Source organism: Pinus tabuliformis, chromosome 4_1 (genome assembly GCF_031772625.1).
Source record: "Pinus tabuliformis cultivar Carrire ecotype Pingquan chromosome 4_1, CPIR1, whole genome shotgun sequence".
Lineage (NCBI taxonomy): Eukaryota > Viridiplantae > Streptophyta > Pinopsida > Pinales > Pinaceae > Pinus > Pinus tabuliformis.
The window spans coordinates 901,117,437-901,189,525 of NC_142303.1; positions in this window are offsets into that span (position 1 = coordinate 901,117,437).

Below are 72,089 nucleotides of genomic sequence, written 5' to 3' on the forward strand. Positions count from 1 at the left end.
TTTTCAAACGAAAATGAAAAGACACGTCCCTGTTTGGAGTTCAACTTGTGTCCTTGAGCAATGGTCGTCCCAATGACACGGTTATTTTCCTTAACTTGAAAAATCAATATCTCACAAAATATTTGGATTTTAGGGGCAAGTATGATCCGAATCAAATCCATAAATGACTGTCATAGAACCATGACTATATCGGGATGAAACAAATCCTTGAAGAATCTAAAACAATAATCAAAAACACCCTGAACTAGTGGCCATGGCAGCCGGCATGGAATGACGAGGACCTCGGTCAAAGCGCGCTGACCGAGGCCCATGGAGACTGCGCAGGAGCTCAAAATAGCCCCTGGGAGCCTTGGATCGGGAAAAGGAGCTGATTTTCAATGTTTGGCATTGCTGGGCAAATAGGGTCAAAAAGGAGGAGCGTTAAGCACTCGGTCGTATGGGGGAACCAGAGGACCGCGGGCAGAAAAAGGTAAAGGCACTAAAGTACAAAGGCGGGACCTGTACCCTGGAAACCAACGGTATTGATCGGGGTGCCCTTGAATGGAAAGAGGTTTTGGAGAAAATGGAGCGAGCACCCTCCGTGATCAATGTGTGGCAGTGGAGGTGAGAGAAAAACCGCCATGACCATGCGTTATCAATCGAGCAAGTCAACCGCACTCAGCGTGCAAATGACGTTGGATCTGGAGGAGCCCAGATCGGACAGCTAAGATTGCGTCCGATAGACAGAGCGGAATTGACAGGGGATTAAGCCGTGATTTTAAAGGATTTGGAATCCATTGATCGCCACGATGGATAAAGAAACGAATCGACGAACAGGTTGGCACTCTTCCAGTGAGGACACATGGCTACTTCTCGACCGTTCATGCTGATGCCGAACAGGGAATTCCAAGCACACAGGCGACAGGCAGATCGATGCAGGCAGGAGAGGAACCGAACAGGCGTGGAGGTCGAATGGTTAAAGCCATGAAAAGAGATAGTGAACGGGGATTCGGAAAGAGATTTCAAAACAAAGAGTCCAAGCGACCAAGAGAGACAGTGAACAGTGAACCCTGAGGGGAGGACTGAGCATAGAGATCAGTAAAGCCAAGCAGAGGAGACAGAGGGCCGAGTTGACCACAGGCAGCATCGAGCACCAGACAGCTTGAGGAATCAAGCCTTCCCATAGAGGAATCTCTCCGGATTGAGCATCACAGTTGGCTCTTTCCACTGTAGACCGAGGGTCACAGAGCTAGTAGGAAGAACAAGAGTCTGTGTACTCCAAGTGGCTTGGGGAATTCAAGAACTACGCTTCCAAGCAAACTCTGCTTCACGAGAACTCATATTTAGTCCCCCCATTATAATTTCTCTGCTAAAAGGCACAATAAAATAAGGCCACCACTAAAACTGGACCAGAGATGTAGCCCTGGAGATTAGGGTGAACTCCTTATTAAAAACTGTTTTTGTCTTTGTATTTCTTACTATATTTCACTGATGTCTTTCCATTTATTGTCTGTGTATTGGAAATCTGATCGATTCGTTGTTTCAATAACACGGAACACACACCAGCACATGGGTCTGTAATACCCTTTATTTAATAAATATTCACTGAGGTCACTCATAGGGTGAATATTAGATCAAAGTAATAGCTCATTGTAAAGAGTAAAAAGTCCTCTTCGAGATGGTCTAGGTCCCATGTTGAGAGGTTGCCTCTAAGGTGGTGATTTTTGTTTCCCTTAGTGACTGCCCTTCAACTATTTAGTGCAGAGGCTAATTAGGACAGTATGGCCTCTCTTTGTTTTGCTTCTCCATTATTTAGGTTCTTCATTGTTACAGGGTCATAAGGCCATCACGATATGCATCATCCATGTCATCTTGATGTGTCATAGTTTCATCATGTACTAGTGTAGTGCAGTGATATGACATAGGCAACTTCATCATTAGGAAAGTTCCAAGATAGTAAGATAGTCTTCCAACCATCAAATGAGATCTTCCATGTCATCATCTAATCTTCCAACCTTCATTAAGTACCATCATTAAGTGTGGTCATTCAAGAGTATGACATCATCAAAAGTATGGCTTCATCAAGTATAATCCTTCACATCACGAGGTTGTATATTGGCACTTAGGATCTAGATCATCAATCAAGGCACATGATTGGCACTTGGCAACATCATAGTTAATTCAAGTACTTCTTAGGGCTTCCTTCATTAGTGGTTTGACTTCTTCGTGACTTGACATCTTCATTGATGTTATCCTAGTCAACCAACCACCAAGAGTCATGGCATCATCGTCTGGAACCAGGCATCTCAAGAATATTGACATCTTAGTCAATGCCATATTGACATCAATAGCAAACTTGATTAACAATATGTTATATATTGTAATGGGATATGTAGATTATGATTTTCTTTTATTTGATTTTTTTTCTTAGTTTTATTAGTAAAATAAAATAAAAATAAATAATAAATAATATTATATCTTCTAACTCCTATACCAACCTTAGAGCCCTCTCTACTCAATTATCTAGAGTCCTTTCTACGATATTATCCACTATCATAGATCCATCCTATCTACCAAGAGCACAAAGGGATCAAATCCTTTGACATAGAAACATTTCCTCAAGTTTTCGAATCAGAAAAGAGTTTTGGAAATTAAGAGATTTAATCCCTGAGGGTCTTGGTAGATCCAGAATTAAGGTGGATTTGTGCTGATTTATATATTACAAATACTTCTTATTTTTTACTTCACAGTTTGTTTTTTTAACTATAGTATAATAATTATCTTTTACTTTGATCTATTTCGATTCTGATTTCATGTAACACATTACATGCAAAACCTACACTAATTGACATGAGGAATGGGGTGTTGGTAAGATTTAGAGTCTGGTGAGTTTTTTGTCCCTATGTGTAGCAATTCAGAATTTATAAACACATAATATCATTTTAATTACTATAGGTTACATATTATATAAATTAATAATTTTTTAAAATGAAATATACCTTAAATGAAGTTTTGGGAACTACATAGCTTTCTGTTTTTTTTATTTTTTAATTTTATCCACACTTAATTTACTGTTTTTTGTTAAAAAAATTAATTTTACAACATATTCAATATTATTTTTTATTTTGGTTAATTAAATTACATATATTTTTAATTTTTTTAGATGTATTCTTTACTTTTCATTTATTACCTTATACATATTTTAAAAATTTTCTCATTCATTAATTAATTCACACATATTTTTAAAATTTTTAATGTCACATTACATATTTTTCATTAATTATCTTACACACCACATGTGTGTCTCATATTCTTTATTTTTCAGTAATCACCAAATGCAATTTTCAATTTTTTTTTAAACATATTAAAAGAATCTCTCCCTCATAACTTCTTCGGGAAATAATTAATAATCCAATACAAATTTTTTTTTTTTAAACCTTACACGATTTAACATAAATTTTTTTAGATTACGTGACCACATCTCCCTCTCACCTGTGATGGCAACCATTAATCCTTTATATGAAAATAAATACTATTAAATGATTGTATTTTTATATTTTCACCATTTACATTAGCATGAGAGTGGGAAAAGTTCCAAGTTATGATGCATGCATTGAGCCTTATCAATTGAGTCCCTTTAGGTTACTTTTTGTTAATACATTTCAGTTAAGTTAATTATGGTTTCTATTTGTATTTCCAACTTCACTTGCAGGTGGTATGTCATAACAAGTCTTCTGCCAGATGTTATCACTCAGGTTGTCCCTTTTGACTCCTAAAGGGATACGGCCGAGGTAACCACAAACCAACTTTGGACTGCAGGCCCTAGCCTGCCTGCAGTCAGAGAGGGCTCTCTCTTTATGATTTAGCTTTGTTGAAAAGGGATGATTTTAGGCTAGATATGATGCACAGGGGTTTTGATTGAGTTTTGGTGGGAAAACTGACACTTTCAGTTAGAGAGGTTGAGTATAGTCTGAATGTTTCAAACCATTGGGCGTGGAGTCAAGGAGGGGAACTGTTGGTGTCTTTCCTTAATAACAGTGAGGGGAAAATGGAGCAAGATAACTGAATCAGAAGCAACTTTCAAGTTCAAAGGATGGCATGAATGCTAAAGAAGGAGAGGCAGTTAAGAATCTCTCCAACAGATTAGCAGAGGAAACAACAAGGCGCTACCTAGGGGCAGTTAAGAATCCCTAGATAATTGGCCAATACAGGTGAACTAGGGTAAACATGAGCTAGAAGGAATTCAATGTTCATAACCAATTCATTCAGAAGAAAACATCAAGAAACAACAGGAATTGAGCATAGAGAGTATTTAAACTAATTCTAGGCTATTCTTTCTTCCTGCTATTTAGATAATGGCAAACACATAAACAGAGGTAAGAGGCACTTATTGCTTCAGGCCGCAGCGCAGGAATTCCATCTTCAACTCTTCAACACATTCATCAACAATAGACATTTCGCTCTCCAAGCTTTAAGCAATCTTTGATTACAGAAAAATTCAGGTATACACAGCGAGTCTCTAGTGAAAATTATCAATTAACCAACCCTTAAAACTATACAGAGGCCGGTATATATAGGGCCAAAACTCTCTGCAGAGTTTCCTTTATTACATCTTGACCTAATTAGGTCATAAAAAATGACTACTTGACCTAATCCTATCTAGAAATAAATGCAAAGAATGTCTCGGGCCGCGCTCAGGGCCGATGTGTCAAAACTGAATGAATGACGTTGTCCTCGGTGGCTTGCTGCAGTGTTTCCTGCAATAAATGGATATGGGTTTATGCTTTCTTGCTGTCCTCGTGCCTTGAATTTCTTGACGGTGATTTGAAGGTAAGGATGGGCTGATGCTTATCGATTTGATTTTCTAGGGGCTTCATCAATGTCCAGGTGCCTCGAGCCCCTAAAAAATCATGACTGATTCTTTCTGGCGTCCTTTCTTCCACTGATACTCTCTGACAAAATCTGGGCTGGTGATCTGCTGTGCTGCGGGTCGAATCACCAATAAATGGCCGTTTTTCGGCCTCTGTATCATCTGGAATTGTCTTCTGATAATTTTGGTATGCTCTGTGAAGAAAACAGATCATTTATACGCCTTTTCGGGCTTCCTGGGGTTGCATGGAGCGAAGATTCCTTAAATATTCCTTGAAGATTCTCCATTTTGGCCCAAAAAATCGCAAATCGCTCATCAAAAACTGCCTCAGAATTCGATTCCAGGGCTCCGAAGTGCGACTTTCGCGCCTCTGCGCCCAAAAAATGTGCTGATGACGTTAGCATTGTACGTCGGCATGGCGACGCGGCGGGATGATGTCAGCATGACGTCATCACATACGGATGATGATGTGGTAGGTACGGTGGTGGGGACACATGGCAATGACGTGGCAGGAGGCCACGCAGGCAGGTGACTCATCGGGTGACTGTACAGGGGGGGTGACGTGGGCTGGTGACTGTGCAGGGGGTGACGTCAGCTGGCAGAAAGCGGTAAGCGGTATGTGGCGCACCGCTTATGAGGGATGGCGGTTTCGGAGGGAGGGGCTCCGCCACAGCCCGGCACCTAACGCGTGGCGGGAGTATGGCGGCAAAACCGCCAAAGTCCCGGACGTTAAAGGTCGAGCGCGTTGGGGATGAGGATGCCCGCCAGCCATAGATCTGTGGGGCTGTGGATCGGACGACTGGCGGCGGATGCGAAGGGACGACGGGTTAGGGGGTGGGAATATTCGCAGGAATATTCCTTTTTTAATACGCCCGACGGATGGGTAAGAACTTAGGGAAACGGGTTTACGGGGGTTTTTACAGCGGTGGGGTGAAATTTTGCAAGGGGAAATGTGAAAACATGGGTTTTGGGGGGTTTTTAGGGTTAAGGGAGAGGTTACTAGCTGACCAGATGTCGAACTAGCTCCTTAATGACTCAGATGGGCTAACAACAGTCCCAGATGGACTGAGATTTCCCGGACTTAGTAGAAAGTATGGCTATATTGCCAGGGAGGGGTATTTACATAGGGGGATTTATATACATGATTTTAATAGGGGAAGGGAAAAACTAATAGGGAGTTATATAATAAGGGTGATGAGAAAAAGAGAGATGTTAGTGAACTCCAGCCTGAGTACCTCCAACTGAAAAAACTGCCTCAAACCAAAAATGGGTTGCTTTATCAAAATTGGAACACAATAGTGGCACTTGGAGTAGCACAATCCTATGAAGACTTCTTTTGGCCATCTGTAGCAAATATGGAGCATTGCAGCATGCATAGCACGACATATTTGGCATGTAAAACTGTCGATCATGAAAGATGATTAACCTGCTGCAGCAGGAGTCTAACAGTGGCTCCACTTGGGGATGGTTTTTCCTTGTGAAAAGTCAAGAACAGCAGGTCAGACTGCCTTGTATTCAATTGTTACTGTGTTCTGCAAATTTCTCTTGGCTGGCTGCTTTATTGATCCTACCTACCTACCTACCCTAACCAGCACTTACTTTGTTGTTAGGTGAAGTGAAATAGCCAATGCAACCACTTAAGTAATAATAACATGAGGGGGCTTTGTTGCTTATGCTTGCTAGTGACATCAACTGAGATTTTGCAATTTGTTATGGCTTTATCAATCTTTGAGAAGATTAGGAAGCTACTGACCTCCTTTGTGGTGTTTAAATACTGTACAAAACTGTCCTGCAACATATATATACAATTTTTTCGCTGAATTAAAGAACTGTACAAAGGTTCAGGATCACTACCATGCCTTGGAGTCGAGAGATCATTGACAACTCGATACTGAGCCTTGCAACCTGTTGATGGCAACGTGCACTGATCTCTTTGATCATTCTGCCTGCCAGTGGATAGGTCATTCAGTACTCGCAGAGGTGCTTGTAATATATTATAAACTGGCTCGAATAGGGCCTGACTGATCTGTGCAGGCTGCTGGTTTTCTTCTTCTTTGAATAATTCAGATGGTTGAAAACAAAGAGGCAGGGGATCCACTTGGATCATCTGGTCATATGCTTCTGCTTCTGGGTCCTCCTCAATCTGATATTCCATGGCTCTTTGAGGCTATAAAACTAGAGGCGATACCTTTGGAACAATATCTTGATTAACCTCCAGACGGTCAATAGCAACATGTGGTGACACTTGATCATATATGGCACGATAGTTATCCTTGATAAATTGAAAAGATTCAAAACAAAAGGGTAAAGTTCCTTAACTGAAATCGGCACACTCTTCGTTTTCCTCCTTTTCTTCATAGCTAAGACGGGCATGCTGATCATTGGGTTCAGGTTGCTGAACCTAAACACTGCTTCCTGCCAAAATAGGATTTGATTCCTCTGCAAGGCTGATTTGGTCGTTAGGCTCATAGTCATCATCATACAGATCATACTTGGGTAGACATTTGAAAGAAGAGAAGCCATTATATTCATACAGTATATCAGGAGACTGCTCCATCATGTATGGCTGGATGAATATGTCATCTGTTTTGTGGCAGGTTTGTTCATGAATGTCACTACTTTCCTGTTGTGAAACAGATCTGCTCTGGTGTTCTGAACTTTCTACTTTCATTGTGATCAGCTGCATCATTTCCTCTGTCTTTTGTAACACACTATGAAATCTTTCTTCTTGCTCTGCTTTGCGTTGTTCCTCCCTTGTTTTTAGATTTGCCTCTACGTCCACAGCTATGTCCTACATCTGTTTCAAAGTGGACGGGCATCTTTCTCTTAGACAGAATTCCATTTCTGTGTCAAATGCTCTAGGATATTGCAATAGAGCTAAATCAAGGGGAGGTCTTATATTTAGAGGCATGGCTTGATAAACTTGATTGAATCTGTCTAAAAACTGCTGAACAGATTCATCTGGATGCCTTTCTAAATGATCGTATTCTTCGATGAGCAAGAAGAGATTACCTATGATCATCCATCTATCAAGGAAAAGCTTGGCACACTGCTGAAACTTAGAGATGCTCGCCTCAGGCAACGCTTTAAACCAAGTCCTAGCTTCGCTTTGCAAAGAAAGGGCAAATAGTCTAAGACTGACATCTTCATCTCCCACTTCAAATGTATTAAGATAATCTTCAAAAGCCTGGATATGTTTCTGGGTAGTAGTGCCATTCTCTCCATCAAATCTAGGGAGATATTCAGGATGATTTGCCGGCAGGGGACCAAGCACAGGAGGCAAAATGAGCGGCTTATATCTTTCAGGAACTTTACGAGGCACGGGAGTATGTACAGGAACTAGAAGACAGGGCTCTATTTTTGGTTCCTCCTTGACTGTATGATGACCTTCAGCAGCATTTGAAAGCTGCTGCTCTAATGTGCAAGGAGGCTTTTCAATAATCTTTTCCAAAGGAAAAACACAAAAATCTGACATAAAATCGCTTTTAAAGTACAATATGCACAACAAAATTTGGTGCAAGAGAAAGAACATGGTCTCTTGGATGATCATCCAAATCAAGAACCTGATCTGCTTATATAATTCCTTCGGGTTCATTTCTCCAGCAGAGTCTTTATTATGAGGATGATGTGGAGTCGCCAGGTGGATGAATCAACCTTAAAGTTCTTGATCTCTGTCCACCATCACAGATCAGAGCTGAACATGAAAAGCCCTGAAGCAAAGGAACACTTTCTCGAGAAAACGAGGCGAACTAGTCAAAATTGAGGATTCACACTAATAGACACATGATTCATTTCCCCAGCGGAGTCGCCATTATGTTATCACTCAGGTTGTCCCTTTTGACTCCTAAAGGGATACGGCCGAGGTAACCACAAACCAACTTTGGACTGCAGGCCCTAGCCTGCCTGCAGTCAGAGAGGGCTCTCTCTTTATGATTTAGCTTTGTTGAAAAGGGATGATTTCAGGCTAGATATGATGCACAGGGGTTTTGATTGAGTTTTGGTGGGAAAATTGACACTTTCAGTTAGAGAGGCTGAGTATAGTCTGAATGTTTCAAACCATTGGGCGTGGAGTCAAGGAGGGGAACTGTTGGTGTCTTTCCTTAATAACAGTGAGGGGAAAATGGAGCAAGATAACTGAAGCAGAAGCAACTTTCAAGTTCAAAGGATGGCATGAATGCTAAAGAAGGAGAGGCAGTTAAGAATCTCTCCAACTGATTAGCAGAGGAAACAACAAGGCGCTACCTAGGGGCAGTTAAGAATCCCTAGATAATTGGCCAATACAGGTGAACTAGGGTAAACATGAGCCAGAAGGAATTCAATGTTCATAACCAATTCATTTAGAAGAAAACATCAAGAAACAACAGGAATTGAGCATAGAGAGTATTTAAACTAATTCTAGGCTATTCTTTCTTCCTGCTATTTAGATAATGGCAAACACATAAACAGAGGTAAGAGGCACTTATTGCTTCAGGCCGCAGCGCAGGAATTCCATCTTCAACTCTTCAACACATTCATCAACAACAGACATTTCGCTCTCCAAGCTTTAAGCAATCTTTGATTACAGAAAAATTCAGGTATACACAGCGAGTCTCTAGTGAAAATTATCAATTAACCAACCCTTAAAACTATACAGAGGCCGGTATATATAGGGCCAAAACTCTCTGCAAAGTTTCCTTTATTACATCTTTACCTAATTAGGTCATAAAAAATGACTACTTGACCTAATCCTATCTAGAAATAAATGCAAAGAATGTCTCGGGCCGTGCTCAGGGCCGATGTGTCAAAACTGAACAAATGATGCTGTCCTCGGTGGCTTGCTGTTGTGTTTTCTGCAATAAATGGATATGGGTTTATTCTTTCTTGCTGTCCTGGTGCCTTGAATGTCTTGACGGTGATTTGAAGGCAAGGATGGGCTGATGCTTATCGATTTGATTTTCTGGGGGCTTCATCAATGTCCAGGTGCCTCGAGCCCCTAAAACATCATGACCGATTCTTTCTGGCGTCCTTTCTTCCATTGATACTCTCTGACAAAATCTGGGCTGCTGATCTGCTGTGCTGCGGGTCTAATCACCAGTAAATGGCCATTGTTCGGCCTTTGTATCATCTGGAATTGTCTTCTGATCATTTTGGTATGCTCTGTGAAGAGAACGGATCATTTCTACACCTTTTCGGGCTTCCTGGGGCTGCATGGAGCGAAGATTCCTTAAAGATTCCCTGAAGATTCTCCATTTTGGCCCAAAAAATCCTGCGATGAGCGATTTGCGCAAATCGCTCATCAAAAACTGCCTCAGAATTCGATTCTGGGGCTCCAAAGTGCGACTTTCGCACCTCTGCGCCCAAAAAATGTGCTGATGACGTCAGCATGGCGATGCAGCGGGATGACGTCAGCATGACATCATCACATACGAATGATGACGTGGCAGGTATGGTGGCGGGTACACGTGGCAGTGACATGGCAGGAGGCCACGCAGGCAGGTGACTCATCGGGTGACTATACAGGGGGGGTGACATGGGCTGGTGACTGTGCAGGGGGTGACGTCAGCTGGCAGAAAGCAGTAAGCGGTATGTGGCGCACCACTTATGAGGGATGGCAATTTCGAAGGGAGGGGCTCCGCCACAGCCCGGCGCCTGACGCGTGGCAGGAGTACGGCGGCAAAACCGCCGAACTCCCGGACGTTAAAGGCCGGGCGCGTCGAGGATGAGGATGCCCGCCAGCCGTAGTTCTGTGGGGCTATGGATCGGACGACTGGCAGCGGATGCGAAGGGACGGCGGGTTAGGGAGTGGGAATATTCGCAACAATATTCCTTTTTTAATACGCGCGGCAGATGGGTAAGAACTTAGGGAAACGGGTTTACGGGGGTTTTTACAGCGGTGGGGTGAAATTTTACAAGGGGAAATGTGAAAACATGGGTTTTTTGGGGATTTTTAGGGTTAAGGGAGAGGTTACTAGCTGACCAGATGTCGAACTAGCTCCTTAATGACTCGGATGGGCTAAAAACAGTCCCAGATGGACTGAGATTTCCCGGACTTAGTAGAAAGTATGGCTATATTGCCAGGGAGGGGTATTTACATAGGGGGATTTATATACATGATTTTAATAGGGGAAGGGAAAAACTAATAGGGAGTTATATAATAAGGGTGATGAGAAAAAGAGAGATGTTAGTGAACTCCAGCCTGAGTACCTCCAACTGAAAAAACTGCCTCAAACCAAAAATGGGTTGCTTTATCAAAATTGGAACACAACAGTGGCACTTGGAGTAGCACAATCCTATGAAGACTTCTTTTGGCCATCTGTAGCAAATATGGAGCATTGCAGCATGCATAGCATGACATATTTGGCATGTAAAACTGTCGATCATGAAAGATGATTAACCTGCTGCAGCAGGAGGCTAACACCAGAACCAACAAATGGCCATATAGGCAGTCCTCTTAGGAGACATGTTATCAGGCGTTGTACCCATGACCTTTTGTTATGATCCGTCGCTTCCAGGGTATACCTACTTAGCGTGTATTCGTCCATGATTTCTTTCATTGGTCCTAAGACAGAAAAATGGATGATACATTCAATGTTTAATGTAGGATGGGGATGTTGGGTGCTCCACCTTGCGTGGAAGCTGCGCTTCAACCCACTTCCTTTCGAGGGGGTCTTTAAAAGTTCCCGCACAATTTATGGATTGTTAATTGTGCGTATAGGTATTTGTTTATTATTTCCAAGTTTGATAATGTGCATTAGTTCATTAACATTTACATTTTTTTTATGTAATTAATTATCGTTTTGGAAAAGTATAAAATACTTTCGTGAAGTGAATGAAGTTTGAGTAATATTTCGATGGTTATTAATCTTTGCTTTATTATTATTATTATTTTTGTGTTTGGATGGATATTAATATTTGTTTTTTTAGTTTAATATTTTTATATTTTATTATTATGATTAAATGTTTATTTTCTTTCCATGGAGTTTGGTTTTTTGGTTTAATTTTTTGGTTAGGGTATACTCAATATTTCATCAATGTGGAGTTGTTAAAAGCTATTTAATCTGATTTAGGTTCTTTTAAGGAATATATTTTAAATACATCTTTTTTTAGAGCTTCTTATTTATTGAGTTTGGTTCCTTTGGTTTAGAGTTCACCTAGCACGATCCTATTTAGCAACATTTTGATTAGATTTGGTTTCTTGACATAGTTTTCACCCACACAACTCTATTTTATCCATATGTAAAGTCATTTTTGGAGGCTACCTTCCCACCAAGGTGCCCTCTCTTGAAAATTTGGTTATGCATCTTAATCAACAATTGTTCTCCAACAACAACATTGGGGTTTTTGGAACCAAATTCCCCCTAGCCCAACATTTCCTTTTCAAATTTTTAGTTATCTGTCTCTCTCCCTTAATAATACTTCATGTACAACTCTCTTGGTTTAATATTTACGTTCTCTGGGTAAAACATGATAATGCCAATGTCTCTTTCACGCAATATAGAAGTTTCTTTGTCTCTATAATTTTTTAGGATTTGGGTAGTGTTCTTACATATGTCCTATGATACCTATCTAGAATTCCCAAAACTTATTTCCATCTTCATACTTTCATTTCATCAGCCAAATACAAAAGGTAAATTAGTGTAAACTGATAGAGGAGTGTCTTTATAATCTAACAACGTTTTCTTCTAACAAGACACTAATTAGAAGGTGTGACATTGACTTCATAGTAGCAACACTATTCTTCTATAAATATCTACATTGAACCTAATGAATACAATGCTAATAGTTCTCATCATCTGTGCAACAATACTTGGGATGACCTCTACAATGCATTGAGACATTGATTTTACCCATGTACATATTGTCACAATTTTAACAAGCTACACTATAATTTCAATAGATTTAAATTTTTTGCATAATAAATTAATAAAATATGTGTTAGAGATTATTTTTTAATTACATTTTTTACTTTATATTTTTATAGGCCTATTCAAATTTCAAGCAACTTGATGTCAAATTTAATTTTATATCCAATGAGTATTGAATCATCATACATTTTATATTAAAATAGAGACTGAGATAAACTAGAAATACATTAAAAAGTAGTTTATCTCATTACATTTCTATCTAATGTATGCTTGATGTTCACTTGATAGATGTGGACTTTAATTCCACCTCCAATAAGTGCCTACATTTGAAATTTGAATAAACTTATAAGAATGTAAGTCAAGATTATTTTTGAAATTTGAGTAGATCTATAAGTAGATAAGTCGAAAATACAATTATATAAAGTAAATTCCCCCCTCCCTCTTCTGGAAATTGTAACTAGGTTATGTCCTTATAATGTATATTTATGATTAATATATTTGTTTTAATTTGTCAAAACATGTTTTTCATGCTAGAATTAATAATAATTTATGTGAGTCAAAAGAAAAATTATTTGTCATGACTCATTTGGATATTTAGAAGGAAGAAAATTGATCTTTTATGGTATTTTCTTGTCTCTCAAAGGTCCTAAGTTAGTAGTCTCAGAATTCATGTCACCCTACCTATGAAGACACGCATTCACTCTTAATGAAGGCTATATATAGTGTTATAGACATTTTTGTGCCTTACAGCTATAAGCATGAAATATCCATAAACCAAGGGATCCTAGGTCCCTAAAGATATTGTCCAGCTCCTAAAGAAACAAGGTCAACAAATTACAGCTTCTCCCAGAAGTTCTCCACCAGAAACTGCTCAAAACTAGTCAAATCAGGATCAATTCAGATGCTCCACTAGCTGGCTGCGTTGCAAAGAACCCAAATACACTGGCTAGGTGCGTTGCAACGCACTTGAATGCACTACCCAGGTGCGTTGAGCGGGAAATGACAAGTGGCAGAGTCATTCAACGAGGTGGAGAGACAATGGAAGCTTCCAGAATCTTCTCCAATGACACTTGCCTCACTGAATTCGACCACTGATGAGTAAGAGGCTCTTAGTCTCCAAGTGGAAGCAAGAACTGACAGAGAGAAGCCACTAATCAACTCATGGCACTACAACAAAACCAGTGATTAGCGTCCCTTTTTACTTCTTTTTTTGCATCTAGAGCCCATTTTTGGTGCTATTTGCATCCATTTATCAAATATGGTGCAAAACTTGACACAAAATTTGCATCAAGTTTTGCACCAAATCTTACACCAAGTTTAGCACCAGGTATTGCAATAGGTTTTGCACCACGTTTTGCACCAAATTTTATGCCAAGTTTTGTGTCATCCTTTGCACCAGGTTTTGCATCAATTTTGGCATCTATTTTTGTTTGACATACTTTTGCATCCACTTTTTTCACCTACACTTGCATCAACTTTTGCATCCTTTTTTGCATCCTTTTTTAAATCATTTTTTGCATGCATTTTTTCATCCATTTGTGCATCACTTTTGCGCCACGTTTTACATCGAGTTTTGTGTCTAGTTTCGCATATAATTTTGCATCCACTTTGCCATCTTGTTTGGCATCCATATTTACATCCTCTTTTGCATCTATTATTGTACCCACTATTGCATCTAATATTTTTGTGCCACAATTGGCACCTAGTTTGGCACCTCCTTTTGCACCCACTTTTGATTATAATTTTGCATCCACGTTTGCATCCTCATTTGCATCTAGGTTTTCATCAACTACTACATCTATTTTTGCATCCCTTTTTCTATCCAATTTTGGACCAGGATTTGCATCAGGTTTTGTGTCTCGTTTTGCATCTACTTTTGCATCGACTTCGATTGCATCCACTTTTGCATACAATTTTGCATCCACTGTTACACCCATTTTAAATTTCACTTTTTGCATCCCTTTTTACATCTTCATTTGCATCATACTTTGATTCTTTTTTTTCATCTATCATTACATCCACTTTTGTTATGCCATAATTTGCACCATGTTTTGCACTCACTATTGTATCCACGTTTTCTTCCAATTTTGCACCCATGTTCACATCCTCTTTTGCATCAAATATTGCATCTATTTTTGCATCCACTTTTGTGTCAGGTTTATGCATTGGGTTTTGCATCTTGTTTTGTATCTACTTTTGCATCTACTTCCATTGTATCCATTTTTTTCATCCAATTTTGTTTTGCCTGTTGCATCAATGTTTGCTTCCACTTTTACATCCATTTTTGCATCTTATTTTGCATATTTTTTGTCTATTGTTACATCCACTTTTGTTGCACCATATCTTGCGCCTACCATTGCAACCACATTTGCTTCCACGTTTGCATCCACATTTGCATCCTCTTTTGTGTTCAAGTTTGCATCAGATATTGTGTATGTTTTTGCATCCCCTATTGTATCCACTTTTGTTTCATCCATTTTTGCATCTACTTTTGTGTCTGTTGTTGCATCCACATTTGTTTCACCACAGTTTGTGCCAAGTTTTACACCTACCATTGGACCCATGTTTGCTTCCACTTTTGCCTTCATGTTTGCATCCAAGTTTGCATTGACAACTACATCTACTTTTGCATCCACTTTTGTGTTAGGTTTTTCATGTTGTTGTGCATCTACTTATGTTGTATCCACTTTTCATCCAATTTTACTTCTATTGTTGCCCCCATTTCTATGTTCGCTTTTGCATCCCTTTTCCAACACTCATCATATTTTCGGCATTGATGATATTCCTTATGGCATTGACAATTATGAACAATTGATGACAATGTCAATAATATTGACAATGATGAAAATGAAGATGATGGCGATGACATGAATTGTGATTATGATGATAAAGACGATAGTGGTTACAATGACATTAATGATGATGATGGCAATGATTATGATGATGACGACGCTAATTACCTTGGCGAATCTTCCCAATTTTAGATGTTGTCATTGTCATAATCATAAGCATTATCTTTGGTGTCATCATCATCATTTTCATCTAGGTCATCATCAAAAACAATAATGGCATGAATGATGATGATGATTACAACAATGTTGATAGAAATTACATTAATGATGATGATGGGGATGATAAAAATGACAATGACGATGATAATGGTGGTGATGATGATGATCATCGATCATCTCTCAAAAATAGAGTTGTTATTTCTCTTACGTATATCAATGTGTCCTAAACAACCCTTTTCTAGCACTCATCACATTTTTTGGGTTGATGATATTTCTTACAACGTATATAATTATAAACAATTGCAAACAATGTCCATAATGATGATGATGATGGAGCTGATGATGATGGCATGAATGGTGATTATGATGATAATGTAATGATGGCAATAACGATGACAAGGATGATGGTGATGATGATGACAATGATTATGATAATGAGAATGAACAATTACTAGTTTCACTACCATCTTCTGGATACATATTACTATCATACTTTTTAAATTTTCTGTCTCTCTTGAGGTATCTTACTATAATGGTGTTGTCAACACTAGAAAGATATCTTGTTGTAATGGTGGTTCTAATGTTTGCACTAGCAAATTTTTTGTTAAATTTTGGTTAAAAAAAATCGATTTATGCAATTATTTTGACAATCTATGTAAAAAAGTAAATAACATCCAATTATTTTGACTGTAGTCCCATTGATTATCATGAATTCACCAGTCTGAAGACCATCTTCTACATACATATTATTATTAAACTTCTTGCATTATATCCCTCTTATATCTTGTTGTAATGGCAGTATTAGGACTAAAAAAATATCTTGTTGTAATGGTGATGTTAGTATTAGCACTAAAAAAATCACTAAATTTTGGTAAAAAAAAGTTTATCATTTATTTATTTTTAATTTGGGAAATTTTTGTTTTTATTTTTTTTTGTTTTTAATTCTATTTTTATGCAGTAATATTTTTTTTGGTTGAATTTTGGTAGTAACTATTTTTTGGTCGAATCATATGTATTAACCATGTTCTTTATGCTACAAGTCTAATTGTTGGGACAAAATTGCTCTTTCAAATAAGTTGCAAAAGCTATTTTACATCCATTGTTGCACCCATGTTTACACCCACTTTTACATCCCTTTTTGCATCCTATTTTTCATCTTCATTTGCTTCTTTTTTTGCATCTATCATTACATCTACTTTTGTTGTGACAAAATTGGTTCCATGTTTTGCACATATTGTTGTACCCACGTTTGCTTCCAATTTTGCATCCATCTTCACATCCTCTTTTGCATAAAATATTTCATCTATTTTTGCATCCACTTTTTTGTTGGGTTTTGCATCTCATTTTGTATCTTCTTTTGCATGTACTTCCATTTCATCCATATTTTGCATCCAATTTTGTTTCTCATGTTGCACCCGTGTTTGCATCCACTTTTACATCCCTTATAGCATCTTGTCTTGCATCTAAGTTTGCATATTTTTTTTTGTCTATTATTACATCCACCGTTTTTGTGCTATTATTTGTGCCATATCTTATGCCTATCATTGCAACCTACATGTTCTTCCACTATTGCATCCATATTTGCATCCTCTTTTGTGTCCAAGTTTGCATCAAATATTGTTTATGTTTTTTGCATCCCATTTCGAATTTACTTTTACATCCACTTTTGATTTGTCTAGTTTTGCAACTAATTTTGTGTTCACTATTGCACCCATGTTTGGCCCATGTTTACATCCCTTTTTTCATCCAAGTTTTCCTCCTTTTTGCATTCAAGTTTGTGTCCCTTTTTTTTTACATTCATTGGAGTATCCACATTTGTTTCACCACAATTCATGCTAATTTTTATGCCTACTATTGTGCCCATGTTTTCTTCCACTTTTTCATCCATGTTTGAGTCCTATTTTGTGTTCAAGTTTGTATGAACTATTGCATCTACTTTTTCATCCACTTTTGTTCAATTTTTCTGTCTTGTTCTGCATCTACTTATGTTGTGTCCACTCTTCATCCAAATTTACGTCTATTTTTACCCCCATTTTTTTGTTTACTTTTGCATCCATTTTCCAACACACATCATATCTTTTGCATTGATTATATTTCTTATGACATTGAAAATTATGAAAAACTGATGACAATGTCAATAATTATAACGATGATGATAATGAAGATGATGACAATGACATGAATTGCGATTGTTATGATAATGACAATGATGATAAAGATGATGGGAGTTACAATGACAATGATGATGATGCTAATGACCTTGGCCATTCCTTCCCATTTTTAAATGTTATCATGGTAAAAATCATAATAATTATCTTTGGCGTCATCTTCCAAGTCATCATCATCTGATCATCATTATCATTATTTTCATCTTGGTCATAATCAAGAAAAATAATGGCATCAATGATGATTATGATGTTCATGATGAAGATGACAAAAATTATGATAAAACTTATATTAGTTATGATGATGGGGATGATGACAATTATAATGACGATGATAATGGTAGTGATGTTGATGATCATCAATCATTTCTAAAAAATAAAGTGGTTATTTTTCTTTCATATATCATGTGTCCTAAGGTTGGTGATATTTCTTATGATACCTATAATTATGAACAATTGACGACAATATACAAAATCATGATGATGATGATGATCATGAAGAAGACATGAATGGTGATTATGATGATAATGAAATGATGACAATAATGATCACATTGATGGTGGTGATGATGGCAATAATGAAGATGATGGCCCTCCCTCTAAACTAGCGAGGTACTCATAATGAGACAAAAAAGTACTCTCAAGTTGAAATATTCATATAAGAAGGGATCTAGATTGATAAGCATCAATGATGATTTACATCATCATAGCCAAAATTTCCAAAATAGTAAGGCCTTGACTAACAAGTTTATCTCTCCATTAGATCAGAGCACAATGTTGGGAGGCATAAATTTGGACACCACTGCCTTTCAAGGCACTTACCCCACCAAGATGTTTACCAGGTATGTCCTCACATGATCATTTCCTAATCCACTATCATAATATTTGACACCAGAAAATGTCAATCCTCATGACTATTCTTATCTTGTATTAATGTACTTGACTTATGGCGATTAGTCCTAGTCAATGTCTAAATTCTCAAAGAATATTGGTCCCAGATGTTTATCCAATCCACCATTATCCCTACTAGTGCCTTTACTAGGCTTACGATTGTTAATCCTAGCCATAGTACATGACACATGGATAACATGGTGTCTACCCTCACTCCCTCTCAACCAGGGAGGAAACATCCACAAGCATAAGATTTTCTCAAGAATACCCATCATTTTCGTAGAGAATAACATCATTAATTTGTTTTCATCACATGACGACTTTATGATTAAGCATTCATAGATTTGTGGCAAAATATTTCCCCTTTTGTATTTGTGATGAAATACAATAAAAAAGTGAAAGCCAAAATCATTAAACATACACTATATTGATTTATCTAAGTCTAAACTCTAAGGTTGAAGTGAAAATTCATGTAAATCTTATATCTATGAGTTGTGCCAAACTTATGAAAACCTTATTCCCTAAGTCCTATATATAAGAAAATGAAAAGGAAAGAAAAATAAGGGCCAATAAATGGTTACTCATGTATTCACTCCCTCTTTGGAAAATATATGAATATATACACTACTAGTCACACTTGATCACATGTATGTGATGGTTAAATCATGAATTCTTCTTTTCTCCTTGCATTTTCACTTCATCATTTAAGCACCTAATTGAGGATCTAAGGAATGTTTGTTTCCTAAGGCTTTCATGTCTACTCTTGGTTTACTTATGTCACACTACTGTCAATTTATGTGACAGAGTGAAATACATAAGTTTGTGGAGTTATTATAGAGGTGTATTGAGTTTGTAACCACACACACATGTATTACATCTCATTGATCCACATGTGTGGGTTGGAGACTCATTTCTTGACAAATTTAATGGAGACTACTTTGTGGCTTTAATGGTATAGCTTACAAAATATCTTGTTAAACATTTCGATTCATTCTTTCTTTTCCTCGAGACACTTATAATATTGAAGTCACTCCCAACAATCCATGGAGATGGGGAGTATAAATTACTTGTGCTAGAAATAGAATTGAGAAATAGAGGTTTTCCATTTGCGATATTGGAGTCATAGACATTGGATACATGGTAGTAGTCCTCAATGTCAATTAACTAAAATTGTATTGTCATAATGCGAAAAGAGGTAAAAATATTGGTAACCTTGATGTCTTAATCATTTCAAATAATAACCATTCCACCCAAGTATCTCTAAGCATCAATCACTACTACTTGGAAATTCATCCCCCATTTTCTAATTATATGAGGTTGAACCTCACTTAATATTTTTTGCTTCTTATATCAACATTATTTATGGGTGCTTTGCATACCATTTTTCTTTTAGGAGTTTGTTTTCGCTTACTATTGACGCCCCTCATGTTCCAAGACTATTTTCATCAAAAATTTACATAGAAAGAAAGTATAAAGTGACTAAAAAGAAACATGTATCAAGATTGAAGTGCTTGGACAATTCCACTTCATGACTCCTATATTTCCTTAACCTGGGACCAAATGGTGAACTTGATGGCCTTAAGGGAAATTGATCAATGAAAATCTAAAAAAGAGGTGATTTTTGACTTTATCACATACAATTTAATATACTAAAAAAAATATCCATAACAATTTCATCAATCAACGAATCATTAAAAAAAATATCAAAAACAATTTCATCAAGCAAAGAATCATTGCATTATAAAATACAATCTATAAACATTTTGGGAAAGTTTTGTTAAAACATGCTTAAAAATCAGCATATTTAATATTAATATTTAACAATAATATGGACAATAACACATTTTGATAAATTAAATAACATATTATCAAGCCTAAAAAATGTCACTAACTGAAAACTACAAAGCATGCAACTAATGGAAGTGACTACTCAAGGCCACCACAAGACAATTAATCTATTAAGACCAAGATTAATGGGGACAAAGATCTATAAAGGACAAAGGAAACCCTATTTTAACTTTATTGTTTTATTAGCCTGGTTCAAGATGAACATTTCAAGATATCATGAGGAACATAATTAGTTTTATTGCATTAAGAAAACCCAAGCACATTCTATAACTTAGCAAGAAAGAGATGTATAACACCCATCTCAGCAACACGACACATGACATTAAGTTACTTTACTATATATAATTTAAACTCCTATCATAAAATCACAAATTTAGCATGAATGGAATGTTTAAAATCCATTTTTATAAAAACAAAATATATTTTTTCTTATAGAAAAGTATACCAAAAACTAAATATATTTTTCTAGAAAAAAAAAATACTAAAACTAAATATATATTTAAAAAAAAACTAAAACATAAGCAAACTAGAATTTGAATTTGACATTCTTGGTCACTTTCAGAAACATATGGTGGAATATAATCTCTTTATCCTCATCTTTAGCTTTTTCCTAAAAAATAAAAGCATACAAAAGTGGGAAAGAGCCATAAAGCATGGGGAAGCTTTTTCCTAAGCACAAAAGCATCTAAAAAGTGGAAAATTCCTTTTTTATATGAGGAAACATTATTCACCCAAAAGATTTTTCCCAAATTGAACTAATGAGGAATTTTGGAAATCTTCATAGCCTCCACTTTCCTATATATTAGAGGCTTGGCCATTGAAAAAATGATGGGAATTTTGTATTGTCACGCTCTTGAGATCTGTCTTGAGAGGGAGAGTTTTGGAGCTATGAGTTGGGGGAGGTGGTGTTGCAACTATATCTGATTGTTGTAACTTTCCTCCAACTCCTTTATTCATATAGATCAGTTGTTCTTCCTTCCATATGTTTCTATTAATTCTTTACTTCTTCTATTTAACTAATGTATGCATGGGTTTTTGGTTTATATTTATTTATTCAATAATATTTATATGTTTTTTATAGTTTTGATTATTAAGATATTATGTTGTGAAGGTTGCTTTATTCTCTCTCTTATGTGTAGGACCAAGCTTTGGAGCTAGCTAGGAGTGCTTCTTGGCTATATGAAAAACTCCAAGAAGACCTGCATGCGAGGACTCACAAGAATTCATTCTCTTTTTCTTAATCTATACTCTACATCTTGATCTACTAAGAATCCTAAGCCTTAGAACAACCTTTCTCTTAATTGGTTTGTCCTAGGTTTTTGAGATAAACTGAGAGGGTTTTGTTTTCATCTAACCATGCATTAAATCCTACAGCAAAATGATATTTAGAAAATTTAATATATTTCACTATGTAAATGAACTTAGTAAAATGAACCCATAGAGGTGGTCATAAATGGAAATAAAAGTAAAACTCTAAACAAGAATCCAAAAGTGGATTTAACCATGGATGAAAAATTGGGAGTAGAATTGGATGTTAAACTAGCCATCAAAACAATATGCAAATAATGACACAAAAAGGTTTTTAAAGTAAAATTAAAAAAGGGTGCAACACTAGACACAAAGAAGGGAACAAAATAGGGCATATGAAAGGATACCGAATTGGGTGCAAACAAGGATGCAAAAACGGACACCAAAATGAGGATGCAAAGAATGGTGTAAAATTAGGATGCAAAAAGGATGTAAGAAAAGACACAAAACAAGATGCAAAATGGGACTAAAAAATGGTGAAACCAAGGATGTCAAAGATGATGCATAACTAGATGAAAATTCCAACTAAAATCTAGGTGCAAAATGAGATGCAAATGTGGACACAAAATGTGGCAGAAAAAAGGATGCAAATTTGGAAGCCAAAAAGGATGAAAAACTAGATACCAAAAAGGATGCAAATTTGGACATAAAAAATGGTGCAAAATTGGACACAAAAGAAGAAAAAATGGTGCAAAAATGGGCATAAAAATGGCTCAATTTTGGATGCAAATTGAGATGCAACATTGGATGTAAAATGATGCAACAAATCATTCAAAACTTGGTGCAAAAACAAATGCAAAAGTAGACGAAAAAATGGCTCAAAAGTGAACGTAACAATAGACACAAAATGGGATGCAAAGGTGGATGCAATATATGGTTCAACATAGGATGCAAATTTAGATGCTCAAAAGGATGAAAAATTGGATGCAAGAAATGGTGTTAAAAATGATGCTAAATTGGATGCAACAAATGATGCAAAATTAAATGCAAGATATGGTGCAAAATAGGATGCAAAAAAGGGAGATAAATAAAATGCAAAAGTGGATGCAAAAAATGGTGCAAAAATGCATGCAAAATTTGGCACTAAATCAGATTCAACATATGGTGCAAAATTGGATGGAAAAGTTGGTGTTTAAAAAGGCACAAAAATTGGCACAAAAATAGATGTAAAAATAAGTACAAAATTAGAAGCAAAAGATGGCATAAGACCAGATGCAAAAATTGGCACAAATTGGATGTAAAAAAAGGCGCTAAATAAGATGTCAAAGATGGTGTAAAAATCGATGCAAATTATGACACAAAAATAGAAGCAAAGAATTCCACAAAAGAGGAAGCAAAAAATGATGCAAAAATAGATGCAGAAAAGGCACAAAACTAGAAGCAAAACCTATTGTAAAACCAAATGAAAATCTTGGTGCAAAATATGATGCAGAAAATGATGGAAATTTTGGCGTAAAAAAGATGCAAAATTTGGTGCAAAAAAGGACGCTTTAAAAATTGTACAATAGAGCCAGATTTAGCGCCAGGTTGCTCATCCCAGTTGAGAAAAAAATGCACTAGAATCTGGTGCTAAATCTGGCGCAAATTGCCTGTTTTGTTGTAGTGTGGGATGACTCATCCTCTTTGCATACATCTATATATGGATCCCTCACTAAGAGATCCAGAGGCTGGAATTTTGTACATTGCAGAGAATTGTTGTTGGTTTTGTGATTGATATCAGAGTATTGGGTGATTTATGCTTTGTTGGAGGTGAAGAAGGGATTCTATGCTGGGAGGCTGATGCTGGATCAGGACTCATCGGTTGTAACTCCTCCTGGATCTTCTTGTTTTATCAATAAAACTACTTGAGTTTCTCCTACATGCTTGTATATCTGATGTGTGTTATATTTGCATGTTTAGCTTAAATCTGATCCTAAGCTTTTTATGAACATAAATCTATGTCTTTTTGTAGTTTCTCTATTCTGTGAACTTGCAGGAACCTGGTGACGCTGGGCAAGTGAGTGAGGGAGCAGATCGGTGGAAGCTGGCAAAGAGAAGATATATTGGATTGAACAACTAGCGCAAGACACAGGTCGGTTCATCTTAATCATCTTCATTTATATTTCATAAAGAAGAATACAAGAGTAGTTTTCCTTGTTTGTTTCTGAGGTCACTGTCACAACCCTGTGGGATAGGGTCGTTCTGAATAGACAGTTTTCCCAAAAACAAAATGGCGACTCCACTGGGGATCGTGTCTAGTTAGTTTATTTGTGTTTCTATTGTTGTTCATCCCATAAACTTAGGAGTGGCGAATCGAACTGCATTTGCTATTTACAAATGCAAAGTAGACATCTGCTACTCTAGTCCATTCACTGGGCCTGTTTATGATCTAAACAGTTGACTCACAAATGATCTGATTACCCTTTTCGATAGCTCTCAAACCTATTGTAAATCAACCCTATGATTGTACACATTTGATTGCTTTTATCCGACCAAAAACCATAGATTAAACTGCAAACCGTGACCCAGAACCCGGAGACAATTCTCGTTTCTGCTTCAGCGTAGGCTCTGTGAAGAGACTCTGCATTTCAACACAGTTCCCGAGAGGGCTACCTGCATTGCAATTCAGTTTCTCTTTGTAGCAGGTGCGTTGATCAGCCTAGCCCTACCTGGCTGAGGTTCTTTGCTCACTCTTTCCAGTTTTGCCTCTGATTTTTGCAGCCTGTGATCAGTGTGTTTGTCTGTCTAAAATCCCCTTTTCTTTGCCTTAATTCTACCTCAGTTGTATAAAAGAAACTGTATTTGTTTTTGTGTATTTGTTACGTCATTTACAATTTCCCATTGCAAAAGTAAACTGGTCATACTGTCGCCCTTAGATCTAGACCTGTCGTAAGTGTCGTTTTGATCTTAGGAGAAAGTATATTTGCTGTTGACAGTTGATTACGCTTTTACTTTTGCCTTTGGCTTGAATTTGTGAATTCCTAGTGTCAAAACAAGTGTTTACTTCAAAATCATAAAGTGTCGTAATCGTCTCTACATTTTGATTTCAAAAAGAAGCTTGTTTGTGTTTTTCACTTGAAATCGAATTCAAATTTATACAACAACTTTCTTTTTAGGCATCAATATTAAGAAAGTGAAAAACAAATACATGCACAAGTGCATTTGCATATTGACAGTTTGTATGGCTTGATTTAGGAAAAGTGCATTTACAGTGTGCTCTTTGCTCTTTGAGAAAAGATTGTGTCTTTCTTTTCCCCTTGTAGCTAGGATTTTCATTGCTGAAAAGAGATAAAAAGCTTGCTTATCATCTTTAGACTGCATTTAGGAATTACATCTACATCTCGTGGTGAACCCAAAAGGAAAATTTCATAAGAAACATCAACCTAAAATAAATTCAATGTACTTAACAACGCTTTGTAACTTAATGCACAACATCTAGAGGTCTAGGCTAGAGACGTATTCCGGCATCGTAAAACCTGGTAACTGTTGTCCTCACTGTTGGTTGGTTGATTCCTCCACTTTGAGACAATAAGTGCCAGTACGGACTTGTGCTCCCACGTACCGTCGAGTATATATTGGGAGACCCCTATAGGCATAAAACCTTTATCCATAGGAAGCCGTGTCGACCGCCCTACTGATCGCAATGCACTGAACATAGCATTCGGGAAGATTGACCGCCCGTACCCTAAAAAGTATTCTGCGGTTTTGCGATTGGTTTGGCACTCCCTCTACCTAGACCTCCAGAGCAGTCCCTTTCGTTCCTTTTCAGACTCCTTAACGGAAAAGGTCCATCTGAGCACTTGTCACTTTAGGCTCATTAAAAATCGAAGGAGACTAGAGTCATCTTTTCTTTTTTCTCGACTCTTTAAAACTGAAAAAACAAAGTTGTGTCAAAGCATGTTAAAATTTATTTTAAACGGAATATTCATACCCTTTTTCCTGCGTTGATCTTCAGGTTGAGAAAATGGAGCCTACCAACCAAGGAATTCCCCTTGGTGGAAATCCTAGTTCCTTCTCCTCTTGGGGAGATGTTGGTGCGGCCCATATGGCCACATTGTCGCTTCCAGGACTGACAATTGGCTTGCCAGTTTGGCTCTTCTCAACCAATGTCGTTCAAAACACCACTATTCCTGAACAGTTGAATCATCAGTTAGACGAGTCCAGAGTTACCCACCAACCTTCTACTTCCTCTAATTCTTCCTCTCTTCCTTCCTCTTCGCTTGACGGGACTGGTAAAGCTAAAAACCAAGTTCCTAAGGAGAAGAAGGAAAAGAAGAAGAAAGAGAAAAAGAAGAAGGAGCCAAAGGCGAATAAGGGAAAACGAGAGTCGTCTAACGAAAATCCACACACAGCACCGACCAGGCCTAAATCGCCATGTGTCATTTGCAGAGGAGACCACTTTCACAGAGATTGTCCTTGCATCCCCCAGATACTAAGAGACTGGTCTCCTCGTTTGCACAATCCGGTGTCATCAACCTCTGGAGATCATGTTGAAAGCACACCGTCAACTAGTGAAAGTGAAGCCCAAGGACAAAAAGGGAAAGCTAGATTTCCCTGCAGACTGTGCAAAGGCAACCATGCCCTCCACCGTTGTTCCTTCTTAGACGAGGCTAAAAGAGTTTTGGATGATCGTATGGTTTCACCGTTACGACTTCCTCCTGGATATAAAAAACTTTTGCCGAGTCCGTCACCAGTTGAGAACCCAGCTGGCCCACTCAAGTGGTCATCTGAAGCGTCTATCATTGAGGATACACCAACTGAATCCATACTAGACGAAAGTCAAAAGGTCGAGGCGGCAGTCGACCCGGTCTTGCCTTCAGAGGTTTTATCTTCGAATGATACAGTCACTGAAGAGGATAAGGATGACACCGTCCAAATTGTCTTCATCAACACAGACTCTGACGAACACGGGGGCAATCTACCCATTCCTTTACCGCAGGAAGGAAGTTCGTCAGAGCCATACCCGACCGTCTACTCGGTCCCACCTCCAAGCAACCTAGTTGTATCCTTCGACTGGAATCAACTAGGCAGACCCCATTTGCCAGCAAGCATACCATTCCGAATTATCGTTCAAATATATAGAATGGTCATGGCCGGTACCATCATTGATGAGGGGGCTTCTGTGAGTATCCTTTCCTCTATTGCTTGGAAAGCGCTTGGTTCGCCATCGCTGTCGCCTGGAATGAGAAATCTGACAGGCTTTGATAAAGGAACCAATCGACCTTTAGGGATCCTTCCCGATGTACCTATAACATTGAGAGGGAAGACAATTCGCCTGAACGTCATGGTCGTTCAAGGACCCTTGGATTATAACCTACTCCTTGGACGAGACTATATTTATTGCATGGGATCCATCGTCTCCTCACTCTTTAGAGTAATGTGTTTTCCGCACGAAGGAAGAGTGGTCAAGCTCGTGGACCAGCTTTCATTTCCCGGATCACGCATAGCAAATAGTCATATACCGTCCCTAAATGGTCTCTTCACGCAAGAAATATCTCAAGTCCCAGTTCGTCCTCCCGATGAGCGTGAGTAATCCGGGAGGATATGACTGAAACCCAGGGGGCATGCGTCCTAGCCTGCTTCGGCAGGAAAACTTCGGGTATAGAGTAGGTTTCCGCAGGAGAATATGACTAGTCCGTACCACGTCCATGATTGGAAGAGGGGTTGTTCTAGAATAAGATTCTCTTGTCAAAGTTATGTGAGTTGACAGACGGAGTCTCTCACCTTTGTCTATTTCGGTAGATATCGCCAAAGAAGTGTTTTGTTTGCTGTGTGAATAGAACAATCTTTGGGTGACCTGTAAGAGGTAGGCCTCTCTCGGTAAAACAAATGTTTTGATGGACTAAAGTAGGGGTAACTTTGAAACTCTGTTTTATACCTGGGGGCATGCAAACCTTTTGGAGTGCAAGCGAAGGGCGATTATTTATTTTTTAAATTTTTAGGTCCTCCCTTTAAACCTGTAGGCTAATCCTTTAAACTCGTAGGATTAGTCGTTTCTAAACTTGCATAACGAAAGGATGCGAGGCAAAGCTTTGTAAGGTGCAAGCTCCATAAAAAATGGAATCTTTAATGAGACATTCTTATCATATGACTGAATTATCGAGCAGTTTTAGCACATAGTTCAAGCTCGTTAAAAAATAAACATAAGACCGAGCAAGTGTTTCCACCCGCGTTTAAGCTCGTTAAAAAATGAACTATTCCCCGGTAAATAACCACCGTGAATGTAGTACTTCAGCCATTAAAGCCTTGGTCGTGTTTGCACCGTCACCTCCACTTTTCATTGGCCGATCATTCACCTCCATTTGATTGTTTACCCATTTTGAGGAATAGCTGCGAAGAGTGATTTCACTAGCCATCCTTGTGACACTGCTGTGATTGGAAAATTCCAAACCTTACCTGGAATCAGCTGCTACCCATTTTATCACTCATTCCTCAAAAGACGAGTCTTCTTTAAGCTCTTTTCATCTGACTCGTAAAATATGAAAAGATTGCCGAGTTTTGGCCTTCCAGCTCGTTAAAGCGACAGGAAGCGCTATCCCTCCTCTAGATTTTAATCTTTTTGGACCTGAGGGATTATTGCACAAAAAGATCGAGCGCTTGTTTTGTTCGGCTCGTTAAAATTATCGAAAATTCATCCCTTCTGTATTATTTTATACTTTTTCGGACTTAAGGGATTAAATGACGAAAAAGGAATTCCAGAGTTAACTTTACGTACCTTTTCAGACTCCCTAAAAAGGAAAAGGACCGAGTTATCTTTGTCATTAGGCTTGTTAAAAAGATTAATAGCGAAAAACTTGTCTTTAGACGAGAACGAGTTTCACTATCGCTAGGCTCGTTAAAACATAGCGATGGGTTTGCCCGAAGGGTAAATTATAGAACAAGCATATGTTATCTTCCTCAAGCTTGACAAAAATAAAGAGGTACTGGTCAGAAATGACTGGGGAAAAATTGGGAAGAAAACTCAAGGAAACTTTATTGGTAGCAAGTCGCTCTTGAACATGACACTTCCACTCCGTACCAGAGTCGGGTTGGGTTGTTTCATTCACCGGTCACATCACCATGGTCACGCCATACCATCCAAATTTGGGGTAAATGCTACCGATCCATCACATAAGTTTTGCCGACATGTTCAAGAGAAGTCATCCAGAGAAGTCACCCGTGTCCCATCCACTACCATACATTATACTTCATTCTTTCATGACCGCCACCCTGAACCGTATGTCACCAAATCGTTTTCACCTCCATCAAAATCATTTGCTCCATTCTGTGTCATTGATGTGGGATTCATTAAGGCCGTCCTTTGACGGATTGCTTCTTGTCGACATCAGCTCATTATCCAAGAAGTTGATCTAGGAACACCCCTTCAGTACTTTGAAGCTTGCATGCCTCAATGGCAAGTTTCTCACTTCTGGCGACACGTATACATCAATGACCTTCGACTGAAAGATTTTGCGTGGTGTTCGACGCCAAGTCCTTTATTCACACCACGTGAATTATACTGTAGTACCTTGAGGGTCATTATCATTATCGGTGATTCCTCTCACGCTTGTTAACAGTTTACATCATTGATTGGTAATCAAGCGATGTCTTTCCATGTTCGACTTCAAAACAATTCTCACATGGATCGACTTGTACTTTGAGTGAAGATCAGACGAGATTGAAGACCCCGGATCTAGTTTCATCCATCCGGGCTACGATATATATTCAGGAAAAATAAAGACATTGAAATGTACAGCATTGCAGCACAGATAATCATCCTACCAAAAGGATGATGACTTCACCAGAATCATCAGTCTACCATCAGAGGATTGTCTGTCCTATGTACATGAAAATGAATTTATAAAGCTGAGCATGGGAATGCCCACCTCAACTAGATCATGAAAATAGTATGAAAATAATGTATTGTATTGTATCTCATTATAGGTCTCCTCTCCAGCATTAGAAGAACTTCGGATCCTCCTAATAAAGCATTTCACCCGATAAACAGCCTCATACTTTAGGGGGCAACTGTTATAGACATTTTTGTGCCTTACAGCTATAAGCATGAAATGTCCGTAAACCAAGGGATCCTAAGTCCCTAAAGATGTTGTTCCAGCTCCTAAAGAAACAAGGTCAACAAATTACAGCTTCTCCCTGAAGTTCTCCACCAGAAACTGCTCAAAACTAGTCAAATCAGGATCAATTCAGATGCTCCACTAGCTGGCTGTGTTGCAAAGCACCCAAATACACTGGCTAGGTGTGTTGCAACGCACTTGAATGCACTACCCAGGTGCGTTGAGTGGGAAATGACAAGTGGTAGAGTCATTCAACGAGGTGGAGAGACAATGGAAGCTTCCAGAATCTTCTCCAATGACACTTGCCTCACTGAATTCGACCAGTGATGAGTAAGAGGCTCTCAGTCTCCAAGTGGAAGCGAGAACTGACAGAGAGAAGCCACTAATCAACTCATGGGATGACTCATCCTCTTTGCATACATCTACATATGGATCCCTGACCAAGAGATCCAGAGGCTGGAATTTTGTACATTGCAGAGAATTGCTGCTGGTTTTGTGATTGATATCAGAGTATTGGGTGATTTATGCTTTGTTGGAGGTGAAGAAGGGATTCTATGCTGGGAGGCTGATGATGGATCAGGACTCATCTGTTGTAACTCCTGCTGGATCTTCTTGTTTTATCAATAAAACTACTTGAGTTTCTCCTACATGCTTGTATATCTGATGTGCGTTATATTTGCATGTTTAGCTTAAATCTGATCCTAAGCTTTTTATGAACATCAATCTATGTCTTTTTGTAGTTTCTCTATTCTGTGAACTTGCAGGAACTTGGTGACGCTGGGCAAGTGAGGGAGCAGATCGATGGAAGCTGCCAAAGAGAAGATATATTGGATTGAACAACTAGCGCAAGACACAGGTCGGTTCATCTTAATCATCTTCATTTATAGTTCATAAAGAAGAATACAAGAGTAGTTTTCCTTGTTTGTTTCTGAGGTCACTGTCACAACCCTGTGGGATAGGGTCGTTCTGAATAGACACTTTTCCCGAAAACATATAGATCATTCATTTCCCTCCAAAATTAATCTTGCAAGAAGAACATATATATATGGAAATATACAAAGTCTCAAGCTACACATCTTTGTGAAAGAAAGCGAAATCTAAGGCACTATTCTAAATGTCTATAGAAAGAATAATTCCATGCATACCTCAACCTTAATATTATCTTTCTCATTTCTCCCTACCATCTCTAATTACAATTGATGTTATCACGTAACTAGATTCTATAAAGCATTCCATGCCCATTTTATAGTACATTAGAACACTTTACACTTGGATTTAGAAGGTTATATAAAATCTTAGTCCATATTTCATATGAAAGATGTTATCTATTAATGAGGATGGATACATTTTTGTTGAGATTGTGTGTATTCCACCTAAATGATGTGTACACTTTATTTCAATATAACATTTGATAACACCTTCAACACTAGTTTAAACATCATATATGGGTCCCTTTTCCCATTATACCTCTTTTAGATATAACTACCTAACTTAGAGATGGCATTGTTGTATTTGTATAAATGTCGTATATATAGACTACTTAGGATGGTTATGTCATCATAGTCCTCTAGAGGAATGTGCATTTTTCTACCAAAATTATGAATATGTAGCCTCTAAAGATTTCCAAATTACCTAAGGGTATTCCCACGATTGCCACACCTTGGAGAGATAACCTTTAGTGTAAATTTGTAAGATTATGAACCTTTTTTCACTGTATGAAGTAAGGATACCATGTTTTTGTCCTACATAATTAATTGAAAATTAATTCAACCAATTTATTCTTTGTCAAATTCTATATCTTCAACATCAAGTATTTTCTTAGGATATAAAATTATTGAACGTAGTTTATACTATACATGTCCATTCATAAGCTTTGCATTTACTTTCAACTCATCTGCAAACTAAGATTGACCACATGGATGCTTTCATATTACTAGTCATATCTCTTGACATGAGTAAAACAAATCTTAAAAAACAATATTTAGTCCCTAGATTCACTATGTTTCCATGATTTCCATCCATAGACCATGGCCAATGGAACATATTTAGTCCCTAGATTCACTATGTTTCCATGATTTCCATCCATAGACCATGGCCAATGGAACATATTTAGTCCCTAGATTCACTATGTTTCCATGATTTCCATCCATAGACCATGGCCAATGGAGCATACTCTGATAGTTGACACTCAAATTCTAGTACCAATCTCCCTAAAACATTATCACCTATTGAAACACAAAATTTAGCATCGATTGATGTTTCCTAAGTTGAAACAAATGTAAAAAAATCTTTTAACCTAAACTAGGAGATCTAGTGTTGATGATGAAAAAAATTCTCCCAATAAGTAGGCATTGGTGGAATGGTACCTCCCTTGAGGATGCCTTTTTAGATCCATAACAAGTCTCTTGGATAGTTAGTTAAATATTCCAACTTTCAAGTTCTATTCATATGCATTGTTTATCATTTCCTTCATCCTTGAAATGAGGTGAACTTACATTTATATTTCTTTAAATTTTTGTGCTACATACAATTAGTTAGGTAATTAGTTTTTCCACTCATTGTAAAAATAATGGCAAGCAATCCATTCCAATAACTTTTGATTTGTTGTTTTATCCTCTTGTTTTGTGTTTTATCTATACCAGGAAGTGAGCTTTAAATTTATTCCTACAAATTTTTAGGTATGAGGAGCCACCCTGCCTCATGATGTATGCATCCATTGCTACATTTTACTTGAATATGTATTCTTTAATTTCTCTACAAAAGAAGAAGTTATGAAAATATATTTTAGGTCTACATCACATGATATCTATATATAGAGAGAGAGATTTGATAAAATTATTAAATACTTTTTTTTCTTAATGTTATTTAATGTTATGAATAAATATTTTTTCATTTATCTACACTCAATTAAAAAAAAGGTAATGATTTTTTTTTGTCTTTTTGCAAGAAGAATTCGCCATTCCTACTGAGATGTTGAATAGATAATAGACTTATCATCTACATATTTCATTACCTTGACATATTTAATATTATATGTTAATGTTCATTCAACTTTTGTTCCACTCAAAATAGTCCCCAATCTTACATATTTCCCCCTGCATTTTAACCTCATGTTTACCCCTAAATAATATCTCATTCTCATTAATAATAATTCAAAATTAAGATGGTTACTATTTGTATGAGAAAATGGATCTCCATGATTTGGATGTTATGCTAACTCCTTAGTAGAACCAATGTTGTTAGTGGAATGAATTATTTCCATCTCTTGTAATGGTGCCTCATTTGCAAGTATTCATTTTGATGTATTTTTGTCTTCTTCTTGTTGAATAATGTTTCCATTGATGTCAAATCTAGGGGGCGAGCCAATGGTGAGAGAAGGAACCAAAGGAAAGAGAATTATAAAAGGAGAAAGCATTACCAAGGGTGAGAGAATGGTTGGGAATAAATCTCAAATTTAGAAGCAGAAAACCTCAAAATTAATAAAAATGGGATAACCTAAAAATTCATAAAAGGGGTTAAACAAATCAAATTTCCTTATAAGGAAATAGTCCCGCTAGACCAAAGATTTGGATCTCCATAATCAGTTAACATAATAGACATATCACAATCAATTGCTAGTCCATCTAATGTACCCTTGGCATATTATATATTTTGCAATTGCATATTTCAATCCCTCATCCAATCCCTAGTGTTAGAGGTGCCAAGATGTAGTTCACACTCCATTAAAGCCCTCGCCATATTTACATTTCCTGTATCACCAAAAATCGAAAAAAATCATTAAATTCTTTTAGTATCCACTATAACATCCCTTCATCATAGTCTTAGTCATACGGGTGTTAAGGTGTACACCTGAGGGCTAAGAGCCCTCGAGATATCGAAATATTTTCATTATAGCCAAAACCAAAGGTTTTGGGAATCTTTGATATCCCTGTATAAACTGCTACTAACTGTAACACCTAGTCTAAAGGAGCATAACTCTACCTCTAAGAGCTTACATCCCATGGCATATCAACAATGCATGGAGGTTTTATTAGTGTGCATACATAGAAATCGGTTTATATGCCTAGTTTGTAACAACCCTCGGTTAAAAGTCCATGTAATAAAGTTAATAAAGGAAAAATAAGGCCAAGGTAATGGGACCCATATTCCAAGATGAATTTTAGGAAAAATATCATAGTGGGTGTCACTTCGATCTTTTATAGCTAAGGAAATTATCAAATGAAAAGAGGCATTAATTGGCATTTATTCAGGAAAATAATGGAAAATTAGAGAAAAGGGAGATGAAGGGTCACATATTTACATGATAGGACAATTGAATAGAGGAAAATGGATAAAATAAAGATCTCAATGATAAAAAGGCTTCTGAGGATCATTTCAAAAAAAAAATCTAGTTTGGATTGGGAATTTGCTTCACATAGAGAAGAGAACCAAGAGGAGAAAGCAAGCAAGGAAGAAAAGGAAGGCCAATGAAGGACAAGTGTTAGGTCCCTATACTACTAGTGTAACCCCCTTATTATATTGTTGTGCCCATGTAGTCCCCATATTGTTACTATTGTGCCCCATAGAAGCCCACTATTGTTATTATTGTGCCCTTACATTATTATTGTTATGTTGGCTCTTATTACATTATGGCCCCTTAGACTCCTATATATAGAAATGAGGTCTTGTCATTTCTATCATCCAAGAATTGTTCATTTGCGTAATATAAAGGAGGTTGCCCCCTCGAAGAGGTTGATTTCTAAGGCGTTGATCTATATTTTCTATCTTTTTGTGAGTTGGTTTCATAACATTTGGTATCAGAGGTTTGGATTCTAGGCTTTCGCTGCTCCAAACAGGTCATCGTGGAATTTTCACTATAACTTGTTTTCTGCGACGTTTTAGAATCTAAAAAAAACATTTGAGCTGAAATCATTATGAACATCGGGTTCGAATTTTAGATCTTGCTTTTATGTATTTTCGGATATATGATCTAAGGAAGTTAGGGTTTTTCAAGCTTTAGAATTCCATCTCAAACAGGTCATTGTGGAATTTTCACTATAATTTATTTTCTACGAAGGTTTAGATTCTAAAATTAAAACCCATTTGAGCCTCAATATTGGTGAAGCTAGGGCGTGAATTTCAAATCTTGTTTTTCTGTATTTTTGGAGATACAGTCCAAGACATTACGGTTTTTGCAATATCCCTAATTATATCTCAAACAAGTGACCATGGAAAAATCATCATAAATATCCTTCTAAGCATCAAATTGAAGTTGCATAAGAAGTTGTAGAAAGAGGATGGCCTGTAGATGTCTGTGTATCAGTTTTAGGTCCGAAGGTCGAAACAGTGACATGTGGCGCTTCGTACAAGTTCGATCTTCTAAAAAGGTATATAATCAGGTCATCTTTGGAGATTGTGCATAAAGCTTTCTTGGAGAATCCAATTTCAATTGGACTTGTGGAATTGAAAAGAGGACATAGAGGGCTACTGCAGGTCATAATTTTAGAACTAGGAGATCTGAAGTTACAAAGTTACAGTCGTTTCAAGATCGAGCTCCTAAAATTAAGGAAATACGATATGAAGAAGTTTGATGGCAAAGATCCGGTAAATTGGATACTACAGATGGAGCAATATTTTGATCCACATGAGGTGCAACTGTTACAAATGATACATGTTGCATCTTTATATTTAGAACCGAAACAATTTTTATGGTATGAAGGGCTTTTTTCTTGTAAACCACTTGTCACGTGGTTAATTTTCACAGAGGAAATGATAGCACGTTATGAGGATACAAAGGAAACACCTTCTTTAGCCAATTGATAAATATCAAACAAAAGGGTTCAATTGTAGAGCTCATTGAGGACTTCCAAAAACTGAATATAAGGGTAAATTATATTCCAGAGAAGCAAAGGATTGATGTCTTCATAGGGACTTTAAAGGATAACATTCAACATGAGGTTCTTCTTTGGGAACCTAATTCATTGTAGAAGGCATTCAGATTGGCAAGAAAACTTGAAAGCGGAATTATGGAAACAAGGAATCCCACCACTCACAACTATAAATATGGAAGTGTTTTTTCTCCTAGCCTTCCACAACCTACAAGGTTTACACCACAACAATTGGAAGAAAAAAGAAAAAAATGGCTTTGTTACATTTATGATAGCAAATACTCTAGAGGCCATAAGTGTGCTAAGAAGAAATTATTTTACATAGATTGTGAAGAGGAGGAAGAAAAGGATCAAGAAACATCAAAAGAAGAGGATATAGACTAGGAACCATCCCCAGAGAAAGAATAAATGAATTTGACCATATATTGTAAAGCATTGGCAAGAATTACCACTCAAACTCTCAAGATAGAAGGACATATCAAGAAGAAAAAGGTTCAAGAAGTGAAATATCACACCGAGAAAGAAGAAGTGAATCCGATCATATATTGTAATGCAATGGCTGAAATTACCACTCCTGAAACTGTCAAGGTAGAAGGACATACCAATAATAAAAATGTAATTTTATTCATTATAAGATAGCCAAGGAATTGAATTACTTCCTATATCCAGCACCAGAGTGTCAAGTGATGGTTGCAAGTGGAGGAACCATAAATTGCTCTGAAAAGTGCCATAATATTAAGCTATCCATGAGAGAATATGTTTTGAATAGTCCAATGTTTTCCGTTCGAATGGGTGGTGCTAATGTTGTACTAGGAGTCCAATGGCTACAATCTTTGGGTACGATAACTTTCAATTTTCAAGAACTCTTCTCGATTTTTTTTCAGAAGCAAAGGAATTTGAATTAAGAGGTATCACAGGGAAATCAGGAAAGGTAATCATCTCTAATGGAATTACAAAGCTTCTAAAGGAAGAACAACGTGGCGTAATTTCACAATTATGTTTGCTAGAGGTTCCCACGTTCAAATCATCTATTTCTCTATATATCCAAAGGCGTCCCAACTATTTGTGATAATGATCATGCTATTCATTTTCTAGGAAGTGCTCCTCCAAACATCAAGCCTTACAGATATCCCTTTGCACAAAAGAGTGAAATTGAACATATGGTTGCAAAAATGCTAGAGGCTGGTATAATTCAACCTAGTCAAAGTTCTTTCTCTACTCCAATAATATTGGTGCACGAGAAGGATGGATCATGGCACATTTGTCTGATTTATAAAGAGCTCAACAAGCTCACTATTAAAGATAAATTTCTCATTCCACTGATCGATGAATTATTGGATGAATTGCACAGAGAAATTTCCTTCAGCAAGTCGGACCTTCATGTATGATATCATCAAATCAGAATGAAGACTGGAGACATTCCAAAAACAACATTTAGAACTCATGAGGGTCATTATGAATTTTTGGTCATGCCTTTTGGCCTTACCAATGCACCTTCTACATTCCAAGGTTTGATGAATTCCATTTTCAAACCCTTTGTTAGAAAATTTGTGTTAGTATTTTTTGATGATATACTAATCTACAACAAGTCTCAAAAGGATCAAGTTCAACATGTTAATAGAGTACTCAGACTATTGGACGAGAAACAATTATATGCAAAAACCTCCAAATGTTTCTTTGGAGTATAAGAGGCAGAATACTTGGGTCATATTGTATCTCATGAAGGTGTTAAGGTAAACCCTCAACAACAACAAGTTCTCCAACTCTTAAAGGATAACCTCACTTTGGCACAGAATCAAATGAAACAACTGGCATATCAACATCACAGCAAAAAATGTTTTGAGGCAATTGGGTATTTTTACGAATAAAACCATACAAACAAATGTCCCTCAATCAAGTTAAGAAGGATAATGAATTATCAACAAAGTAGTATGGTCCTTACAAGGCACTGCAAAAGATTGGTACTATGGCATACAAATTGTAGCTTATTGCATCTTCCCGAGTGACCCTAGTTTTCCATGTTTCATTCTTAAAGAATTTTATAAGTGAGAAGCTCCCAATTCAAACAATATTTTTGGAACTTGACGAGGAAGGAAAAATCATATGGGAATCTGAAGCAGTCACGGAAACAAGAACTCGACAGCTACGAAATCAATCAATTTCAGAGTATCTCATCAAGTGGAAGAACTTACCCACTGAAGATTCCACATGGGAGGATGATAATTTTATACAGAAGTATCCAGAACTACTCAAGCATTGAGGACAACACCTTTGAAGGAGAGGGGCATGTCAGGCCCCTATACTACTAGTGTAACCCCTTATTTTTATTAGTGCAACCCCCTTATTATATTGTTGTGCCCATGCAGTCCCCATATTATTATTATTGTGCCCCATATAAGCCCACTATTGTTATTGTTGTGCCCTAACATTATTATTTTTATGTCGACTCTGATTACATTATGACCCGTTAGACTCCTATATATAGAAAGGAGGCCTTGTCATTTGTATCATCCAAGAATTGTTCATTTCTGTAATGTAAAGGAGGTTCCCCCTCCAAGAGGCTGATTTCTAAGGTGTTGATCTATCTTTTCTATCTTTTTGTGAGTTGATTTCATAACAACAAGGAAAGAAAAGACAAGAAAGGATGGTTGGATCAAGTAGCTTCAACAAGAGGATTGTAGGTAACAGGTTGCATGTGTAATTTCCTAGTTGGTTTGTGAATGAATGATACATGCATTTGTGAATTTGGTTCTGTGTTTTCATTGACATGGGTTTTTCCAAGTTTGACAGTGGTTTCACCCTTGCCTTCGCATTTCTGAGTAGCCATGGTGTGATGGGATTCTTTTCTAATTGAGCTTTGGATTGTCGAAATGTTTTGGAACCAGGTGATGTGGTCTCAAGAAAATTTTCAAGGGTTGGGTGTGGTGGTGGATTAATCTCTGGGAAGCCCTCATCTAGTGGGTGGAGATAGGAGAATTCCTCAATGTATTATTGAACAAACTTTGAGGCATCCAAGCTTGTTTTGGGCTTATTGATCTCTTGACTGGTTTCGGTGGGATCATGGTAGCCAAAAGGTGGAGGTAGTTTAACCTATGGGAGTGCTCTTTTTTTATTTCTTGATTCCCCACATTCATGCTTGGAATATGCCATGAGGTTCATTGGCTAAGAGAAAGTTTTGGTTCAGCCCAATCTATGGTGGGGAGGTACGTGGAAGTCCTTGACTTTTGCATAATTTAATAAGATCTATTTTCCTTTTGTAATCTAAGCACTTGTACATTTTATGGTGATTTGATGGTTTTTATTTCATATTTAATAATTTCGTTGTACATTGGTTATAATAACGGATCTGAATTGTGCTCTAGTTCTTCCTTGTTTAGGATTTTAAAAGTATCTGGTGGTTAATGAATGTATGGGTTAACAATTGTTATTTCAGCTATTACGAAAGTGAATTAGAACTTCTTGGTGATTACCAGATAAGTTTTAGACTCCTATGTTAAGATATGCATTCTTGACATGTAGCTTACATGTTCACCATATGTTTGGAAAAATGATTGTCATGGTTAGGCCTAGTTAGGTCGAGTCCTTGATTAATATTTGTTTGATTAGCATTATCTTCAAGTCTTTAATCATTTTGGAAAGTCAAGAAGTTTTGGGCAATGGTCTAGAGGTTTGTTGTTTGGAATTTTGGTTCATATCTTAAGACCACGGGCATTAAAATAAGGATTTTGGGTCACAATCACACTCAAGCAATCTTGTGCATGTGGTTTGTGTGTGAGGTCATTGAAAAAGAAGTCTAGCTCAGGTTTGGGTCACCTACAATGGTTATTTAAACCTTGAGTGTCATGTAAGTCCTGTAGGATGTCAGGTTGTCGTCGATAAGTCTCATTTCTTGGCCTCACTTTGATAATTGAACCTTGGAGGTCGGGTTATGTTATAGTAACTCGTTTTCTCATGTTTACCTTTGACAGACTGTTGAATTGGGTAAATGTGGGAGCAGGGTGTTACGGGGTTGTATCAGAGCTCTCAGGTTCAACACTTGAACTAGATGGGAGAAATGTGTTTTTCATGCATGCATGGAAATGTCTATGAGGTTGTTATGCATGCATTGTCATGCTTATGGTCTTCATGCATGAGATCATTGTATTTAGTTGGTGTTATCATGCATGATGTCAATGTACTGATATGATTATGTATATACATGTATTGTGCTAATCTGGATTGATATTGCAGATGAGATAACCTCCCCTGAACTTTACTGAGGTATTTTGATGATGTATATGTTTGGTTATCTGGCATGCTACATTTGCAAAAGAAGAGGATCATAGATGACTAGTGAAATGGTGGATTACAGTTCACGAGACCATCCTTATAGATTAGATGGGTAGTCAAGAGATTAGTAGTCTCTTGACATAGGAGACACCTTAAGAAGTCTAAAGGAAGAAATTATAAGTTGCAAGGAAGGTAAGGATAGAATCGTTTAGTCACGGGAAAGACTTGCCAAGGCACAACAGAAACAAGTAGAGGGCAATACAATTATCCTTCAGAGATTGTTAGACTTGCAAAGACAGAGACAACCACAGATTAGCTATAGACAGGAGGATATGACTAATGGAGCATATGGTAGTAGGTCTCATGGTGGGCACATATCGGAAAGGTATGACATAGTCAAAGATGGTTGGTTATTGGATACACCTAATAGGAGAGGCTATGGATACGGGTTCTATTCTAGTTATGGTTCAAACAAGTATCATGGTCATCATTGATATCATCCTTATAGGAGGAGTGAGAGGGGATTTTTTTTAGATGCATTCAAGAAGGCCAAGTCACCTACATTTGATTGAGAGTTGAAGAAGCCAAAATATGTAGAGGCATGGTTTCTTGGAATGAAGAAATTCTTTAAGTTGCATTACTATACAGAGAAAATGAATGTCAGGATAACAATTTTTAGTCTCAAAGGGAAGGCATATATCTGGCGGGAAGATGTGAAGCGTGTCAAAAACATTAGGACAAAAGAGTTTAGTTGGCATGAATTCAAGAGACTATTTAAGAAAAAGGACATGTCAAAGAGATACTATGACGGAAAGGCCAAGGATTTATATGAGACGAAGATGAGATATATGACAAATGAGGAGTACATGACTATGTTCCTAGAGTTGTTGGGGTATGTGCCTTACCTCAAGGATGAGAAGACAAAAGTCCAAAGGTTCATCAGTGGACTTTCATTAGAATTCAAGGATCAAATTGGGCATGATGAGCCTCGGTCATTGGAAGAATTAATTGGAAAGTTGAAGCACTATTATTAGATTTCAAAGCATAATTTTGAGTCTAAGAAGGGTTGGAAAGAAAATTATAAGACTAAATTAAAGTGGCCACTAAAGTGGGGATGACATGATGATGCAATTGAGAAGGAAAATGTTCCTCCTTACAAGACGTTTAATGTGGTTGAGAAGGTACTTCGGCCTCATCTTAGAGAGCAGCAAAATAAGGGTTATGGTAAAGAACCATTACAGTGTTGGATTTCTGGAAAATATCATCGCAAGAAGGATTGGTCATTGTATCAATGTGGAAAACCTCATATCCATAGTAATCAAGAGGTATAGGAAATTGGGAATGTGTGCCAGAGCATTCCTTGGATTTATGCAACTTTTCATAACAAGTATGCATATCATCAAAGATATATTTTGATATGGAGGTAAGATTTGTGATCACGTTGTTTCCATTTTGATTAACCTTGTATCTAATTATAATTATGTTAATCTTGGCTTGGTGGATAAGTGTGGTTTAATAAAAGAAGTGCATGCAGAGTCTTGGTTGGTTTATTTGGCTATAGTACTAATTAAAGAGTTCATCATTTGGTAAGTGCTTTTACATTTGATCTAAATGGTATGTCTAAATTATCATATCTAAATTCACTTCCACTGGGATCACACAACATAATTTTGGGCATGGATTGGTTGTACCTTCATAGGACTAAGGTTGATTCTTATGAGAAGGTGATTGAGTGCTTGGATGATGATGGAGAGAAGAGAATATTGTAGGGTAAGAAAAATCCTACATCAGTGAGAATGGTTACAATTATGCAGGAAAAGTGCAGTTGTAGGAAAGGTTGTGTATTATTTGTAATGCATGTTTCAAGTGATATAATTAAGGATGTTTAGGATGCAAAAGTCTTGAGGAGGTATCAAGTTTGCAGAAGTTTCAAGATGTTCTTCCAACATAGATTTTAGTGTTACTGCCTCACAGGGAAGTGTAGTTTTCTATCGAGTTGTTACCAAGTGTAGCACTGACATCAAAGGAACCTTTTAGGATGATCATTCAAGAGCTAGTGGAATTTAAGTGTCAGTAGAAGTAAATGATTAACAATAGATACATTAGTCCAAGTGTGTCACCTTAGGGTGCACCAATGTTGTTTGTGAAGAAGAAGGATGGTACTCCCAAGTTGTGTATTGGTTATAGTCAATGGAACAAGGTAACCATCAAGAATAAATATTTTCTACCAAGGATTGGTGATTTATTTGATTATTTAAATGGAGCACTAGTTTTCTCAGAGATTGATTTGATATGAGGATATCATCCGGTATACATCAAAGAAGAGGACATTTACAAGACATTTTTTCAGACTATGTATGGGCATTATGAGTTTGTTGTGGTTCCTTTTGGTTTGACTAATGCTCCAGCTACTTTTGTATGCTTGATTAATAGTGTGTTGTGTCCTTATGCGGACAAGTTTTTGTTAGTATCCATTGATTACATATTGATATATTCTAAGAATGAGGAAGATCATGTAGAAAACCTAGCAGTAATGTTAGGGTTGTTGAGATAGCATTAGTTGTATGACAAACTTGGTAAGTGAAGTTTCTTTCATAAAAAATCTCATTACTTGCAGCATGTTGTCTCCAAGGAAGGTATATCAATGGATCTAAAAAAGATCAGGTTGATCATGGAATGGCCAATTCCTAGGAATGTGGATGGATTTATATCATTCATGGGGTTAGCCAGTTCATCAAGAATCTCTCATTGATTTCCTATACTATTACATCATTCGAAAGAAAAAGAAAAAAGTTTGAATGGATGGAGGATTGTGTAGCTAGTTTTGAGCAATTGAAGTAGTTTCTTACAAACACTCCAGTTCTAAAGATTACAGATTCAGATAAAGAGTTCATAGTGTGTACATATGCTTATAGGATAGCACTTGATGGAGTCTTGATTCAGGAGGGACACGTGGTATGCTACAAATCAAGGAAATTGAATGAGCATTAGCAGAACTATGTGACACATGATGTTGAGTTGGCAGTGATCATTCATACATTAAATATGTGGAGGAACAATCTTCTTACTAGGATTTTTTTTCATTAGTGATCACAATGGGTTGAGATACCTTTTTGACCAACCTAATACTAATGCAAGGTAAGTTTTATGGTTATCCACACTCATTGAGTTTGACTTCGAGGTAAGGTAAATCAAGGGAAAGGAGAACAAGGTTGGAGATGCTCTGAGCAAAAGAGTGCAGGTGAATCACATGCAAGTTCATATGGGACAGACTTACACGATCAGATCTTGCAGGAAAGACAACAAGATGATAGGTATTAGTAGCTTAACAAAATGTTACAGTAGTGGGTTATAGGTGATCAAGATGTGCATTATCATCTTACGGCAAATGGTTTGGTGAGATTTAGGGACATGATCTATGTTCCAGACAATAGCTATCTCAAGAAACTTATCTTGAGGGAATTTCATTTTAAGTGGTATTCAGGTCACCCGGGATATCATAAGACTCTAACAGTTGTAAGAAGTCCTACTATTGGCTCACTATGAAGAAAGACGTAGTTGAGTTCATCATACGTTGTTTCTATTGTCAACAAGTAAAAGCGAAGTGCAAGCATCCAGAAGGGTTATTTCAACTGATTCCTATTTCAAAATGGAAATGGGAGGTCATTTCCATGGATGTGATTACAGGTTTGTTGGGGACATCTAAAAAACATGATTCTATCATGGTTGTAGTTGATAAGTTGACCAAGGTAGATCACTTCATTCTAGTGATGTCTACTAATTCAACTAGTGATATAGACTAGGTCTTCATCAGGGAGATAATGATATTACATGGTATTCCTAAGAATATTATATTCGACAAAGATTCCAACTTCATTTCTATGTTTTGGAAGGATTTGTTTGCAGGTTTGGGTATAGAGTTGGATTTTAGTACAACTTATCATTTGTAGAAAGATGGACAAACAGAGAGGGTTAACAAGATTCTTGAGGATATGTTTAGGTTGAATGTTATGCACCAGTAGAGGAAGTGGGAAGAGTATCTTCCACTGGTAGACTTTGTGTACGATAATGTGTATTAAGAATCCTCGAAGATGAGTTTGTTTTAGGCACTTTATGGTTAGAGTTGTAATACTCCTATCATTTGGAGTGATCTTGTGAACATGGTACTGATTGGACCAGACATGTTGGCAGAGATGGAATAGGAAATGTAGGTCATTAAGAAGAATTTGAAGACATCATAGGATAGGAAAAATATTCATGCAGATCAGTATAGGGAATTTAAGGAGTATTTGGAAGGATGTGTATTTGCGCATCAAGCCCAAGTAGAGCTCCTTGAGGATTAGATCATGTGCCAAGCTAGCACCTCGATACTACGGGCCTTTCAAGATCCTTGAGAGGATTCAACCAATGGCCTACAAAACTTCACTACCTCCAACAGTGAAATTCCATGATGTTTTCCATGTTTCATACCTTAAAATATATATGAAGGATGTTGACCATGTGATTGACTAGTTCATATTGAAGGTGGATCTAGAAGGAGAATCTAGGTAGAACCTTAGTGCATATTGTAGAAAAAAAAACTTATGCCGCAGAACTAAGAAATTGAGAAATTTAAAGTGCAGTGGAGGTACTTTGGGCATGGTGAATATACTTGGGATATGGTTGATCAGATGCGGGCTATGCATCCTTCATTATTTTTTTATTGAGGAAAATGATTTTTGTGTGTGTGTGTGTGTGTGTGTGTGTGTGTGTGTGTGTGTGTGTGTGTGTGTGTGTGTGTGTGTGTGTGTGTGTGTGTGTGTGTGTGTGTGTGTGTGTGTGTGTGTGTGTGCGTGTGCGTGTGCGTGTGCGTGTGCGTGTGCATGTGTGTGTGTGTGTGTGTGTGGATGTAAATAAAACAATGAGCTATGTTATAAAGCTCCAATAAGAGGTATGGTTGTAATGGTTTCATTTTTGTCATGTTGGTTTCATTTTTCAACAGGTTGTTCATTATAGATACTAGATCGAGCTAAGTTATAAAGCTCCATGGGTAGTATGTTTTTGTTTTTAGTGGAATTTTCTAGTCATAGGTGGCATAGATCACCAAGGACAATGTTCCCCCAAGGGGGAGTGGTTTGTAACAACTTTAGGTTAAAAGTTCATGTAATAAACTTAATAAAGGAAAAATAAGACCAAGGTCGCGAGACATGTATTTCAAGCTAAATGTTGAGAAAAACATCCTAGTGGGTGTCACTTTGGATTATTATGGCTAAGGAAATTGGAAAAGGAATTGGAAAGGAAAAGAGACATTAAGTGGCATTTATTTATGGAAATAAAGGAAAAAAGGAGAAAATGGAGATGAAGTGCCACAGGTTTACATCAGAGGAAAATTGAAGGAAAATAAAGAAAATGGAGAAAATAGAAGCCTCAATGATCAAAAGGATTTTGAGGATCACTTCACAACTTTTTATGAGTTTGGATTTGGAATTTTTTTAAGAGAGAGAAGAGCACCAAGAGGAGAAATAAAGTAAGCAAGAAAATTAAGGGGGATGAAGTAAAAGGAAATCAAAGGATAAGCAAGGAAGATTGGATCAAGTGGCTTTAGTAGAAGGATTACAGGTAAGAGGTTGCATGTGTGATTTCCTAGATGGCTTGAGAATGAATTATACATAAATTTTTGTATTTACTTCTTTTATTATCATTGGAATGATTTTTGTTAATTTTAACAGTGGTTTCACCCTTTCCTTGTCATTTCCATATAACCATGGTGTGATGGGATTCTTTTCTGGTTCAACTTTGGAATTCCAGAAAGTTTTGGAACTAGATGCGGTGGTCTTAGGAAAATTCCCAAGGGTTGGTGGTGGAGGTTGTTTAATCTCTGAGAAGACCTAAACAAGTGGGTTGAGACAAAAAAATTCTTCAAGGTATTGGTTGAGAAACTAGAAGCAGTCCAAGCTTATTTTGGACATAGTGATCACTTGGTTGGTTTTGGCACGATCGCGGAAGCCTCAGGGTGGAGGTGGTTTAATATATGTAAGCCCTAGTTGTTTATGTATTGAGTTCCCAATTCATGCTTGGAATATGGTAAAGGGGTGATTGGCTGAAAGAATTATTTTGTTTAGCCCAATCTATGGTTGAGTGGTACATGGAAGTCCCTGACCTAGTTGGATTTTGCATAAGTTAATAAGAGTTCTTCTCCTATTGTAATCTATGAGAACTTGTACTTGTTACTATGGTTATTTGCTGGTTCTTGTGTTAGGTTTAATAATATGGTTATATGTTGGTTATAAGCAGGGATATGAAATGTACTCTAGCTATGCCTTATTGAGGATTTCATAACTATATGATGGTTGGATTTTGTATAAGTTAATAAGAGTTCATCTCCTATTGTAATCTATGAGAACTTGTACTTGTTATTATAGTTATTTTATGGTTCTTGTGTCAGGTTTAATAATATGGTTATATGTTGGTTATAAGCAGGGATATGAAATGTACTCTAGCTATGCCTTATTGAGGATTTCATAACTATATGATGGTTAATGAATGCCTAGGCTAAAAAATGCTATTACAACTAATATGAGAGGGAATTAGACCTTCTTGGTGATTCCCATACAATTTTCATACTCCAATGTTCATATATGCATTCATGACCTATAGATTACATGTTCACCATATGTTTGACGAATTGACAATCATGGTTAGACCTCTTTAGGTCAAGTGCTTGATCATTTATTTTCTGATTAGCATTGTATTTAAGTCTTTTATCATTTTGTGAAGCCTCGGGAAGTTCTGGGAAGTGGTTTGCATGCTATCTTGGAATTGCGGCTCAGATCTTAGGATCACAAAGGAACTAAGGCTTTTGGGTCATAATCACACTCATTCGGGCTTTTGTATGTGGTTGGAGGGTCACAATTGCATGAATTCAGGCTTGTGCATGTGTGTGGAGTGTTAGGTCACTGAAAAATTAGTCTAGCTCAGGGTTGGGTCATGTGGGATAGTTCCTTAAACCTGGAGTGTCCTGCCAGTCTTGTAGGATGTCAAGTTGTGTTCAGTATGTCTCAGTTGTCAGCCCCACTTCCATAACTGAAGAGTGGAGATCACTTTATGTCATAGTAACTCTTTGTCTCATGTTTACCCTATAAGACTCGTGAAACTGGTTAAATGTAGGAGGAGGGCATTACGTATTTCTTGGATCTATAAATATGTCAACTAGTAGGAAGTTTGAAGAAAATTGATAGGAAATTCCTCGTCATCCATACTCCAAAATCTCATGATTTGCGATGTTTTTCAATGTTAAAGTTTTGGGTTTTTCTTTATATTATAGTATAAGATGCCAAATTTGAAGTTAATAATACAGTGCCTTCCACATTAAATCATGTGGTTATATTGTCATTTCTAATCTCTAATATCCCAATCTCCATAAGGTGGTAGGTATGAGTAAAAAAAAATGCTCTAGAATATAAAAGGAAATTCCTACCAAAGGGTAAAAAAAGGATGTTCTTTTTAAGTGATCTCAGTGTTAATTTTTTCAGGGATATCTTTTATATCCTCATATGGAAGCACATATACATTTTATATGTGAATGTGATAAGGAATAGGGTTCATAGGCACTACGTTTAAAATACATTTTGATTGACAGGAGATCCTATATATTGAAGTTTATAAAGGAACTAGGCATGTTGTATGAGTGTTGAGGCACATGAAGAATTTATATGAGGAATAGGGAGGAAATATTGGGTTTATGGAAGTGCTAAAAATTAAACGTTTTTCATATTTTAAATAAAATATTTGAAAGGTTGCACTAGATGAAGCACCAAAATTAAAGGAGAAGTGAATGAATTGAAATTGTTAAAGATGCATAATGTATGTATTCGCATAAGTTGGTATTTTAAGGAAGCACCTAGTTCAAAGTGATTGTTTCAAAATTAAAAGGAATGAGGTGATTGTAGATCATTTCCAAAGAGAAAAGAAAACCACAAAAGAATAATATTGATAAGAGAGAGGAGGGAAGGGGGAGAGTTGGATCCATAATTATATAAGATGGGTGGTGGATTAGTATAGTCCAATTTTAGACAATTAAATCATTCAACCAAAAATAAAACATCAATCGCATGATACAATTGAACATAAGATATACATGAAAACCCATCAGAAAACCACAAAACTTCATTTAATTAATTATTTTATGTAGGAACCAAACTATTATTACAATATTTTTAGGCACCAACATGCAAGAGACACCAATCCCCTCTAATTTGCAAGAAATAACTTGCAGGAAACATCAATCCCCTTATATTTCTAATACAAACTATTTTGCAAAAATTATTTTAAGTCACCTTAATTAATTTTTTCTTTAACCTTATTTTTCTCATTCATTGTTCTCTTATACAATTATGTGTATTCATCTTCATGCTTCTCTAATATTTACTTCTCTAAATAGTTCATCTTCTCTCAATCCTTTTACTATTCTTTTCACATTTGCAGATGCCTCAATTCATCACACATTTGCTTGGATCTGAATTTATTTATATGTAATTTTCTTTGTGATTGGGTTCTCATGTTCACATCAACACTCTTCTCACACTTCACTAAATTTCACTCTTCATCTATTAATAGTTAACTTTATTTAACAAAACATCATGTACTTCGTCTATGCATTCCTTTAACTTCTCTAAGTATTCACTTCATGCCTATTTAGGTTATTCTTCACTTCTATATATGCACATTTACATTATACTCATACATTATCAATCCATTTCTTCTATACTTAAATTATTAAGCAATCCTTATCCCTTAGCACCCACGAGCCAAACCATCAGAGCATGAGACCATGTTTCGTGACCATGGTCTTAATTTATCATTCCAATCAATCTAGAGTATGGGTCATTTAAGGAAGTCCCCCTTTGAACACACCAAACACACATATACTCTATGAATTTCCATGACTCTTTACCTCCAAGTGATAAATTATTAAGACCCGTGAATTTGTGTGGTACGAACTCAATCTAAACACATCACTATGATATTATACAATTGAAAATGTTACAAAATAGATATGAGATAGAAATGTGATAGACAAATTGTGAGTTGATGGACTTAAGAAATTATTTTCACTTGAAAACATTCTCCATGTCATACTAAAACCTGCCATAACAATTACTTTTATCCTATTGGTTCATTCTAGTACCTCAATACCTCGATGGATAGATCATCTACTAATGGAATTTACAAATCATCGAACAATCGATGGAATTTTCCTTATCGTACTAGTCCATTATATGTCAAAGAGCTCTATATTTTCATTGATTCTAGTACCTTGATAACTTGGTCTATGACATACAAGGGTTGAAACCTTGGCTCTTTGTAACTAAGCCCCGCAACTACACCCTCTCGGTCTTTCCTCCCAAATGTAGATACATGGGAAAAACTTGTTGATTCTGTTCCTGGCACAAGTCCTGATACCTCTAGATATGCCACAGCAATCCACCATGGACCAATCACTATCTATCAAATGGTACTTCTACAATCTCATATTTATACAACATCACAAAACATATTTTCACTCATTCTAGTACCTTTATAACTGGTATATGGCCTACAAGGGTTGAAACCTTGGCTCTTTCCAACCAATTCCTGCAGCTATACTCTTTCGACCTTTTTTCCCAAAAGCATATACATGGTAAAATCTTGTTGATTACATTCCTGTCACAAGTCCTGATACCTCTGGGTCAGCCACATCAATCAACCATGGAGCAATCACTATCTGTCACATGGTCCTTCTGCTATGTCATATCTCTGCAACATCACACAACATATTGGCATTTCCTTTTTTACATTTATACTATCCACCTTGTACCCATTACCTTGGTGCCTTGGTATGGGGGACCATCATTTCCAAATAATTTCTACATTCCATCCATGTGGTTCCACATCATATGCCACATGATATATTTCTACCATGTGTAATCAAAATACTATCCAATTGATCACCAAAAAAGTAGAAAATTGAGTTTCATGTGTCACCTACTCAATCCATCAGATCAAAAATCTTGCTAGCTATCATCCACTTCACTATCACCTGTGTGTGGATTGACTTCAATCATACACTTGCTAGCTAAGGAAAATATTTGACATCTGGTTCATTTGGTTCAACATTTAACTTAGAGACCCACTAGATATCAATATGTCTCGATACAAAACTTGTTAGTGTAGCCCCCTTATTGTTATTTTTGTGCCCATGCAACCCCCGTATTGTTAATTTTTTTCCCCATAGAAGCCCACTATTGTTATTGTTTTTCCTTTACATTATTATTTTGATGTAGGCTCATATTATATTGTGACCTATTAAACTCCTATATATACCAAGGAGGCCTTGTCATTTGAATCATCCAAGAATTATTCATTTGTGTGATGTAAAGGAGGTTTCCCCATTGAAGAGGATAAATTTCAAGTCGTTGCTCTATCTTTTCTTATGGTTGTGATCTATTTGAATAACATTTGGTATTAGAGCATTGGATTCTAGTGTTTTGTTTCTTCAAACAAGTCATCTTGGAATGCTTGCTATAACCCTTTCTATACAAGGCCTAAGATGCTGAAAATTCAATCACATGTGACCAATTGGTGAATTTTGAGTAAAAATTTCATATATTGATTTGCTACATTTTGTGAGATATGGTCTAAAGAAGTTAGGGCTTCGTCCATAATTTAGTGTCAATTAAGTAAACTAGTGAAAATCAGCATAACTTTCTCTTTGAGCATCGAATTTGAGTTTAGTAAAAAGTGACTGAAAGTGCATAGACTATAGTTTTTATTGTATCAATTTTAGGGTCGAAAACTAAAAAAATGACATGTGGCATCCTGTACAAGTCTGCTCTAGTGAAGTATTCCATAATCAGGTCATCGTGGAAGATTTGGAATAAGTTTAACTTAAAGAATCCAATATTGGTATAACTTGTGACATTGGAAGGAATACTTAGACGGATACAATAGGAATATATTTTACAACTTAGGAGGATTAAATTACATAGATAAAATAGTTTCAAAATAGAGGTCCTAAAACAAAGAAAAAGGTGTGTATTTTCAAAAAATTTCATAACTTTTGCTTGAAAAAATAGTTTTAAGTGATTCAAAGGGTATAGTTAAGAATACATATCATTATTTGATTGCAAAACGACTCGAAGAAAAACAATGGATACACCTAGTAAGCAACCAGAAAACTCTATTATGATGTATGAAGAAGAGGAAGAAATGCAACATGATATATCAAAATTATGAGACCAAGTGCAACAAATTTCATTCTCACAAAGACTAACCAAAAATTAACTAGAATCTAATATGAATGGTTTAGAAGAAAATATTAAAGGAAACATGGAATGTTTAAAGGAAGGTTTCAGAAAGTTGTTACAAAAAATGCTTCCCAATGGTGACAAGGTACTCCATGAAAACCAGGATGAGGACAAAACGTACAAGAAATATGATTTTAGATACTCCAAAATTGGGTTTAAGACCCACCACATTCCGAAGATAGATATGAGGAAGTTTGATGGCAAGGATCTGGTAACATGGATAATATAGATGGAGCAATTCTTTGATCTACGTGATGTGATGAACAAACAAAAGCTACAAATTGCATCTTTATATTTAGAACAAAATCAATTTGTGCAATATTGATGACTTTTTTCTCGTAAATCATTAGACAATTTTTGTGAATGATTGGTAGAACATTATGAGGATAAAAGTATCAATAACTTCTTTAGCCAATTGATAAATCTTAAACAAAAAGGTTCAATGGCAGAGCGCATTGAGGACTTCCAAATATTGAATATCAAGGTGAATGATATTCCTGAGGAACATATGATTGATGTCTTAATAGGGATTTTAAATGATAACATCCAACATTATGTTCTCCTTTGATAACTTTATTGATTGGGGAAGACATTCAAGGTGGCAAGAAAAGTTGAAAGAAAAATTATGGAAACAATGAACACTATCACTCAGAACTATAAATATGGAAGTGTTGATGATCCTATCCTCCCACAACCTATAAGGTTGACACCACAATAACTGGAGGAAAAAAGAGAAAAAGTGGTTTGTTACATTTGTGATAGAAAATACACTAAGGGTCATAAGTTTGCTAAGAAAAAAATATTTTACATAGATTGTCAAGAGGAGAAAGAAAAGGAACTAGAAACATGAAAATAAGATAATATACACCAGGACCCAACTCCAAAGAAAGAAGAAATGAATACAATCATATCTTGTAATTCACTTGTAGGAACTACAGCCCCTGAAACTCTCAATATGCAATAATATATGAATAAAAGAAATGGAATAATATTGATCGATTTTGGTAGTACCCACAATTTTATTCATTGTAAGATATCCAAGCAATTGAATTTCTTTCTATATCTAAAGCTAGACTTTGAATTGATCCTTGCAAATGGAAGGAATATAAATTTCTCTAGGAAGTACCATAATATCAATCTAACCATGGGAGAATATGTATCGAATATTCCAATGCTTTCCACTGCAATTGTTGTTGTTGATGTTGTATTGGGAGTCTAATGGTTACAATCCTTGTTGACGATATCTTTTAATTTTTAATATTTTTTCTTGAAATTTTACTAGGAAGGAAAGGATATCAAATTAAGGGGCATCATAGGGAAACTAGGGAAGGTAATCTATTCTAATGGCATGACGAAGCTTTTGAAGAAGGAAAAATGAGGCATAATTGCACAATTATGGTCACTAGATGTTCAAACATTGAAATCATCTGTTTCTCGAGATCTCCAGATAATATTTGACAATCATTCCAAGGTATTTTAGATTCCCAAAGGCCTCCCACCTATTCATGATCATCATCATGATATTCAATGTATTCCATAAAGTGTTCCTCCAAACATTAGATCTTATAGACATCCCTATGCTGAAAAGAGTGAAATTGAACGTACGGTTGGAGAAATACTAGAGGAAGGTATAATTAAACCTAGAATAAGCTCTTTCTATGCTCTATTAGTATTGGTACACGAGAAGGAATGATTATGGCATATGCATCTAGATTATAGGGAGTTCAACATGCTCACTATTAAAGATAAATTTCCTATTCCAATCATTGATGAATTGTTGGATGAGTTACAGGGAGAAATTTACTTCACCAAGTAGGATATTCATTCAGGATATCACCAAATTAGACTGAAGATTGAAGACATTCCAAAAACAACAATAAAAAATCATGAAGGTAATTATGAATGTTCGGTCATGCCTTTTGGCCTTACTACTGAAACTTCCACATTTCAAGGTTTGATGAATTCCATTTTCAAACCCTTCCTTAGAAAATTTGTGTTAGTATTTTTTGATGGTATACTAATCTACAACAAGTCTTGGAAGGATCATGTTCAACATGTTGATATGGTTCTCAAACTATTGGAGGAGAAACAATTGTATGCAAAAACCTCCAAATGTTTCTTTGGGGTACATGACGAGGAATATTCAAGACATATTGTATATCATGAGGGTGTTAAGTTATATCCTAACAAAATTAAAGCCATCAAGGAATGGAAAATTCCATCAACCCTAAAGCATCTTCAATGATTTCTCTAGTTGATAGGGTATTATCGCAATTTTCTAAAGAATTATGGGAAAATAGCAACAATTCTAACACCCTTGTTGAAGAAACATGCACTTTTTTGAACTCCAGAAGCATCTAAGTCCTTTGAACATCTTAAAGAGGCAATGTTCCAAGCTTTGGTTTGTTATTCAGACATCACAAAATGGTTTATGTTGGAATCTGATTTGATCCACGTGGATGTTGGTGGCCACCCGCTTATTCCACTTGGACCCCCAACACTATCTCTTTGATTTTTTCGGTTTCCTTAATTGTAGCACAATCTACTATTTTTGGCATTTTTTTGGGTCATGACCTTCCAGAGCCATTTTGATGCTCTAAACGACGTTTTTAGTGAAAACGGAGAGACAGAAAACGTCCCAAAGTGGCTTGTTGGTTTGTTTTTTGCCTCCCCTTCTAGATCTTTGAAATGAGGTGTTATGATAGCCAAACATAAATGATCCGGGGAAGTTGACTTACCAATTTACCCAAACGGGGCCCACAGTTTTGGTGCTTCATATCCTAGGGTTAGGTTTTTGGATGTTTTAGGGTTTCCCATTATTTCTCAATAATAAATAGACCTTTGAGCCTCATTGTAACAGATTTCAGAGGCATGTCGCCACCACATCTCTTCTCATAGATAATCTACCATCACCCGAGCTAGTTTATTTCCTTTCTGTTTGTAAGCATATTGCAGTATTATGATATTAATGAAATGATTGTTATTTATATTGTATTTATGTATTTATGGTTATATGTGTAATTTTTTGCATTCTTGTTTATGTTTGGATCAGTGGTATTGGAGTAGTCTACTCTTTCTCTATTTTTCTTTTCATGTCCCCAACTAGGTAATGATATAAAAAGTTATGGCTTGATCTGGTTGAACCTTTGGAAGGCTAGTCTCTCAAACCTCGACAAACTCCCATCCCGGAAGAAAAGAAATTCGATGGGGTAGGAGATCCTTTCAAAATATTGCTCGAGGAAGCCCTCAAGTGACAAAGGCGATGATGGATAAATTTGGCCAGATCCTTCGACGACTACCAACAGGTGACGTGTCTTCATCCAACAGCCACTCTGGAGGCACCACTCCTTTTAAGGTACACGTTAACTTCGATGTTCTTTTATTGGACGGTAAGATACATGCAAATGCTAAGATTACTTCATGAATTTTCCAATCAGGAAAAGATTACTTTTGCACTTCTCAAAGCTGCCCCACACGTCAAGGACTAGTGGGAAGTCTACTATGAAAAAAAGGATGAGAGGGAATCATCACTATTTTTAGCCACACCCACTTGGAATTCTTTTTGAGACACCATCAAGGAACAATATTACCTTGTCAGTAGCTCTGAAGATAAATAAATAAAGTCGACCATGCTACGGAAGGGAAGGAACTAAGATGTGTCAGAGTTCACAAATTTTTTCCATACCCTCTGCATGAAGTTAGCTATTAAGGATTCTGAGTGGAATTTGGTACTCAAGTATTGCAGTTGTCTACACGAGTACATCTAGGACAGGATGGAGTTGCTCAACATCTCCTCGCTTGGCATGGAATATAAATACATTATTAAGATTAAGAAGAATTTTAAACATAAGAAGCGATACTTTGGATCTACGAATCTAAAGCAAGGAAAAAACAACCCAAACCACAGAGAAAAGAGAAAGTCCAAGGCAGAGAAACCCATGAAAATCTACCGAAGCTGCAAGAAAATAACACCACCACAAAGATAAAGAAGGACACGGAAAATGGTGTGAGCTCAATAAGATCTCCACTCACAACACAAGTGAGTGTCAGTCCAAGCAGTCACTGGTGGCTGAGTTAAAGACTTCTAAATCGAATGCATGTTCCAACTCTGAGTTAGAATCTGACAAGGGGAATGGCAAAGGGAAGCATATCATTGATGCAGAGCCTAGTGACACTGTGGCCACCACCAAGATCCAGAAGAATGAGCCTAAAGATCCATAGGAGGGGGAATACATCTTCCACTCACAAATGTGGGTGAACCGTTCTTTGTTGTAGTTCACTATCAACGGCTAGAGCCAAAAGAACCTCATTTCAGAAAGGGTCATGAATTAGTTGGGCCTATTGATGATAGCACATCTGCGGTCATACATCATCAGGTAGATTCACCAAGGACAATATCTTTGTGTCAGCCAGCAATGCTTCTTTCCCTGCAGCATCAAGACCTTCACAGCTGAGGTATTGTATGATGTTGCTCCTCTTGAAGTTTGTGATGTATTATTAGAACAACCATACTTGTGGAAGCAGTATGCTCTATATGAGTCTAGACGTCGCTCTATGATTATTACTATGGGAAATAAGTTGTACTAGATACTGGAGGTAGCACCACCTACTACCATCTCTTTGATCACTACAAAGAAATACAGTAATATCATTTCCTAGACTAGGAAAAAAAATTTCCTTATGCTTCACCAACAAGGCAAGAAGAAGGTTGTGGCCATGATTTCCAGATGGGGCTCCTTCACATAGCAACAACATATGGACAAGGTTGTGGAGGAGTACAGGGACATTTTCGCCTCACCTACGAGGGCAAATCTGCACTATCAAGTCAAGCACTCCATTGATCTGACCCCGGGAGCACTGCTACCCAATGGATCGATCTATCGACACTCTGATCTAGAGAATGATGAGATCAAGTGGCAAATTCAAGAGTTCATGTAGAAAGGGAACATCATGCCAAGCTCATCACCCTATGGGAACCAAATTATATTGTTACAGAAGAGGGATGGGACCTGTTATAGACATTTTTGTGCCTTACAGCATTGAGCATGAAATGTCCATAATCTAAGGGATCCAAAGTCCCTAAACATGTTGTTCCTACCCCTAGAGGAACAAGGCTAACAAACCACAGCAATTCACAGAAGTTCTCCACCTGAAACTCCTCAAAAACAAGTCAATTCAGGATCATTTCAGTGGCTACACTAGCTGTTTGCGCTGAATGTCAAAGCCAACACTGGCTACCTGCGTTGAATGTCAACTGGAACAAAGGCTACCTGCGCTGAACGAGAGTGGACAAGTGGCAGGCTCATTTCTCAAGGTGTCAAAACCCAGGAAGCTTCCAAAATGACACTTGCCTCAGGGAATTCGACTGGTGATGAGTAAGAGGTTCCAAATCTCCAAGTGGAAGAAAGAACCTCCAAGTGGACTCAAGAACTGACAGAGGGAGAGGACACTAGTCAGATGTCAAGCTGACTCATCCTCTCTCCAAACATCTATATATGGATCTCTCCTCCATGAGATCTGGAGGCTGGAATTTTTTTATTGCAAAGAATTGCTGTTGGTTTGAGATTGGAATCATTGGGTGCTTAATGCTTTGAAGGGGGTGAAGATAGGAATTCCATTTGCTGGGAAGGAGATGCTGGATTGGAGCCTTCTGGGTTGTATCTCTTCCTGAACCTTGTTATTCATCAATAAAGCTATCTTGGTTTCTCCTATATGCTGATGTATTTTTGATGTATGAATGCATTAGTATGTTTAGTTTATTTCTAATCCTAAACTAGTTATGAATGTGAATATCTGTCTTTGTGTAGTGTTCTTCTCTTGTCGCAAGTAGCTGTTCTCTTGTGATCTTCCAGGAAGTTGAAGCTGGATAAGCAAGAAGGCAAGTAGCTGTGAACTCCCAAAGAGAAGAGAGACCGGATCGAGGGACAAACGGAAGATGCCAGTAAGTCGATTTATCTCTCTTATTTCACATTTCATAAAGGAAGAAACCAGAATAGCTGTCTCTGTTTGATGCTAAGGCACTAACACACCTTAGGTGGATAGGATCGTCCTGCATAGGCATTTTTCCCCACAACAGGACCTACAGACTCTGTATTGACTATTGGGCATTGAACATGATCACTGTCTGGAATAGGTACTCGATCCCACAAATTGATGACCTTCTGGACCAAATCAAGGGGGCAAAATATTTCAGCAAGATTGACTTGAAGTACAGTTATGACCAGGTGCCTATCGAACCCTCTGATGTGTGGAAGACTACCTTCAAATCCAGGAAGGGCCTTTTTGAATGGTTGGTCATGCCTTTCGAGTTGACAAATGCCCCCACAACCATCATGAGATTGATGGACAACATCTTGCAACCACCAATGAATTGATGGTGATGTATTTAGATGACATCTTGATCTTCAACCAAATTTGGGAATATCACCTTCGCCATATTCGACAGTTCCTTGAAACCCTACAACAACACAAGTTGTGTGCCAATTTGGAGAAATGCACTTTTGTCATGATCCAGCTTCAATATTTGGGGTACATAATTGATGATCAAGGTGTGGATGTGGACCTAGCCAAGATACAAGTAATTTAGGATGGGTTAGCTACAACCACTCTAATAGAACTTTGCATCTTGCTGGCTCTTGCCAATTTCTACCACAAGTTTGTTTTGGGATTCTCTCATATCACTTGGCCTTTAAGTCAAGTCACCAAGGGTGGAACGATAGCAAAGTTTTTTTGGTCCAAAGCCCAACAGAAGGCATTTTTTGAGTTGAAGCAATGCCTCTTATATGCACCAGTGCTCATATTACCAGACCTGCAACAACCACTTGAGACTGAGACGGATGACTCTGACTATGCTATTGGTGCAATTATTACTCAGCAGGGGCATCCAGTGGCTTACCATAGTGAGACACTTTCAAACAAAGTCTGAAAGCATCCCACTTATGACAAAGAAACGTATTCCATTGTGTAGGCTTGTCATCAATGGAAGCATTACATTCTGGGGAAGGAAATGGTCATCCACACAGACAACTGACCCCTGTAGTTCATACAAACATAAGGGAAGTTGCAGAACGATCGCCATCAGAAATGGTCCACATACTTGCAACAATTTCATTTTACCATTAAGTATAAGAAGGGTAGCACTGATAATGTTGTAGTTACCTTAGCCGACCACCAGTAATGGCGCTGATCATTGTGCTTGAATACTGTGGGCACGATACTTCGGGGTGGCTACATCTTTACAAGAGTGATCCAGAATTCAGCAACACATACCAGACACTCTTGGAAGGTAAGCAAGTTCAAAATTTTCACCTCCGGATGCACTATTGTGCCACCTGGGAATCATCTTTGTTCCTTCAAGTGAGCGTGTCAATATGATTTGGGAGGCGAACTATAGTCAAGTTACTATTTTAGAGTAGAGAAAATAGTGGTAGTGTTAAATAAGTATTTTTATTGGCTAAACCTTTATCAGGATGTTGGGAGGTACATTAAATCCTGCACTTCCTATGTCATTTCCAAAACAACCATCAAGAAGCAAGGCCTATATACTCTTCTTCCTACTCCTATTCGACCTTGGGAATCCATCTCCATGGATTACATGTCGAGCCTTCCTTTTACTAAGCATGACAATGACTGCATTTTTGTGGTCATCAATAGATTCTCTAAGATGACCATTATGGCGGCCTGCAAGAAGAGTATCACAACAAAGGCCAATACTATGCTCTTCTTTGAGTGAGTGTGGGTACACTTCGGTATCCCATAGTCCATTGTATCCGATCAGGATAGAAGATTCCTAGGTGAATTTTTGTTAAGGCTTTGGTCGATGTTGGATACCAAACTCACTAAGTCCAGGACTTTCCATCCCAAAACTGATGGCCAAACATAAGTTGTCAATGGGATCATCGTACACATTTTATGCGTGTACAACTCAAAGCATCCACGCACATGGGATGAAGGCCTCCCCTATGTCTAGCACAACTACAACAGAGCTCTCCAAAGCTCAACAGGTTGTAGCCCCTTTCATGTAGGGTTGGGATTTTAGCCACTATGTCCCATTAATGTGGCCATTCCATTTGCAACGACTCATGAATATTAGGCTCATGTCCAGTCCAAAAGTTGTTATTCAGCACGTCCTTCAGTAGCTCCATGATATATTTGATAGATCTAATGCTAAGTACAGGTAGCACCATGATGGGCACTGGGCGCCAAAAAGTTCTAGGTAGCCGATAAAGTTTGGATACATTTGAAAAAGGAGCACCTTGTTGGACCCCATCGAAAGCTTCTCTCATTTCGATATGGGCCATACACCATCACCAAGTCTGTAGGGGATAATGCCTTCGAGTTTAGCATTCCACCGTTCCTTGGTCTACACCTAGTGTTCAATGTAGACTAACTTCGACCATACTTTCCACCGTTGCTTGACACATCCAACATTGCAAAACATATCACACCAATAGAGATAAACCCATACTACATGGAACAAGCCACAACTAATCAGATCATGGACACACAGATCAATAACGCTCACCAGTAGAAGATAAAACTATATCGATTTGTTAAAGCTATCCAGCTACTTCACCAAGGCAAGTGGATTACTAGGGACCAAGCTCAGTAGAATTTTCCCCATCTCATGGAGGCACACAACGCAATGGCCACCATTGCTTCCTAAGGGGGGAGGAATGATCCAGGTGGATATTGGTGGCCACCAATCTATTCCACTTGGACCCCCACCACTATCTCTTTCAGTTTTTCCGTCTCCTTAATTGCACCATAATTTAATATTTTTGGTAGTTTTTGGGTCTTGAACATTTGGAGCTGTTTTGAGGCCCTAAATGAAGTTTTAAGGAAAACGGAGAGACGGAAAATTTCCCAAACTAGCTTGTCGATTTATTTTCTACCTCCACTTCAAGATCCTCAAAACGATGTATTATGTACCCAAAGGGAGATCACTAGACAAAGATACAAACCTGGGAAGTTGATGTACCAATTTACCCAAACGCGACCCAGAATTTTGGCGCTTCATCTCCTAGGGTTAGGTTTTTGGATGTTTAAAGTTTTCCATTGTTTCTTAATAATAAATAGGCCTTTGAGCCTCATTGTAACACAACTCAGATTCATGTAGCTGCCACATCTCTTCTCAGATATAAGCTACCACTGCCTGAGCTATTTTATTTCCATTCTGTTTGTAAGCATAGAAGTGTTGTTTCTACTACATTTATATATTTATGGTTATATGTGTAATTTTTTGTGTTCCTATTTAAGTTTGGATCAATGGCATTAGAGAAGTTTTCTCTTTCCTTTTTTTTCTTTGCATTTCCCCAACGAGGTTAGGGTATAAGGAGTTAGGGCTCGATTTGGTTGAACCTTTGCAAGACCAGCATCACAAGCCCCGATCGCCTCCCATTGTGGATGAAACGAAAGACGAGGGGGAAAGATATCCTTTCAAAATATTGCTCGAGGAAGCCCTTGATTGATAGAGGAACGCAATGATGGATAATTTTGCCCAGATCTTTCGATGGCTACCCACAGATGACACATCTTCATACAACAGCCACTTTGTAGGCGCCACACCTTTTGAGGTCCAAGTTACCTTCGATATTCCCATATTTGAGGGTCAGATAGATGCAGTTTCCATCGATAAATGGCTGAATTTGTTGGAAGGTTATTTTTCAGTTCATGACTTTTCCAATCGAGAAAAGATTACTTTTGCACTTCTAAAAGACACCCCACACATCGAGGAAAGTTGGGAAACCTACTATGAAGAAAACAACAATAAGGAATCCTCATTATCTTTAGTTGCACCCACTTGGGATTCTTTCTGAGACGCCATCAAGGAACAATATTACCCTATCAGAAGTTATGAAGATAATTACATAAAGTTGACCACGCTATAGTGGCGAAGGGACCATGATGTGTCAGAGTTCACAAATGTTTTCCATACCCTCCACACAAAGTTTGGTATCAAGGATTTTGAGTAGTATTTGGTACTCAAGTACTGTAATTGTCTGCACAAGTACATCCAAGATGCGATGGAGTTCCTAGACATCTCCTTGCTTTGCACGAAATACCAATACGCTATCAAGATTGAGCAGAATTTTAAACAGAAGAAAAGAGACTTTGAATTCGAAGCAAGGAAAAGGTGCCCCTGAACCATAGAGAAAATGCCAAATCCAAGGCAGGGCGACCTATGACAACCTGTCGAAGCTACAATAAAATACCAACACGACGAAGACAAAGAATGACACAGGAAAATGGTGTGAATTCTATAAGATCTCCAATCACAACACAAGTGAGTGTGGTGCCAAGCAGTCACTATTGTTCGAAGGCTTTCAAATTAGACACATGTTTTGAATCAGAGTCAGGATCCGACAAGGGTAATGAAAAAGGGAAGAAGATCATTGATACAAAGCCCAGTTCCACCATGGCCACCACTAATATCCATAATAATGAGACTGATGATCCAAAGGAGGGGGAACGCCTCTTCCACTCATAGACGTGGGTGAAAGGTTCTCCTTTGTAGTTCATTGTCGACAACGGGAGCCAAAAGAACCTCATTTCAACTAAGGTCGTGAGGTGGTTAAGCTTAAGAATGATAGCACATCTATATCCATACACCATCGAGTGGCTTCACCAAGGACAATATCTCTGCATCAGCCAACAATGTCACCTTCCCTATAGGATCAATCCCTTCATGGATGAGTTATTGTGTGATGATGATCCTCTTGAAGTTTTTGATGTATTATTAGGACAACCATATTTGTGTGAGCGACATGTTGTATATGAATATAGAACTCACTCTGTGAGTATTAATTTGGAGAATAAGTTGTACATGATACTCGAGGTAGCCCCGCCCACTGCCATCTCTTTAATCACTACAAATCATTGCAGTAAGATCATTTCCTAGACCAATAAATTTGTTTTCCTTATGATTTACTCTCAGGGAAAGAAGAAGGTTGTGGCCATGACTTCAAGATAGGGCTCCTTTGCAAAGCAGCTGCAGATGGACAAGGTCATGGAGTAGTATAGGGACATTTTAGCCTCATTTATAGGGATACCTCTACACTATCAGGTTAAGCGCTACAACGATCTGACCTCGGGAGTGTCGTTATCAAACAGACTGATCTATCAATGATTTGTTCTGGAGAGCGATGAGATCAATAGACATATTGAAGAGCTGTTGCAGAAAGGAAACACCCGGCCAAGCTCATCACCCTATGGGAGCCTGATTGCCAATACAGAAGAAGGACGACACCTGGAGACTTTGTATTGATTATCGGATGATAAACAAGATCAATTTTTGCAATAGGTACCCAATACCATAGATTATTGACCTTCTGGACCAGGTCAAGGGGGCCAAATATTTCAGCAATATTGACATGAAGTCTGGTTACCACCAGGTGCCTATCGAACCTTTCGATGTGTGGAAGATGGCCTTCAAATCTAAGGAGGTCTTTTTGGAATGGTTGGTCATGCTTTTCGGGTTGATGAATGTGCCCACAACCTTCATCTAATTGATGGACAACATATTGAAACCCTTCACCAATGCATTCATGGTGGTGTATTTAGATTACATCCTAATCTTCAGCCAGAGTGGGGTAGAGCACCCCATCCATATTTGACTGGTCCTTCAAACCCTGCGGCAACACAAGTTGTGTGCCAATTTGGAGAAATGCACTTTTGGCATCACCCAGGTTGAATATCAGGGTACATCATTGATGAGCACGGTGTGCATGTGGTGATCCAGGTCCAAATGTGACAAAGGACCCTTCCAGGACCTTTTACTTTCGTGATGTGTTAAATTTCATTTTTTAAAAGAACATGAATGAATACATGTGCATGTTGTAAATAAGAGGAATATGTCAATCATCAGCAACATAAAGACATAAGACGTTGATAACAGAGTTCATCCTAGAGGGACTACGTCTCTGGGCCCTAGTGTCAAGATGGTGTAGGTCGCTGCATTAAGTGTTTTCAATAGGATGATGTACATATGAGGTGATGTCGCTATCATACAAGGAAACTTCCCTCACGCAGGAGTGGCTCCAAGAGATGTTCCGCTATAGGAGCACTCAGTAAAAAAGGACTCCTATTAGTATGAAACAAACTCATGCATGATGAGCATCCCGCTAACATGGCATAAAAGGGATCTCAATGCAAACATACATGGTGACAACATGAGTATCCCATCAACATACAAAGGGATCTCAAAGCATAGCATGACGAATCATGACAACAAGTACATCACATAGATGATTCAACATCACATCAAGCAAGAATCATGAAAACGAGTAAGAAACAATATCCCACAACAAGCATCAAACAGTGATTTGTGCAGCACAATGCATAGAAAAAGAATTACATGAATACACTACATATACCTCACATCCAAGGCCATTTGAAGAAGCGTATGTCAAACTACTGAAGTTGTTCGTGCCATCAATCTCACGGCATCAATCGCATGGAAATGGTTGCTCACACATGAATGCTAACACCTACACTCCACTTAAAAAGTGGGTGAAGAATAGAATGAGAAAATGAAAAATCTGAACACGCCATATGATTTGTGGCATCGAATAGTGCAAAATTGACTGTCGAATTTCAAAATTCTGAGAAATTGAGAATGTGGGGCTCAAGGAATCTTTTAGATTCCTCAAAGATTCTACTCCATGGGTGGACTAGAAATATGACACTCAAAAGGCTAAACTGACCTCGCCATTGTGATCCCCGTGGAAAACCATGAAAAACGACTCTAAAGTTGACTATATTCTGACATGGAGAAAAATTACCTCCTCGGGAAAATTTCAAGGATCATGGTTCCGGTCTCTATTTCTACAGCGATCATGGTTTCACCTCCATACTGAAAAATGACGAAAAATGCAAAACTCTGATGGAGAAACAGACAGTGCCATTGCGTTCGTGGCGTCGAGAAGTGCTAAAACCATATAAATTTTGTCAAAATCTGACAAAGTGAAAATTCGACCCTCTTGCAAAATGTTGCCTTGAACTGTTTGCACTGCCTCCCTCCTTGTAGGTGCACTAACTGTTATCACTCAGGTTGCTCCCTTTGACTCCAAAGGGAATACGGCCAAGGTAACCACTAACCAATCTTTTGGCCACAGGTCCTAGCCTACCTGCAACCAGAGAGGGCTCTCTCTTTCTGATTTATCTTTGTTTGGTGTAATTTTAGGCTAGTTATGGAGCACAAGATTTTGTTTTGAATTTGTTGGGATGATGATTTCAGTCAGAACAAGTATGTTTTTGCAGAATAATCTAGATCATTGGGCATGGAGTCAATGGTGGTGAACTACTGGAAATATCTTTTTTGAGGAAAAGGTTATGCTACAAAGCCATAGAAGCATCTATGGAACAGTTTTTCAATTCTATAATATGATGGGATGGAATCAGGGAGTGAAAGGCAACTAAGAATCTTGCAGTGAACTGATAGGGGGAATAGTGAGAACATTACTTAGGAGCATTTAAGAATTCCTGAACAACATTCATAATGATAGAACAAATACAAACATGAGTAGTTAAGAATTCATGTTTATGATTAGCTCTGAAGAAAACATTTTTAACAACAGAGATTGAGCATAGGGTGTATTTAAACAATTCTTGTACTATTCTTTTTCTCTATTTCTAAGCTAATGACACATATATTTGAGTTAAGCAAACATAGAAAGACAAAACATAGTTTAGGATAACTTATTGTTCCATTAGACAAAACAGGAATTCTGTAGCAGAATGTAGATCATCACTTAGACATCAAACAGTGCAGAGATCATGAACTTTTCCAGCCATTTGTATTAGATATTCTGAAAATATACAAAATAGTGTCTCAGAGAGAAAATCACCAACCCCAAATACGTTGTGTGGGTAGGTATATATACAAAATTTAGATACAAAAATATCTAGCTGATGAGTTAATGGCTCATAAATTCTATGCCAATCCCTGAGGAATTACAGCTGAGAGAGTAAATGCTGTAATAACTATTTAGTGCATTAGCTGTCCAAAATTGTCAGAAAGCTTTGACTTTTTTGACCCATTGAGTCGGCTGGAGCCGTGCTGTCCAAAATTTGCGTGTTTCTTTTCTTTGGCTTGCTGTCCCAGTACTTGGCTGAGTCATTATTCTCACCCGCCCTGCTTGTTGTCTTCATGCTGCATTTAACTTTTGTTGACCTGAAGCTGATTAGAAGAGACCGAATTGAGATTAGTGGGGCAAAATTTGCAGCGTGTATTGCCACCAATCCTCCTTAGGCAGTTGGTGTCTTCATATTTTTATTAAAGTTTCATCTGCCTCTGTGTACCTGTAAAGATTTGGTGGGATCTCAAACACGTGATTAATTTCATGCTCAATGTAGAATAAATTTTCTAGCTTGTTATAGAGGCTCTGCCCTGATGGAGGTCCTGCTTCTTCAGAAGTGTTGTTGGATGCTGTGATCTTATTTGTAATGAAATTGGTCATCCTAGTGGCATATTGCTCACGGGTGGGCAGTCTTCCTGCACCGGTCAATAGGCTGGGCAATCCTTTGTCTTGTAATGCTCCCATTCTAAGTTTGTAGTCATCTACCTTAGCCTGCATTTCCTGACATTTTCTTTCCACAATTTGCACAAAATTTCTGAGGGTTATCACTTTTTTAGCTGTTAGAACAGCATCTGTTCTGCTGGTGATGTTTAGGGCTGCCAACTCCTCCTTGGTGTGATTGTTGAGGAAATGTATCATCTTGTTGGCCTGCTCAGGCATATTCCCTAGTGCTGCTCTGGCCTTCTGGCTTTCAACTTGTGCTTGGCCTATTAACTCCATCTGCTCATGCACTGTTTTGATTGACTTCCACCCCTAAAATTTTCCCTACCTAGTAAACTTGAATTCTTTTCTAGAGTACTAGGGAGTTGGGGCTTCCCTTTTAGTTGGATTGTTTGGTAATACAGTGGTAAATCCGGGTCCACAAAATCTTCTTTATCTCCGCCAGAATATTCTCTAAATTTAGCTCCTTTTCCAAGGTCTTTATTTTGTCCTTTAGGGCCTTAATCTCTCTGGTCTGCTCTGCTATTGTCATTTTGGATTTGTCATATTTTGTTTCCAGCTCAGCCAATTTTTCTTTGGCTTGTTTGATCTCTGTTGCCTGAAGTTCCAGCTCTTTGACAGCTTTAGTCAAATCATCCATGCTTATGCTAGCCTCAGGAGCTGTTGTTGTTGCCGCTGCAGCATCTGTAGTTGTTGTAGCCACTGGAGGGGTCACTGTTGCCTTTGTAGTTGCTGCAGTAGTTGGGGCAGTTTGAGGAGGTTGGGAGGTTTTTTCTCCCTGTTTGTCTTGCAGTGCTTTCTCCAGCTCCCCTTCCAGATCAATTACTCTTTGATTCAGCTTCATCATTAGATCCAATTGATCCTCAGCTTCCTTTTCTTTCTGCAATTCTCCTGTTTGAGGGTGCTCAGTAGGAAGCAATCTCAATCTCTTCTTCAATGCAACAATGTCATCATCCTTCTTTTTCATAAGGGCCCTCACACCCTTAGGATCCTTAGGATCATGTCCTAAGTCCACAATAATGTCCTCCAATGTTTTGATTCTGTTGTCTTTAGCTGTGGAGGACATTCTTTCTAAATCAAGCTGAGTGTTGGTGTTCTTCAGAGATTCCTTTAATTCATGGGCCATTGTGGCCCTGTCTACCAATGTGGCATAGACCATTTCCCCTGTTTGCTTATGCAGTTCTATCTGATCCATGGGGTGAATGTATTTTGCCATGACCTCCAACTTTGTTCTAACATAATCTGTAGCTGAGTGAGGCTGCTGTATTTTGGGTTTAAAATGGCTGAGGATCATCTTTTCCTCTTTGATGTCATATGCTGCCATCAGCCTTTCTTGTTTGGCTGGTGTTGCCTTGAGAAATTGGTCATATAACTGCACTCTTAGCAGCTCATTTTGTGCCTTAATTTCTTTGAAGGTGGCCTTGGTGCTAGATGGCTTCTTGCTTTGCTGAGTGGAGGAGGACACCTCCATGCCATGCTGTCTTTCCTGCTCTTGTTGAAAAGAGCTTGTGATTGTTTGTTGGATATCTTCTTTTTCTTTCCTTGGGCTTCCAAGGATCTCTTCACTGATTTCTTCTATAACTGGAGAATCAACCTTTTGCCTTTTGGCTTCAGGTTGTTGATTGGATCCACTAGCAGGTGTGGACTCCTCTCGGTCTCATTTTTTGCCTCTTTCCTCATGTGCAGGAGTCTGCAAGGCAGACACTGTTGGTGCCTCTATTTGCTGTGGAGGAGTCTTTTCTTGCTGCTACCCAATTGAAGAGGCAGGATGCTCTGTGACCACTTCTTTTTCTGCACCCATTATCCCCTTGCCCTTTTCTGTACCTGTTGCTGATGTAGATGGCCCCTGGGTGGCTGGTGCGGTTGCAGCAGTGGATGTACCTTCTCCTATTTGATGTGGTTGTTTGCAAGTTACCTGCTGCACAGAATCCAAGTCAAGAGTTTTTTCTAAATCCTTGACATTTTTCTCCATTATTTCCTCTTGAGTTAATTCCTCAACTAATGTACCTTGCAACCATTCATCTTGATTGGCATACTGCTCAATTTGTGGATATTTACAGTGATCATAACCTAGCAGCCTGTATTTGACTCTTCTAGCACTGATGAAGCCTTCTAGGTCACAAGGGACCCACCAGAAGCCCCTCTTTATTTTATATTTATCCCTGAGAATTTGATCAGCATCTTGCCAACCTTCTTTCTTTTTCATGATGAAGGGGCCTAGGTGATCTTTGAATTTGAGATGTGCTTTTTTCTTGGCACTATGAAAGTGGGTGAGGTCGGAACTAATGAGTTGTCTATAATATTCCAAGGCGAACAATCTCATCGGTACATACCTTGGGAGCCTGTAAGGACAGAGCTCACAGCCATAGATTCTGATGACTATATGGTTTTGATATAGGTACCAATCACCTATTTTATAGCTCTTGGACAGCTGCAAGGTCTTCTGAACCTCAAATGACAGTCTGGGAGGAGGGGATCTCATTAAGAGGCAAGATACTGGGTAAACAAATTGGTCAACAAACTCACAGTAAGAATATGGAGAGTCTTGAACTTGGTGGAAAACTGATGACCGGAAGATGACAGACCTCTTTTCACCCCTAGAATCCAATTTCTTGATGGAGCATTGGAAGATTTCAGACTGATAATACATGAATAAGTGGTAGATATATGATGAATATTTTAATACTCCCTCCCTATCCACTTTCAATAGCTGGTCATGTATTTTATTGGCTATAAACTTGGAAAAGTTATACTTGTAAGCAGGGGGTTGGCCTGGACTATATGCAGCTAATAATACCAATAGTGTTTCATCAATGTGCTCACTGGTTTTGAAGCCCAACACATAAGGGATCATATCAACTAGGAGCCTGCCTACCTCATTGAAATGGACATATAAGAAAGGAGATGGCCCTGTAGGCTGGCGGTCTGCCCTCATGAATGTCTTGGTGATCTTTTCAATGTCAGGACTGGAGAGTTTGGTGCCTGCATCGAGCAAATAGTTCATGGAGAAGGGAAACAACAGCTGAGTCTGCTTGAAATTGAGCATTTGGTTGATGGATTCAGGATTAATGTGAAAAGGTATGCTCCACGATGGAGACTTAACAGTTCTCTGAGTTGGATCATAGTCCTCAGCACATAAGCGGATGAGCTCTGGAAAGATATTGACAGATGGGAGGAAATAATAAGGAAGATTGGACTCCCATATACCATATGTGTCATTGTTGCTTAGATAGTTATTTCTCAACTGCCAGAAGGTCTGTAAGTGGTTTCTGTCACCAACGAGATCTTGGATAAGGTAATTTCTATCAGCAAGGGGCATGGCTTAAAGCTCTTTGTTTGGTGGATTCATAGGAGTGACACTGAGAGCTGATGGTGTAGCCATTGTAGAACTTTCAGGTGTTATCTTTAGATTGAAGTTTTTGAGTATAACATGTTGAAGATGATAGCTTATGAGGATTTGAAGAGGAGTGGCAGAATGAGTGTAGCTGGAGCCAAAGTTTCCTTTTGAAAAGAACAACTTGAAGAGTTTGATTTGAGCTTTGGTTTCTTCTGGTGAACTCTCAGAATTTAGAGACAGTGAGGGTAAATGCAGAGGAGAAAAGGTTTGCAGCTTAATATACTGAGAGCTTGAATCGAAACACGGCAAAAGGGAACAATGCCGGGCAGGTGTGAGAGTATATGGAAAATTCAAGCCTGAAAATGATTCTGTGATAGTGAAATTATGTATAGTGCTCGGCTATCTTAAACAGGGGGTGCCTTAAATTATTTAGGCCAACATTTACAAGACAGCAACATTAAATTAAGGAGTTTTGTAGGCACTTTAGTGGAAAAATTTGCAGAGAACGGGAAGAACACGGGCAAACAGGTTGGATTTGGCAAATACCTGGATTAGCCAACGCCGAGGGTGGTCAAATTGATTTGGAGGACAAAGACTGTCGTCGAATTTGCGGGTGACGACATCCAAAGTAGTGAATTTTGGAATATGGAGGAAGTCGAAGGTGACCAGCAAAGTAGCGCAGCCGCGATTGTATAGTGAAAATGACAAAAAAAGTCACTTTCGGCCTTTTTAATGATAAATTTGGCGCATAGGCGCTTTTGGCGCTTTCCCGCGATGACGTCAGCATGACGTCATTAGCAGGCCTCGGGTACGGACGAGTGACGTGGATGCTGACTGGGATGACAGCGTGGCGGGACACGGTGGCACAATGCAGGGGGCGCAAAGACAGCGTGGCGGGCGACGTGGGATAATGGCAGGGGCCTAGGCGTGACGTCATAGTGATGAGAGCGGTGACGTAATGGGGGGGGGTTTTCCGAAGGCGGTTTCCAGTTTCCCCGCACCGCCTGTGGGGAGAAGCTGTTTCAGGGGGGAGGCCTCCGAACACCCCGGGCTGCCGACATGTGGCGGGGGTACGGCAGCAAAACTGCCCATCCCCCAGACTTTAAAGCCCAGCATGTTGGTGGCTCAGATCACCCGCCCACCGTTGGATCGGGCGCGGTGGGAGATCAATGGCTGGCGGGGCCTCCGACGCGGCGTGCAGGTTTGGGAGCGGGACCCGCCCATTATTTAAATGATATTTTATGGCGCGGGTTTAAAACCTTAGTTCGGGTGGGTTTTGGGGTTGAAATTAACGCAGGTCATGGCGCCACAATGTCTAATAAAAAGTATTTAAACATTTAAGATTGGGCTTAGACTGCGGGGTGACTTTCAAGGGTTTAGGGGAATGGGGGTTTAGGTATAGGCTATTAATCTTAACTAGGGGTTAGATTAATTCCAGGGTAAGGATGCAGAAGGGTTGACTATAGTCCCAGATGGACTAATGTCTCCCATAACATGTTACTTAGCTATAATGCTAAGGGGGGGGGATATTTAATATATTTTTGGGAATTTTCTATAGTTTTTTGTAAGAAATAGGGGTGGGGATGTACTAGGGAGCTATATAATAGGGTTAGAAGTTAATACAGGTATGTGAGGTGAAGTGGGAAAGCAGAGATAGATGAAGTATGAAGTGAGGGCTTTTCAAAAGAAATGTGACTTCTTCTTGAAGAAGAAGGTCACAACTTGTATTGACTTTGTCAAGGGAGAAATACAAGGAGGATTGTTTATGCAGATCTTAAAATCCTCAAGGGGATGTTAGTAAGAAACCTTTTGAAGGGAGTGAGGGAAGTTAGAGATGGTTTGATAGTTTTCCATATGGACCATTGTTCTTGCCCTTCTCTTGTTGGTGAGATAAGATAAGATTTCCAATCATATCATGTGATCAAACCTTACTTCTGCAACCTCCAACTGCCTACCCTACCTAGTAGACCTAACATTTTTTCTTCTTCTCGATGGGTGCACTTAACCTTGCGAACCCTGATAATCCTGATTACTTTTTTCTGCCCTCCTATCTAAATCTACCCTTATGTCTTCCAAGGGCCCATATTAAGCAATTGGGCTCCTTCCTTTCTCTATCCATCTACTCAACTGCCAAGCTTGAACTATTTGGGCAGGTATTCATTCTCTAGTATAGAACAGGCAATTTAAAACATGGCATGGCCTAGCTTGAATTGTTGGGCCATCCATCAAGATAGCAGTGGCATTTTGGTTGGCCACTTTCCTGGTCTTTCTTTGCGGTTCATTTCAATTATTTTTCTGACCAATTCTTTTTCTTGCCTTTTGATTATTCTTTTAAGGCATACCCTCTTTACATTTTTTAGCTGTCTCTTTCTTTCACAAAATATGGAACCTTTGTATCATCAAAGATGAAAATTTTCGGCACTTCCACTCTCAATCATGAAAAATGAGACCCTATTGGTATAGGAGACTAACACTAACAAACTGCCTTTAAATAAAACTTGGCCGGAGGATTTTCCCAAGTGATGGTTAGCTGAGTTGGTTAAGGAGCCCGATTCATATGGAGGAGGTCGAGCGGTCAAACCCCACCTCCTCCTTTTTTCATATATAACAAACAAAAAAAATTAAATTTAAGTTTCGCTTGGGTTGGGCCCGCCTTTGGTGGCTTGCCCACCATACACACCTTCAGCTAGTTCCGTGCATTAGGTTACATGTTGGGCATGGTTGGGTCTGTGCCCCAAGGGCTGACCCACCACCCACTATATATATTAATGAATGTTGTTGGGTGTGAGTTGTGGGGTGGCAGGGTCATGGCCACCCACCCCTG